Source organism: Spinacia oleracea, chromosome 4 (assembly GCF_020520425.1).
Source record: "Spinacia oleracea cultivar Varoflay chromosome 4, BTI_SOV_V1, whole genome shotgun sequence".
Lineage (NCBI taxonomy): Eukaryota > Viridiplantae > Streptophyta > Magnoliopsida > Caryophyllales > Amaranthaceae > Spinacia > Spinacia oleracea.
The window spans coordinates 153,843,308-153,915,396 of NC_079490.1; the positions used below are offsets into that span (position 1 = coordinate 153,843,308).

Genomic DNA, 72,089 nt, shown 5'->3' on the forward strand with positions numbered 1-72,089 from the left:
GAGAAGAAAGTTATCGAGGAGAAAAAAGTCTCAACATTTAACTTTTCTGTTATTAGGTGGTAAAAGCCAACTTTTGAAAAAAAAATTAGGTGGTAAAATACAATTTAATTTTTTTTAGGTGGTAAAAAACAATTTTTTAATTTTTTTAGGTGGTAAAAAATAATTTGTCCTTACTAATAATATATAAAACTATTCAATTAACCCTTTAAAATATTTATCTATCAACTTTTATTTTTAATAATATAAAAGTTAGAGAAAATTGGGTAAAAGTTATGTTAGTGTACAATAAATTTATTGTACACCTTATGTATGCAAAACCTTTTGTTTAATTTATTCATCTAATATGCATATCTTATATGCGTAATATGCTAATTTGAGAAAGAACGATGGGAGTAATATCACTTGAGTCTAATATGTTAACAGGCATGTCGTGGAATCTCAATAGTATATTGAGAAGGAACGATGAGAGTAATATCACTTGAGTCTTGTATGTTTGATCACAAGTCATAATGGATTAAAAAGGAGTATCGCTTGGTTGCATGTTTATCAAATGTCTTGTTGTTGTGTCTTGAGTTCACCTTGTTAGAAAATATTAATAAATGTAAAGTGCAATTAGAACAAGCATCAAAAATCTTGGAACGTATATACCTTGAGTATGAACAATGGGGGGAGTATCTTACCAAGGAGTTTGCACTTTTATTAATGATACAAGACGTTGTTTCATTTTATTTCTTTATTATTATACGATAGAATTCCGTCGGTATGGTCCGGCAAGTGAGTTATTTATTTTATTTATTTTGGTGTTTGGTGGGCTCCCAACACCCTTCCTTTAATGGATATTTTCTTTTAGGCTCGTTCGAAGTTTATTCTTAATTAATCTATGAGTCAAGGATCGTGTCAAGAGTCGAGTCTTAACTTCATGATTAATTGTTTATTAAATGGCTTTTGCATGTGGAATATTTATTGTGAGTGAAGCATGTTAGTACTAGGATTTCATTCTAGCTTGTTCATACTCAGCTTTCGCTGACTTCGTGATTCATGTCTTTTGGTCATGGCCGTCGCCTTAATGACCTTATGATGATCCACCATTGCATTTGCGTTGTTAGGGAGTATATTTTCAATAAGCTGGTTTATAGAGATAACTTGCGGGAGAAGTTATCTAGCATGGGATGTGTTTGAGCGTTGTTTTCTCCTACATCTAAACTCTATTATTTTATGTTAATCTAGACTATTGAAACTAATTAGTTAATGGATTTGGTTTTGCTTCGTTATGGTTCCAACTTGTATGGAGACCATTAACTATTATTAATTTTTTTTGAATGTTAGCTATATTTCCGCTGCATAATTCTGGTACTAGCCTTAACCGTTATCATGGTGGCGATAATATTTTAGTAATTCATTTACTTTAAGTTGGAAAATGGTTTTATAAAGGCAAGAAATTATTAGGGTGCTACAGGCACTCCTTTTTGTCTCCATTAAGAAGACTACGTCGGGATGCTCAAAATTTAGCAACTTTTTTAGCCTTCCAACTGCTCGGTGGTTGCCAAGTCCCCGATAATTGTAGCTAAGGATACTCATTGAGTTCAACGGGGCTAGTCTCCGCCAAACACCGCCGTTGAAACAGTATAGGTTGCAGACACAACACTTCCCATCTGTGTTAGGAAAAGAAGTATCATGAACAGTTGCAGAAGAGTCATACATAGGAGTATCATCATATAAGGGTGCCCCCACGACATATGAATTAATCTCGCTTGAGCCAGTTTCTTTCCTCCCCCTCTTCAATAAACGGGCATCACTTGTTGGCCCCAGCACTGCCTCAACTCCATTACTGCCCCTCTCCAGCTCTCCTCCTCTTCTATAGGGTTTTCATTCACTATAAGTACACCTTTTCCTACCACCCTTCCATCTTCAAAACCCAGCTTCTTTATGTTCTTTTCGAAATTCAGTTTTTCCTTCGCTTTACTAGTGCGAAAAACTACCTTAGAACTCCTGACATAGCTTTATCTCCTCCTCCTTCTTAAAGTCAACAGTTCATCTCCTCCTCATTGGTAATTGGTAAATGGTAAACCACGCAGCCACAATTCGTATGGTAACTCGGGGATAGGGGTTATATCATCGTACTTTAGACACTGTTGATAGTACGTTGTGTCCAAGCTTCTCACACGCATAACATATGTCCATCAATTTTTCGTACTTGAACTTGACCCATTTTATGTAGCAATGTAGGGGTTTGTCCAACATCACGTCCACCCTAAACCTCATATATTTACTCCAGCTTATCGGGTCTGTCTCATCAAATTCAACAAAAGTCCCCATTTTTTCCGCTAGAGACTTGGCCATGGATTTTGTTCGTTTGTTCAAGGGTACGTCCTCCACCTACACTACCACCTCAGCAACTCATACACAATTATTGACGGCTGAACCCTCTCTTCTACCTTTAAAAAAAGTCGCGCTCCATTGAAGAACCAAGGGCCATCCTCCAACACCTTAACTTATCCGACATCGCGAAAAAATGGAATATGAAAATATTATTTTATATCTCCCTAACCATCATCCCCTTACCCAACCTCCAAGCAATTCTCAGCGTATTGCGCATGCTTTGACACTGAACGGGCTAAGGGTTATAAGTTTTCAAACAAGACAAAACGAGAGTTGTTCAGTTATAGCCTCATCCTCCGCATCCTCACAATCAACTATCTCCTCCTCCTCCTCCTCCTCCTCCGTCAAGGTCAGGCCATTAAGTTCTTGTTCAAGGATTTCCTCCCTATTACCCACCCCTCTATTCGAGTTCCAAAAAGCCACAGAGATGAAAGTTACCTCGTGGATTAGAAGGTCAGTCATCAAATCAAACCAAGGGATCTCACAAATCACTAATTAAGAGATTGGAGAAGAAACTCCACCGGTCAAAACCCTGTGCAAACCCTAGTTTCGGCTAGAGAGAAAATGTAGGGTTACTTTACCAAGGATTGATAATCTATTTGTGGAAAAATAAATTGAACCCTTATTGAAAGGAGTAAACTGTACTGAAGGTCCCTAAACTTTGCCAAAAGGAACAGTTAGGTCCCTCAAGTTTCAAAAGGAGCATTTAGGTCCCTCAAAATGGATGGAAAACGCTGCTTTTTGTTTTCCGTCACTAACGTCCGTTAAAATGCATTTAATAATATTAAAAATTATTAAAATAAAAGGAGAATTAATATACACGTAGATTAATGATTGAAAACAGATGATTTTGATGAAAATAAGCGTTTTCCAATTACTTAGCCTTTTCAACTTACTTTTTCAATGTGTACACGTGGAAACCTTCCAACTTCCCACGTTTTTTCTGGTTCCTTCCTAATAATGTTTTGGCGGTAATTTTTTACTGTTCCCAACCCTATTTCCCCCCTTTTCACTTCCTATTTATATGGTCCCCCCCCATTTTCACTCTCAGTTGTCTTTTTGCCATTTACTCACTCAAACACTTAAGAGAATTTGAAGTTGTTACTCTGAGTTTTCTGCAAAAATGGGTTCTTGCGTATCAGGAAAGAGGACTGCTGATTCCAAGTGGGAAGGTCTCACCAGGAAGAGAACAAGAATATCAAGATGGGACGAAGGTATTTTCATTCAATTTGTCGGTTTTTTCAATAAATGTTTGCAGTTGAGCCATGATAAATTAGGGCTTTTTTGTTAAGTAACTTTTTCCCAAAATTGGTGCATGCATTATCTTGATTGTGGTGTTTTATATGTTAATTTAAACAATCGTGGGCTGATTTCGCATAATTTATCAATTGAAGTTGGAATTAGGGTTTCGTCCGTTTTTACTTTCCAATATTTAATTCGAATTGATGCTTGCATGTTCTTGAAAATGGTGTTTAATATGTTAAATTATACAATTGTTGCCTAATTTGGAATTAATTTAAACTAGATTTTGTAGTAATTAGGGTTTCACTTACTGTTTTTGATTCACTTAAATAAAAAACAGAGTTGATTAATTCGAATTGATGCTTGCATTTTCTTGAAAATGGTGTTTATTTTAATCTAGATTAAACTATTGTTTCTTAATTTAGAAGTATTTTAATCTAGATTCCGTATAATAATTAGGGTTTACTTACTGTTTTATTGACTTTGGCCGTTACTTTGACTTTAGGAGCCCATGCTTTAAGGGAGGCACACCCCCTTTGCCATCATCAAGACATTCTAATCACCCAGATCTTCACCAGGCTGGACTGGGAGGGGCAGTCTGCTGTGCAGAGTGTGTGCAAGCAGTGGCGTCGGTGGGCCAAGCTGCGGTACCGCCTCCCATACCACTACCCTCAAGGATGCTACCGTGCATGGCTGCGTGAGTGGGTCATCATGGACATCATTGACAATGATGGTCGTGACTTCCACGCCTGGTTGGACAAGGACATGACCGTCTACTTTGACGGCTTCCCCCTCCTTTTCAAGGAAGAGGAGGAGTAGCTGGTGGTGGAGGCCATGCAGGGTGGGTGGTGGTGGCGCTGGTGGTGGCCCCTCTTTTGTCAAGCTTTTGTTGATCCAGCTTGTTTATAGCTTTTTTTATTTTTAATTTTCAAGGACAATTACATTACTACTGTCATTGCAATGTTGGTTTTTGTGGAAGGTGACAACTGTTGGTTTTTGGTATTTGTCACTGCTATGACAGTAGTTTATACTTAACCGTAGGCTTCTCCCTCAATAGTGGATTGAGGTTGTAATGTAAGGGTTGAAGCCTACCCTTTTGTAAATTCAAATGGAATGATCATGATGAATGAATGAAGATAACTGTTTCCTTTTGTTATCTCTTGTGTTGTTATTCAAGCTTTCATTTGGTTTGATTTCTTAAAGTTTTGTTCTTTTAATTGATATTGTTTTAACTTTGATCAGATGATGTTGATGATTTGACTTTGAACCCTTGCATATATGTGCATCATGGTGGTGAATGGGTTGTGCAAGGTGATATGGTTTATAGTGGGGGGAGGGTGGATGTCTTTGATTACATCCATGAGAATGCAGATGGCAAATATGTTAAGGAATTAGTGGATAGTTTAGGTTATAATGATATAGAGAAAGTACATTTCTGGGACCCTAGGAAAGAATTCAAGAATGGGGTTAGGTTTTTAGGTTTTGATAGTAGTACTTGTGACCCTTTCTTAGCTTTACTCTTTGAATACAAAAGCATTCATATATACATTGAACATAAAATCAAACCCACCTACAACTTTAACTTAAACAGGAGTGCAGGAGGGGGAGGAGGGAGAGGTAGCTTCCTTGAGTTGTTGAATACTGATGTGGTTGACTTAAATTCTGATTATGTGGAACCACCTTTTACAGTACTCCCACCCAAACAAACTGAAACTCAACCTGAAACTCAACCTGAACCTCATATTCAACCTCAAAATGTGCCTCAACCTGAAATTGATTATGATTCAGAGGGTACAGATGAAGATGATGATGAGTTAGCCACTGCTAGGTCTAAGATATCTGATGATATGAGAAGGGAAAAGGCTTATTTTGAGGAGTTAGTAATGCTGAAAAAACTAGCAGAAAGTAAAGTAGAAGGTGGTCTGAATTTGGGGGATGACTTTGATGGATACAGTGACTTAGACAGCCCTAGTGAGTCAGAAGATGAGGATGATGTTGGTTACTTAGTTGCACCACAACACCATAAGAGGGGGAGAGGGAAACAGAAGCAAAACGACACTGAAACTGAAGAGAGGGAAGCCACTTTTTATGTTGGGCAACAGTTTGAGAATCCAAAGACATTTAGGAAAGCAATCATAGATTATTCAATTGATAAAGGAAGAAACATTCCATTTTCTAAAAATGATTCCACTAGGGTTTGTGCAGAGTGTGAGCACAAAGATAAAGGTTGTAAATGGAGAATTTGGGCTTCATGGGAGAGAGGAAGAAGGTCATTTACAGTGAAAACATTTGTCAGTGAGCACACTTGTGGTAGGACACTTATCATTAAGAAGATGACTTCACATTGGATTGCAGAACACTACCAGAATCTGTTTAAGGTTAACCCTTACATGAGAGTGCAAGATATTCAGGAAACCATTTGGTTAGAAAAGGGTATAAGGGTGAGCAAAGACAAGGCTGCCAGGGCTAGGAGAAGGGGTCAAGCACTCATTGTTGGTGAATACAAAGAGCAGTATGCATTACTCCCAAGGTATGCAGCTGAGATACTAAGAAGCAATCCAGGGAACACAGTGAAGTTGAAGTTGGATGCAAATGTGTTTGACAGACTGTATTTGTGTTTTGAGGCACTTAGGAAAGGGTTCTTGGCAGGATGCAGACCTTTCATATCACTTGATGGATGTTTCTTAAAGGGACCATTTGGGGGTCAATTGTTAGTAGCAGTAGGGAGGGATGGAAACAATCAAATGTTCCCTTTGGCTTGGGCTGTTTGTGAGGTTGAGAGCACTGACACATGGAGTTGGTTTCTAGAACTTCTAGCTACTGATTTAGGCACTAGTGAAGGAGCAGGGTACACTTTCATGTCTGACCAACAAAAGGGTTTACTTGCTGCTGTGTCAAATGTGTTTCCACAAGCTGAAAGTAGGGTGTGTGCAAGGCATGTGTACTGTAACTTTAGGGGAGTGTTTGGAGGTGGTTTAGAGTACAGAAAACAATTTTGGACTATTGCAAAAAGCAACACAGTAAATCACTTCAATGAAAACATTGAAGTAATGAGGGGTATTTCACATGAAGCTGCTGAAGACCTACTGAAAAGGAACTACAAGAAATGGTGTAGGGCATTCTACACTCCATTATCTTGTTGTGACAGTGTAGACAACAACATGAGTGAGGTGTTTAATGCATACATCTTGAGTGCAAGGCACAAGCCTATTATTACCATGTTGGAAGATATCAGAGAGGGTTTGATGGAAAGACTGCATAAGAAAAGAGATTTCATTGGGAAAAAGGAGATAATGTTGTGTCCTAGGATCCAAATTCAGTTAGAGAAACACAAAATTTGGGCTAGGGGTTGGAATGCATACTGGGATGGTGGGTTTTTCTATGGAGTAAGAGAAGGTGCAACACAGGTTAAGTATGTGGTGGATCTGAACCAACATACTTGCAGTTGCAATGCATGGCAGGTGAGTGGGATTCCATGCAAACATGCAATTGTTGCTATATGGAATAAAGTAGACCACCCAGAACAATATGTCAATGCATATTTCTGCAAACAGACCTACATGAAGGCATATGAATTTTTGTTAGAGCCTTTAAATGGTCCTCAAGAGTGGCCTACTTCTGATAGCATTGTTGTGGCTCCAAAGGTGAAAAAGGTCAATGGAAGACCTAAAACAAAGAGGAGATATGGTGTTGGAGAGGTAACTGCATCTGGTAAGCTGAAGAGAACAGGTTGTTCTATGAAATGCAGCTTATGTGGTGTGATAGGCCACAACAAAAGGGGTTGCAAGAATGCCCCTAAGCAACAACAACACATCAACAATCATGCTACTGCAGAGCAGACCACACCACAGCAACAACACCCAAGAACCAGTTCAGCTATACCAATGCACAATAGGGGTGTGGGTATTTATACCTACCCAAATGGGTATCAAAGAATAGCTACTGTAAGTCATTCAATATACTCAAATTCTTTCTTACATGTTACTTTACTGTACTGAAGCCAACTTGTTCCTAATTTGTTTTAATTAATGCAGCCTATATCACAACACTTCCCCACACCACAGAGGCAAAGACCTCCTGCAGCTTTCTATTCTGATCATGGGGGTGAGCAAACCATCTACTCCTTCCCTGCACATGACTTCCCATTGTCACAGACTCAACCAAGTCAAGGACACACAATATCAAGCCAAGCATTGCAGGATCTTGCAATGGCTAGAAGATTAGAAAAAAGACCATGAGGTTAGATTTTATTGAATTTAAAGTCTTCATTACATTTCATTAGTGCAGATCATTACATTTTACCTACCCACTTAACCCACTTAACTTAAAACAAACCAGATAAAAAAAAAACAGAACCACTAGGATTACAACCCACACTTCACATTTCACACTAATAGGTCTTCTCATCTTGCTCATCACATAGTCTGCCTCCCTCTTCCTTGCATAATTGTTAGCTTCACTAAGTTTTGTCCTAAAACTATCAACTTCAGCAGCAAGGCTTTGTTTATCTTGCATTAACCCTAGTATGACAATTGTTTGCCAAGTTGTTGGTTCTTGTTCATCAATCCATCTAAAAAAAATGCAACCCCTTCTGTTTGTTTCAACATCATAATCTGGACAAGCAATGAACCTCCTTCCAGGATTTTCTTTTGTCCATGCCTTTTGAATGGATACTGTGAATCCACAGTAGCACCTCTTAGGGTGTTCATTATCACCATTGTTGAACAAAGAGATAGCCCTGTTCATCATTCTGCAAATAAATTACGTTTTAATAATATATTCCTAAATATGTTTAATTATTGTTAAAATAAGCTAACTTAAGATTTACAAAAAAATGGCAGAAAAATACCTTTTTATGTTGAGAAGAGTCAGCTATGGTGGAGCAACAGAGAAAAAACACAGAGCAGAAGATGGAGAAGAAAGAATTTTTTTTTTTAAGTGTTTTGTTGTTGTTTTGATGTGCATGGAATGTTAAATACTCTGTTTTTTGAGAGCCTTAACGGCTATATTTTTGTAAAAAGCTAACTGAAATGAATTTCCCTTTATTTAATTATTGGTAAATGGTAAATGTAACTGTTTTTTTGTCGTTTAGTGCCTTTTATTTAGTTTCCTTTTAATTTAAATGCATTTTAACGGACGTTAGTGACGGAAAACAAAAAGCAGCGGATTCCATCCAAACGCAGGGACCTAAATGCTCCTTTTGAAACTTGAGGGACCTAACTGCTCCTTTTGGCAAAGTTTAGGGACCTGCAGATCTATTTACTCCTTATTGAAAGTATAACTTTAATAAGTTGTTTAATTTATATATAATTGAAGAATGAGTTTGAGAAAGTTGGGTTATGATTTGTTTGCCTTTGTTTTTTTTTTTTTTAATTGAAAATTAAAATTACTTTTAAAACATAACAAAAGTTGTGTATGACACGGGATCAAAACTAGTTTGCTGTTAATATATTGGTCTCAAAAACTAGTTTGCTGTTAATATATTGGTCTCAAGGCCTACACGGAAACAACAACAAAATATGAATAAGAAATTGTTCATGGATGAATAAGAATTTGGTTTAGGAACTATGGACTTGGGAAACAATTATGCGGCGTAACCGGTTATGATTGATTATTATGCATTGCATCATGGTTATAAACTACTACATTTGTTTAAAATTATCTTTTCACTTTTCGTTTTATTCCGTTTTAAAATATTATTTACAATTTGCTTTATTCTATTGGAAAAATGGATTTTAATAATCTTATCTTTGACCGGTTTTCTTTTATTAATCCTGCATATGGATTTTTTCCCAATACTCCAATCTTTTGGATCTATTCTCTTTTAATGGTCCTAACAGATAACCAAGCCGTTGTAGCATGTTACCTCAACACGTGTCACTCTCTTATTTATCTAATATTTTTAAAAGGGTTTTTCCCCTTTTCCTCCTTTGCTTTTTTTCAAGCCGACATACGCCTCTCCTTTAATGATCCGACGACTAGGTGGTGTATAATTGTTCGTGAGTGAGCTTATGGGGGTGAATATAATGAGTAATTAAAAAATTAACCAGTTCTTTAGGTGGACGGTCATAAGGGAGCATTAAAAGAGAGTAGGTCCAAAATGTTGGATTATTAAAAAAAAATATCGAATGTGGGATTAATAAAAGAGAAATGCCCAAATGTTAGATTATTAGAATCAATTATTCCTATTCTATTATTGGACATGAAAATTTAGTATCTTGTCCCACAAAATTATAACTTTCCACTCACTTTCTCTTACTTCATTCATTCTTTTTCTTTACATCCACCCATCTTTTACATTCTACTTACTTTATCCATATTATATTATATTAAACCACATTTTTAAACTTTTTTCCTATTTGTCTTAATATTTGTGTAAATAGTAACCGTAAAGATCATTTTATAACGGAGGTAGCATGACATTTGATGCGACAACTATTGACCGTCTAAATATACATACTCTCGCTGTATTTAATTAAAAGATATACTTTCTATAACCAACCGTATATAATTAAAAAATACAATTTTTTTTTTGGCATGTCATGATCTCTAATTCCAATTATATTAATATTTATCTTCTTTTTGTGGTCTTCACATTTATTCACATCACCTTTTTTACTACAAATAAATAATTTACCTCACTACTCCACTTTTATCTTATTTTATTAAATTCAACCCACTCTCTTAAAACGACCTAGTATCTTAGTGATCATAATATTTCTTTTAATTAAATACGGATAAAGTATCAACTTTATCTAACACCATGGTCGGTTCTTCATGCGAACATGCTATTGTTTTGAGATAGTGACCACCACACCACTAGTACTAACCGTTAACATATTTATTGCTCTCTGCCCAGATTGCCCAAAGCTTAAAAAAGTCATATGGCGATAGTTTTGTACACTAGAAGAGGACAGCATTAAATTAGGATTTTCTTTTGTTCCCAACCGAACTTTGAATTGGGAAACCGTTTTATACTCCCTCCATTCCCTTTTGTTCTTCCCCTAAAGAATGTTGGGTGTGGTTTAAGAAAACTGAATCTTGGTTTGTATTGGGATATGAGTAATGATTGGGTGTAAGAATAATGATTGGGTGTAAGAAATTGAATAAAGTAAAGAGAGAGAAAGTATTTAATTAATAGGGAGAAAAGTAGATATTTTATTAAAGTAATGAAAGAAATCAGAAAAAAAATTCAGTCACATGGGGTATGGGACCCATCAGCTGTTACATGGACCAATCAGATTTAATCATACAATGACTCACGTTTTTTTTGGCTGGAAATTAAGCCCAAACAATTGATTTCAGTTTTCCCTCCAAATTTTCCCCCCAAATAAAAAAACAGGGGATTTTTAATTTCCCTCCAAATTTTTGAGGGGTTGACATAGTGAATTCCCTTTATAAATAGGGTCACTTTCCCCCCACAAAAGACCAAAATCTGACTTTTACCAAGTTCAATAAATACAAGCAAAACACCAAAATTTCTTCCTCAATTCAGCATTAAATAGCAAAAAAACAGGGGACTTAATGGCTTCAGATCAAGAGGATGACGATTTCCTCGGATTTTCTGATGATGAAGGCGATGGCATTAACTCCGATTCTGACTCAGAGGTAGGTGATGATGCTGCTGACTTGGTACAAGCTTCTCAAAATACTGCTGCTGATTTTGGGGACATTGGGTTTAATGAAGATGTACCAAACAGCACTGAATATGTACAGCAAGTACCAGAAGTAGAAGGGGAAGGGCACCAGCAAACTACCAACTTTCAAGAGGTACCATTTCTTTTTGATTTGAACTTTCCACCACCATCAGAAAATGCATCACCAATTCATCATCAAACAGCAACACCCAGAACAGATCATCATAAGCCTAGGACTCCTAGAATAAATAATGAATTGAGGCTTGAAATTTTGGTGTACCTGCTGAATAGAAAAATTCCAGATTCAGAAACTCTTTTGTTTGGGACAATAAGGGATGCAGCCATAGAATTTGATTACAACAGAAAAACCATAGGGTCAATATGGGACAAAGCAAAGAAGCAGAAGGCAGCAATGAATTCATATGTGGTGGAAAGTAAGTATCACAAGTGTGGCAGGAAAAAGGTTCAAGTCACATATGACTCTATTGCACAAATAGCCATGGGGGACAGAACATGCATTGTAGATCTTGCAAGAATGCTCAATTTGGGACCAACAACAGTATGGAGGCTCATCAAGAGGAAAATTATTAAGCCACACTCAAGTCCCTTGCATCCAGGCATTTCAGATGCATGCAAAATGGCAAGGATGAGGTGGGTACTCAGACTAATAATGGATTACACTATACCACAGGAACCAACTTATTACAGCATGTATGACTTCATTCATATTGATGAGAAGTGGTTTTATTTGACTCAAAAAAACCAGAGAGTTTATCTTGCAAACAATGAACCCTATCCACATAGAAGTGCAAGTTCAAGAACCAAGATACCAAAATTCATGTTCATGGCAGCAGTAGCCAGACCAAGGTGGGGTGAAAATGGGAATTGTGAATTTGATGGTAAAATAGGCATATTTCCATTCACAAATGCAGTTGCAGCCAAGAGGACATCAAAAAACAGAGTAAAGGGGACCATTGAAACAAAGCCAGTGAAGTCTGTGAATCAAATTGAAACAAGGGCAATGATGATCAACATGCTAATTCCAGCAATCAAGGCAAAGTGGCCACCACATGAAGGGGAAAAGGTCATCTATATCATTCAAGATAATGCAAAGGCACATATATTGCAAAATGATCCTGAATGGCAACTACACTACAAACAAGATGGGTTCACTTTTGTGTTGACTCAACAGCCAGCAAACAGTCCAGATTGCAACATCTTGGACTTGGGATTTTTCAGGTCAATACAATCACTTATGCACAAGAAAATGCCTAAAACTGTGGAGGACTTAAGTGGAGCAGTGTATGATTCTTTTAATGAGTTGCATCCTAAGACATTGTCTAATGTGTGGATGACATTACAGTTTGTTTCTAATGAGATTCTAAAACACAAAGGCAACAATGATTACCAACTTCCACACAACAAGAAGAAGATTTTAGAAGATGAAGGCAGACTGCCAGAGCAAGTCAAGGCACCTATATGGGCAGTTAATGAATGCATGCAACTCTATGATGAATGGAAAGCAAACCAGTGAAGCAAGGTGAAAACAATTAGATAACTTTTTGTGTTTTGGGGACATGTTTTTAAATTGACAAGTAAAACCAATGTGTCACTTTTGTAAGCTTAAATGCAAGCATAACATGTAGGCAAAACATTTTGTAAGCATATCTTTTGGAAGCATCAATGAATGAATCTCATGTTTAAGTTTAGTAAAGTTTTTTTTCCATCATTCTTATTCACATCAATGTAGAGTAATCAAGGCAAGGCAATAAACATCAAATGAGTACATAACAAGAACAAGGCAGCATTGGCAGAAAAAGTACAAGGCACAAGAGGTAAGGCAGCATTGGCAACACTATAAACAAGGCAGCATTGGGTTCTTAAGAACAAGGCAGCATTTGCAATATCACAACTCTAAACACATCGGCTTCAAAATGGAAATAAATAATAATATCACATCATTTTCAGATGGAAATTATTCCCATTTTGAAACCGATGCGTCAAAAGATGTAATTTTGACAAAAACAATCAATTCATCATTGATAACACATGGAATATGCCTCACATAAACAAAGATTCATAAATATCTCAGAATGTCCCCAAAAATCATTGAATCAAACCCTTTCCAATTAAACTTAGCTCCTGAAAAACATCATGGATGCTAATGGTGCATGAGTTTGATTGAAAAACAAAGGGTTTGACACTCATAAAATGAAGACTCATCACAGATCACAAGGCATAAGTACAAAAACTTCTTCACATCACATCTCTAAGCACATCGGCATCCAAATGGAAAGAATGCATATCACATCATTTTCAGATGGAAATTCTTCCCCATTGGATGCCGATGTGCCAAAAGATGTAATGGTAAGGAAACAAGAACAAAGCAGCAAAAACAAGGAAGCAATGAACAAGGCAACATCATTGACTCTCAGTTAAGTTGTTTTACATCATTGACAGATTTGTTTCTAAATGATTTACAACCTCACCACCAATTCACCAAAGGGGATACTAGATCAATCAATGATGTGACATGATCTGTATTCCCTTTGGTGATTGGTGGTGAGGGACATGTTTAGAATCAAATATCTCAGGTTATCAACACATACATCACAGATCAGAAACACTAACATCATTGAATATCAGAAACACATTATACATGTTTTGCAATACATGAATTGCCTCTCCTGTCTAACCTGACATAAGATCTCAGAATGTCCCCAAGCATCATTGACACAAACCCTATCCCCTAACACTTAGCTCCGGAAGAGCATCAATGATGCTAATGGTACACAAGTGTTATTGGAACATTGGGTTTGAGTCTCAGCAAATGAAAGACTCATCACAGATCAAGCATAACAATAACAATCAACAATGCATCAGATCACCATGAACTGATCAAAGCATAGGGTTTGAACCTCATCAAATGAAAGACTCATCACAGACCTCCACTGATTCATGGGACATGAAGCATTAAACAGATCATTAACATGTAGGGTTTCATTTCTCAGACATATTGACACACATCATTGATCAAGTAGTTTCAATACTATCATATCTTTAACATTCTTCTGCCGAATGGAATGATTGATATTCACATTCCATTGTGTGAAATGACATTCACTCCGTTCGACAAAAGAAGTTAAAGGACAATTATCAAAACAAAGATCTCAGAATATCAACACTAACATCATTGAATATCAGAAACACATTATACATGTTTTGCAAGACATGAATTGCCTCTCCTGTCTAACCTGACATAAGATCTCAGAATGTCCCCAAGCATCATTGACACAAACCCTATCCCCTAACACTTAGCTCCGGAAGAGCATCAATGATGCTAATGGTACACAAGTGTTATTGGAACATTGGGTTTGAGTCTCAGCAAATGAAAGACTCATCACAGATCAAGCATAACAATAACAATCAACAATGCATCAGATCACCATGAACTGATCAAAGCATAGGGTTTGAACCTCATCAAATGAAAGACTCATCACAGACCTCCACTGATTCATGGGACATGAAGCATTAAACAGATCATTAACATATAGGGTTTCATTTCTCAGACATATTGACACACATCATTGATCAAGTAGTTTCAATACTATCATATCTTTAACATTCTTCTGCCGAACGGAATGATTGATATTCACATTCCATTGTGTGAAATGACATTCACTCCGTTCGACAAAAGAAGTTAAAGGACAATTATCAAAACAAAGATCTCAGAATATCAACACTAACATCATTGAAGATCACAAACCTCCTAATATTGATCTCAGAATGTCCCCAAGCATCATTAAAACAACTCCAAACCACAAACACTTAGCGCCCGAGAAATATCATTACTGATACTAATGGCAGCACGAGCATTTGTGGTTAGTTGGACTTGTTCCTCAGCAAAAAAAAGACTCATCATCGATCACAATAAATAAAGGGACATTATTGTATCCTAAAGGGACATGCTTGGACATTAAGCATTCAACACCAGGCCACACTGAGAGGACTGAAATAACTCAAACCCTATCCCCAAATTATATTCATTTCATGCCTTTACTAATCCAAAACATAGTTATACTGATCAAATCTCATACTCACCAAAGCATCATATTTATCATACACAAAACATACCATAAAACAGGGGACATTAAGCCATCAAATCATGTTCATCACACAGACAACATTCCACAAAATTTCATAACCATATGGAAACACCATCATCCAATCATCATTATCAATATCAATATCATAACATCATTATCTAACATCAACATCCATACAACTAATCACAACATCATCATCCAAACAACAACACCCCTGGCCAACAACAGATCACAGTTGTTGGCATCCACCTTATGACTCCACAGCTAGCCAGCATTCAATAAAATGAAAAAAGGGAGAAAGGAGACAGACTTATCTAAGCATCATCAGATGCTGAAGCCGATTTTTTTCCCTTTTCTCCTTTCTTTGAGGAGGGATAACCAGATGAAAGTTGTCCTGGAGACCCAACAGCATCACCATTCTCATTTTCACACTCTCCAACATACACCAGATCAAATGAATCAGACCCACTTGGTTCCTTGCAATCAATAGGGGACAAACAACATGATTAGTGCCATCATAAAATAACAGGGGACCATGAATTAAAATCAGATTTAATCAAACAACTCAAAATAAAGTTCCAAATAATTTCAGATCACCATGGTTACCACATGCAATGAGATAAATGAAAGCAAATCACACAATAATTCCATTATAATCCAACTAATTTTCCGAATACATCCAGATCCCATTTTTACCCAAAAAATGTGAAATAATATCCCAAATACATCCAGATCCCATTTTTAACCACATGCAATGGGAAAACAGATCAACAAAACACATGAATATTCCGATTTTCTTCAAATAATTTCCAAATAGCTCCAAATAAAATCAGAACTCAATTTTAACAACATGCAATGAAAAAACAGAGCACAAAATAAAATCAAACAACTCAATTTTAACAACATGCAATGAAAAAACAGAGCACAAAATAAAATCATAACTCAATTTTAACAACATGCAATGAAAAAACAGAGCACAAAATAAAATCAGAACTCAATTTTAACAACATGCAATGAGAAAACAGAGCAAAGAATAACATAAAAAGCCCGAATGAATCCAACAAATCTCCAAAAAATTCCCAAAAAATTCGAAATAATACCAGATCTGCATTTTTAACACATGCAATGGGAAATCAGAGCAACTACTCCAGAAAATAATCCGACTTTAATGAACAATACTCCAAATAAATCAAACATTTATCAAATCCCACTTTTTTAGACATGCAAACATTCATCAAACCATTTTAATAAAACCGACATCAATAACCCTAAATAAATCGCAAAAAATCAAAATTAATACCTCATCGGAATCTCCTTCACCGAAAAAACGCAGATCTGAGGGAGTGGGTTTCCGATCGTCATATTTTGACTCAACCTCCTCTCCTGGCTCCACTTCCCTCTTCCGAAACCATTCTTCCAAATAGTTTCGAGTACTCGTATTTTCTTTTTGGGCCAAATACAGATTGTTTTTATATTCGGCGGAGTAGGAATGCTCGTTATTGGGACAGTTGCACTTGGATCCCCAATCACAGTTGGAATCGGGGATTCTTTGACCAGAAGTTCCCACCCCAGAATCACCTCGCGTTCTAGACAAAGAAGAACCCATAAAGTACGAGAAAAACAGAGATCAGCGACGATTAGGGACCAAAAAGGGGACAAAAATAGAGGGGATCTGATCGGAAAATGATTCCGAGTAATTTTTATGAACGTTTTTCGGCGAAAACGTTTCAGATTTGCGAGATTTGGAGAGGAAAACCCAGATCAGAGGCGGAAAACCTAGGGTTTTCTCAAGAACAGGGGAGGAATTTTAAGAGAGAGAGAGAGTGAAATAAGAGAGAGAGAGAGATCCGAAGAGGTGAGAGAGAGAAATCAGAATGAGAGGTGAGGGAGGGATTGTGAGATAGGGATGGGTAATAAAGGGAGGGGGGGTAGGGTTAGGTTAAATAATTAAATAAGGTGGGTGGGGTAAAAGTGGGTGGGAAATGGTAGAATCTTAGGGTATTTTTTGTAAATATTGGGGAATCTTAGGGTAAATTGGTAAAAAAACTATGGCCAAAAATAGTAAAGATTCAGTAGGGGAAGAACAAAAAGAAATGCTAAAAAAGGAAATGGGAAGAACAAAAAGGAATGGAGGGAGTAGTAATTAGGGTTAGTTCAGTATAATACGGAGTATAATTTAAGATTAAACTATAAACTAAAAAATAATAATATTTATTAGTAATCATGTTGGTTTTGAAAATTAACTATAAAAAACTGAAAACTATTTTTTGAAGTTTCATGTTTTGATTATCAATTTTGTAAAAAACAGAAAACTAATAACAAAAACTATAACTAACGGGCCTATTGTGCTTCTGATCCCTCTATTTCATACGAAGTAGAAGGAAAATTTGTCAATTACTACCTAACTAGTTTGTGAGTTTGTGAATTACTACCTATCTTTAAAATTTGTCAATTACTACCTATATATTGGACAATTAATGCCAATTACTACCTATATATTGGACAACTAATGCCAATTACTACCTAGGTATCATTTAATCTAATTTTCTTCTATTTAGTCAACTAATTATATAATATCGCCCTAATCATATTAATTATTTTAATAATAAATAAAAACTATACCCCACATATTACTAAAAAGTTTACCCAACCCAAAAATTGTTAATAAAAAAGTCACTGTGTTCTCGTACTCCTCCTTCCTCAAATGAAGCTGAAAAAATGTATGCTCTTCAATCTCTATATAGGCTAAAAAAATAGTCCCCTTAATTAAGCATACCACTCTGTAGTCTGTACCTTAATTGGCCAAAATACATAAAACCCCTAAACTTTCTCAAAACCCCCAATTTAATTGAAATTAGAACCCTAATTTACGAAATTAACAATAGCAGAAAATTGGGCATGCCTTGACGAAATTGGTGTCCAGGAAATGTTATTCGCCGGAGAACGAAGCAAGGTAGTACCTGTAGAACGAGCAAGAACAAAAACTTGGTCTCGATGAAAGAGAAAATGTTAAAGGACTGGGAGAAGAACCGTAGAGTAAAAAGGAAGAAATTGAGTAGAATTGAAGAGAAGAACAGTAGAGCAAAAGGGAAGAAATTGAGTAGAATTGAAGAGATGAATCGAAGAGCAGAGTAGCGTCAATTGTCTCAATGAAGAAGGAGATGATGAATAGTACGAAGAGAGGATGAACATATTAGCAAAATAATTATTTTTTTATAGTTTCGGGTGGGGTAAATTTTTGGTAGTATGTGGGTATTTTTAAGTTTTAAGTGGTTTTAATTTTTTTATTAATTAAAATAATTAACATATAATTAGGTTGATAATATATAATTAGTTCATTAATTAGATAAAAAATAGATTAAAAGCTAACTAGGTAGTAATTGACATCAATGGTTGAAGATGTAGGTTACTAATGACAACTTTTAAAGATGTAGGTAGTAATTCACAAAATCATGAATAAGCTAGGTAGTAACTGACAAATTTTCTGAAGTAGAATTTAATGTTCTACCCCGTTCTTTCGCTTTAGTTTCTAAACAATAACTTAAGAGAGAGATAATTAATATCTATGTTTCAATATTTTGTTTACAGTTACTATTTGTACTTTAAGACAAAAATAGAGAATGTGCAAAAAGATGGATAAATATAATAAAAATATAGATAATGTAAGAGAGATGTGTAAAAATGTGGGTGCATATAAGTAAAAAATGAATAAAGTGAGAAAAATTGAAAGAAAATATTGTAAATGTTGTGGAATAAGAGGAGTAAGGTATTAAATTTTCATATCCAAAAGGTAAATATAACACAATGTAAGAACATTATAAAACAGACTAAAACGAAAATATTAAAGATCATTTTGACACAGAGGTAGCTAGTAAATATTTAATTTGCTAGTTAAGGTTTTATGAGTGTTCGAGTTTCAGTTAAGAGTTTCTGAACTTTAGTTATGATGTCAGAAGTTTTCGTAAAGGTTTTCTGAGTTTTAGTTATGATATCATAAATTTTAGTTGAGATTTTCTAGGTTTTAGTTATGATTTAAGAAATCTTAGTTAAGATTTCAGAAATTTTAGTGATGATTTTGAAGTACTAGTTAAGATTTTTCGGGGTTTATTCAAAAAATTTAGTTACATATTTTTGAGTTATAGTTAATTTTTTGAGTTTTAGTTAAGATTTCAGGAGTTTTAATTAAGGTTTACTGAGTTTTAGTTATGATTTCTGAAGATTTACTTACGTGCCTTTGAGTTTCAGTAAAACAATTTGAGTTTTAGTTAAGATTTCATAAATTTTAGTTAAGATTTTATGAGTTTTAGTTATGCTTTTGAAGTTTTAGTTACATGTTTCTAAGTTTAGTTAAGATTAAATTTATTTTAGTTAATACAAATTTGTTTGAAAATCATTACTACTCAACTCGTAAGTGTAACTATTTTATTATTCATTTAGTTACGATTTTACGATTTTATTACTTTTAGTAATGTTTTTCACTAGTTTAGTTACTACCGAAAAAATAAATTTATGAGTTTTAGGTAACATTTTTTGAGTTTCTAGTTACGTGTTTATGAGTTACTAGTTAAATTTCTGAGTTTTAATTAAGATTTTCTGAGTTTTAGTCTTTAGTTACGATTTCCTAAGTTTTAAATGTTTTGAGTTTTAGGTACGTATTTTTTAGTTTCATTTAATATTTTATGTCTTTTTGATAAGATTTCTGAAGTTTTAGGCCCTGTTCGGTATTGGGTTGGATTTTATGTTTTCATTTTTGTAAAAACTTAAAACTGATTTCTGTTTTAATTTTTCAATTTTTTCAAACCCAATTAAAAACTACTCTTATTTATTTTCCAAAAAGAAAAAAAAAAGAATGATAGGATACCGACAAACATATTAAAATAAAATACCTTAAAGTCTTATAGACTTTGGAGTGTGGAGACATAACCCAAAGTACCCAACACCGCCATCTCTTCCCTTACTCGCCGCCCGCCACTACCACTACCACTGGGCGTCCTTATTTCTGATTTCCCCCTATTCAATTTATCTTGTCATCCTTTGAGCATTAGTGGTAATTTACATGTATTACTTTTTTCCTGATTTCCCCCCTCATCAATATTTCCCCTATTTATTAGATATGTTTCCCTTTCCTACTCCGTATATTCAACCTCCTTTATCCGCAAGTTACTTACTTCAAGATTCGTAGATTTCTTGTTTACAACTATTGACATAGTGAGATTTAGACTTGATAATGAAATTGAAGTTTTTCATCAAAAACTCGCCACATCCTTGTCTGTCGGAAAATTGAACCAATTGTCATTGGTCGTGACAATTCTCCGACCTCCTTGTCGGTAGCTGCCGAGGAAAATACTAGAAATAGGGGAAAGTGACTGAGATTAAGGTGAGGGTAATTGAGAAAGAAAAGGAGAGAGTAATTTAGAGCAGATCGCGCTTTCAGAATCGAAAAATACAAAACCACTATAAGTTGTTTGTAGTTTTCCGTTGTAGTTTTAAGCAAAGTAGGAAAAAGTTGTGTTTTATTAAGCAGTTTCACCGAACATGTTTTAATTTTTTTTTCCAAAGAAAAAAGGGAAAACGAGGAAACTACAACAGTCCCGAACTGACCCTTAGTGATGAGTTTCTGAGGTTTAGTTGTGGTTTTCTGAGTTTTTGTTATGAATTCAGAAGTTTTAGTTATAATTTTTGTAGTTTTAGTTAAGTTTTTCTAAGTTAAAAAGTTTGTTTAAAAATTATAACTATTCGATTCATAAGTGTAACTATTTGCCTTGTGCTTATAACTATTTTTTGTTTCCAAATTTTTGTATTTTACGAAACGAAAACCAAAATATAAAAGCACAAAAAAAGTTTCCTTTTTTTTGCCAAATTTCAAAATCAACCTGATTACTATAAATATGCTTATTTTTTATTAAACCAAAAAACCCAAAATTGATTGTAATACCGAACGAGCCCTAAGATATTACTCCGTATTACATTTAGTTATGATTTTATTGTTTTTAGTTATATTTTACACTAGTTTAGTTAGTATTAAAACAAAAACAAAAAAAAAAAATTGAAAAGAAAGATTAAGAGAAAAAAAAAATTAACTCTATCATAATTGCGCAGGTCTTTCTTTAACATTTCCAGGCAGTGTTACACAAAGTTGTTCTCGAAGACACCCTTTGCCATTTTCCGTGTTTTGTTGTTATTATGAAGCGACAGCGTGAAAGAAGGAAAACAGAAAATGGTTAGGCATACGTCCAAGTTTTGTAGGAAAGAGACAAAGTAATTCGTGAAAACAATCTCCGAAACGAGAGGAGAATAATAAGGGATGATGAGGTAAACAAATACATAGCATTAAACTAACTACAACCTTACATCCCACCCATATTTCTCGCAATGAATAATTTTTTATATACACTAGTATGACAATGAACGGGTCAAAAGGTGTAGCTTAACCCCCCTATAAACGCCTAAAATGAAGTGTAAAAACACCCAATATTCTAAAGGAGGGGGAGTCGGGAGAATGTGATTTTCTCTGTCAATTCTTTGCAAGAAACCTTCCTTCCCAATAATTACAGGGTCACTACTACCTACCTACTGTCATCTGCTAATTGTAAGAGGATGCAGGAGACATGGCTCCGTCTGACCTTCTCGCCGTTTGCCCAGAGACAGATGACTTGTCAGACCCGCGAACATTGTATCTTTCATATACTTTTTCACGATTCTCCGACCACCATGTTTCCGCCTGGTGCTCCCCGAATCTTCTTCGGCTGCATTAAGGGAAAGTTATATGTCAAACATTAACATATTAAGGCATCTTCCAAGAGAAACAGCTTGCTTCACACAATGTCACATGGATGTTTTACATAACATATCTTGAATTATCATCACATGTGACATGTCAATATTTAAGGTAACATATCTCTCGTTAATTCTTTATGTATGTCTTTTTCTCTATATGTGTCTTTTCTTCTGTTAATTCTTTATGTATGTCTTTTTCCCTGTGATGTGGGTATGCTTACCATTAAAATATCTATACGATGAAGCAAAATTAAGAAGCCGAAATCTTGGAATGTTTACCTGAAGCGCACTCGTTTGAGATCTCTACTTCCATCTCGAAGAGCAACCAGAGTGATATAAACACCAGGTTCGTACTGTTCAATCCACTCTGCTTCAACTTGACTATTATTATTACCTACTGATGGAACTGGACTCTTTGACCTAATACTGTTAAGCCCATCTTGTGATGATGCCGAAATCCTGGCATCAGATGCTGAAATTCGAGAATCAGATGCCGAAATTCGAGAATCAGATGCCGAAATTCGAGAATCAGATGCCGAAATTCGAGCATCAGAGGCATCAGAAACACTACTGCTGCATGTCAGGAGACCTCCAGCAGCAGTTGACAGTTTGGCATGTAGACGATCCTCTCCAACCTTCAAGGCTGCAAAACCTTCATTCAGCTGATAACTGTTTTCATTGAGCATATATGAATCCCTAGGTGATTGTAGAGTTCCTTGTGTTCCGTTTGTTGTGGAAGAATCAACTCCAGCTAACAATGCACTGATTGAACCATTTCCATGATCGGGTCTCAAAGCATGCTCTCCATTTGTATCAGTAGAATGAATACCGTTTGGTTCAAAACCATTTGGTAGTTGTGGCATCTTTATGTTTTCTAGATCATATGCCCCTGGTGGCAACCTCTCAGCCATATCTTTGAGCTGAAACAGTAATAAACGATTAGTTGTGTATCACGCCAGCTTCAAACAGCATATTCCGTATAAAGACACCATTGGATTATGGAGAAAATTCAAAGTCTCCGTCCGAAAAGTTTCTCTAATTCTAACATCACAAGCTTACCAAAGAAAACTTTTTAGACGGGACAGTATGACATATTAATAACATAGTGCAGGGGAAAGAGACCCTTGGGGTTAAGAAATTTGTAACAGAAAGGGAGACATTTTGCTTAGGGATGAAAAGGGCACAGAGCATTGTATAAACAAAAAGTGAACTGTAGTTGACATCAGTGCAAGCAAAATCACAATACGCCCGCCAATTATAAAAGTCGACAAAACTTCCACAATGATGTAGAACCAAATATAAAGGCACTAATTTCAATAAAATGAAAACCAAGATCATGAAGAGGTGTTGGTATTAAGGTTTGGATAAGAACCTGTGCAGTAAGAGACTTTATTACTTCCTTGGCAGCTTTAGTCTTTGCAGAATCATCTGCAGCAAGCGCCATAGCTTCTTTAGTTTTCTTTGCTGATTTTTGAAGCTCTAACTCTTGAAGTTCACATCGCTGCTGCAAGCTCTCGACCTACCAGATAAAAGACCAATTAGACAAGAATTTTTCAAACGACTGCAAGAAGACATACAGAGGAGCTATATGAATACCTGAGCACGCAATTTAATTACTTCTTGGTTTAGGAGTTCATTAGTCTTCTTTAAACTGTCAGCAATACTTTTAGAGAAAGACAAGCCAGAAGTCGTAGGAACTGGAGTTGCTGAACGTGGAGGACTTGGCTTACGTGAGAAAGGTGATACAGGTCTGGAAATGGAAGTAGTCGTAGTAACTGGCCTCGGTATTGTTTGCTTTACATCAACACTACCAGATAAAACGACGTCTTTCAGCTGTAACAAAGGTGTTTGAGAAGCCTGTATCAGTGAGAATGTCTCAGCCTTCTTTCCCTGCTTGGCAGCTTTAGTATCTAACTGCTTGATTAAATCCAAATTAGAAGGTAGCATCGACTTTGACAGTCTTAATTCTGCTTTATCTAATTTATCTTTGTTTTCACCTGAGAGCCGAGGCCCTGAACTTTTTCCTCTATTGCTCCCACCTTCTAAAACTTTACTCAGTTTGGTAAAACAAGAATCACATACACGATAAGGTTTGCTAGGATTTGGAGCCAGAGCAGCCCTATATGCCTTCTTTGAACTACATGAATGACAGTGTACAAGTCCACAATTGTAGCAGTTATGCCTTTTTCTGGTAAATCCAAAAGCCTGCCTACAAGAGGAACACTGAGATTGCTCAGCACCAGATACCCATTTGTGAAGACATATAGCTGTTGTGTAAGTTGAACCACAAGTGATATATTTCACATGTCTATCCTTTAAGGCCTCAACCAACGTCGGTGTTTTTCGGTCCTCTATATCCCCGTGGCCTAACCTCCCATTTGCTCCCTTCCCCCATGTATAAACTTCATTCCTGGACGTTAACACTGACACGTGATATGCACCACAGGCAATCTCTTCAACTGTTTCACCACCAAGCCTATCTTCCACCAAGCAAGGTAGTTTCCCATCAGAAAAAGGATTTCCAAGCTGTCCGTAAACAGTACTCCCCATCGTAAAAACATTACCCAATGTGGTCAGTCCAACAGTTAAACTATGCCCACAAGCAACTTTATGAAAGTTGTGTTCAATAAGTGACGGCACACAAGTTGGTTTCAGCCGGGGCTCTTTGTCACCTTGACCAAGACGATTTTTATCTCCGTCCCCCCAAGTGAACAATTTTCCTGATGAAATGCTAGAACTGGATTGAGTTACAATAACTTCAACAACGGCTGCAGTATGCCAGACCCCACATGCAACAGCAACTGTCCTCAAACCAGAAAGAGAATCCACCTCTCTTGGATAAGAAATGTTTTCCCGGTCTCCATGGCCCAAGACACCAAATGTTCCATCACCAAATGTGAAGAGCTGCCCAGTAGATGTTATTAAAGCAGTATGCCATGGGCCACAAGTTACAGAAGCCACTTGTAGTCCTTCAAGAGGTCCAGCAATTCTCTTTGGTATCCAATGACTAACTTCATTGCCATGACCAAGAAGCCCTGCATTATGAGTGCCATCACCCCATGTGTACAACTCACCAGACATTGTTACAGCACAACTATGAAATTCACCACATGCAACAAAATCAACATTGTAAGCAATTAAAGACTCAACTAAACGGGGTTGAAGAACATCCTTCCCCACACCATGACCCAGCCTACCTCCAGACTCCTCACCCCAGGTGAAAACTTCACCTTGCCTTGTAACAAGAGCAGCATGCCGAACACCACAAGCTATGAGGTGTACATCCAAAACAACATTAGACTCCAATGGCTTTGGAAGAAGAAGATCTGCTCTTGTGCTAATAAAAGTTTTATCACCTCCGGCCTTGGAAGAACTCTCACATATGACTTCACCCCAAATGTACACATCACCAAGAGCGTCACAATCATCACCTGCAGATCCATGACTAGAAGTGCTAGGTGCACTAGAAACACTAACCCGAAAAATATCTGAAGCAGATCCTTTTGCTTGCATATTTATATTCTCTGAAGCTGCATGTGATTTCTCAGAAGACATAAAGTTGCCAAACTGGTTATGTTTAGGAGATAAACCACCATGAAAACTAAGAGAATCTTCAGGTGAGCTAAGATATCTTGTCAGGGGAAGAGAACTGTCAGTTGGACTACTTGAGATCAGATCTTTGTTATCCTGCAATCAATCATCCAACACTTAGCTGAATTTCCTTTTGGAACAACAAACATGAGAAACACAGCAAACACCAACCAAATTTCCAAGAAAACGATAGTTTCCAGATAGGAAGCTTTACATGAAAGGAAAGGCCTTCCTCATTCCATCCGTCAATTTTTGAGCGCCCACCTTTCCCAGCGGCTATGAGTGCTGTGAGACCAGCAATCCACACCTCAGCCTCAACTTTCTCCTTGCAGATCTAGGATCAAAGAAATAAAAAAGTCAAATCATAGCCAAACTTGATAAATTTCAGGCAAAACACGAACTGAAAAAGTATCACCAACCAGATCAAGAGATCGTTTTCCGTTGTTGTATACAAGGGAAAATGACAAATAATCCTTGTCTGGACGCAAATACCTCCTAAAAACAGCCTGGACAGCAGAGATGAGATAACATGTTTGGTTTGAGTATAGAACTCCAATGATGACGAGTATCGCAAATAAACTAAAAATTAAAAGTTAAATAATCTCACAGTTCTCTGTCCAGGAATAATTCTTGTTACACAAGATAGCTTTATACTTTTCTCGCCGCCACTAGACAACCAAATCAATGTTGTTTCATCCTGCCAAATTTCGAAACAAACCACATGGTAAGCAAAAGTGATATCTGCTAAAAAAAATACAATAGAAGGATAGATGACCAGTTTGATGAGCAATCATCTATTAGGTTGAAGGAGTCTAAAGAATCTAACTATAATATCAATTAAACAGAACGTTAGGCATGCCAAATCACCAATGTGCTTTGATAATCATTTTAGAAATTTGAAGAATGCATGCTCTCTCTAGTGTGTTTCAAAGGTACAATTTTAAGCAGGTTCTAGTTCAGAACAAGCAGACCATTTATTCAAAGGTTATCACCTACTATCTTTAAAGTTTCGAAGTACTTTATTCCAAGCTACAATTAAATTAAATTCTTATTTCTTAAGATCAAAATTTACAATAATCAGCTAAGATATGAGTGAATGTGTACAAACAGTTACGAACCAATATCATCCCAGATTCATCAACAGAGGTTGGTCTAAAAAGAAGCTGTTACCACTTGTTTTATGAAAGTTCATTCATCCAAAATTGAGAAACTGTGATCACTTCAACTATATGTCTATAACCAAGTTACCCCCTTGCACTAGTAGTTACATGGTTCAACTTCAATTGTATTTACTGTTGCGCCGATGCTGCCATAGTGATATTAATGACTTTTTATCAGTAATGACTCTTTATCATTTAAACGTAAGAAAATTTAAAAGCCATCATCACAAACGCCAACGTTATAGAATCAGTTACTCAAGATAATATGACCTCTGTCTAACTACAGCTTACTTGACTGATCCTTGGCCTAATATGATAATCCTGAGTCAGATAATCTATAATATTATGAAATGCGCTATCAACTATAATTGCAATTTTCTCATGAGAGAGATAAAACCATCTCAAGAAATGTAGATCAGATAAACTGAAAAGCATAATAGAAAACGGTATATTTAGCCAATTTATGATAAATCACTCACTCCCATAGTCTAACTTATCTTTGAACTCATCACGTAATTCTGCTGTAAGAAAAAATAATTTTGTATACTCTCTTTATTAGCTAGCTAAATCATTCCTTTATTTAATAAATACCATCGATCCACATTATGAAAGAAGCTCCAGCTCTAGCTAGTCAGAAATATGGTAATCTTGGTGGCCAGACAAACTTCAGACTAGCAACACATTGATGAGGTCAGTGGTTAGTATTTTGACTATGAGCAATGTATATGTATGTGAGTGTCTCTCTTTCTATTATTAAAGCTTCAAAGAAGCAATGCTTGGAACAGAATACAAAACAGAGGAAGATACAGGGCTCTTACAGAACCAATAATGCTAACATTTTGTGAAGTCAACCCTTATTTCACACTATATTATATTTTCTACTCAAAAAAACGCAATCAAAAGATGAAGAAACATAATTTTCATAACTTCAGATCCCATAATCAAACTATATTAAGGACACATGAATAACACATATCAGAGATGTTCAACAAGCAGAAGTGTAAACAGTCAGGACGGAAAACAATGAGTAAAAACACTAAAACATGAACATGAAGATAGCATAAAGGAGAATGTAACCCCACAGTTGTTTGATCTGTATATTGGCAAGAACTCAAGCATTCAGGTCTTACAACATATTCTTAATTATGCGCAACCAGGAAAACAAAGTGAGAAACGCATACAGGAGCATTTAACTTACACTAGAAAGTCTAAACGGGCAAAATTTCGGCTTGCCCTTACGACCATATTTAAGTAGCTGGGAACCCTTCTTTAAAGCAACCAATGCCTGCAAAGTAAATAGAAGAGAAATGATTAGATTCTAAGCCAAAGATTCATAAAGACTGTATGCTCATGTTAAACATCCCTCACTAGCTGCTTTGACAGCATCTCTAGAACTTCTAAACTGAGGGGATTTCAAAGTGAGATCAAAAGTAACCTAGGAAATGCCAAGATGGAAAGCGGGATAATAGGATTAATCTAGAGTATATGCGAACATCGTTGGAAAGATACAAATCACAAGGAAATCATATACTCTGTAGTTCGCAACCATTATCGTTTTATAACTTTTCAACTTCAAATATTCACAACCAGTGTTTCAAAGTTGCCAGTTCATTCTTCACTACTTACTACTTAGACCTAGAATTAATCTAATCACTAAACAAATCTCACCTGAACACATAACCACGTTTATCAAAAGTTCCAAGTGATCAACAAAATGTACTATATAGTGTACAAGAACAAGAAATACATTGGCCTAATGGCATGCAAGATGCCAACCAGTGACCAGTGTCATCACATTACAAAAACCCAACCTAAGAAAATCTCTCAAAACCCCTGTAAATGCTATTCTCCCCCATAACTCTACAAAACTAGCCAATGGTGACAAAGACATGGCCCATTTTTCATCTAACACGGCAGTACGACCCGTACCATTTTCCAGCTCTACTCCAAATAAAAAGAGAGAAAGGAACGTGATATGAGAGTCAATCCTAATGAAAACCCTCTTCAATATCCCACTTTTAAGTAATGTAGTTAACTTTCAAGCAAGTGAGAGAAAAATTAATGCTCAGTCTAATAAAGAACTCAACAAATTATAATCATTAATCACCAAAACATAATTCAGAAACCAAATTCCCCATATTATCTCAAGACAAGTCAAAATTATTCAAATTGACCAACAAAAGCGACTAAATTCATTTACATCCAACTAAACTCGACAACACAAGAACTCGAACTAGCCGAGCAAACATGATAACAGCCACGGCCAACGGCGAGCATACAGCAAAACAAACAACAACATATTGACCGAGGAGAGAGAAGAGAATGACCTGCTCAATGTCACGATCGGCATTACCATAACTAACAAGATCTGCCATTCCATGTGAGGAATTCAGTTAATCGCCTCCCTCTCCGATCTCTGACATCACTGCCTTTCATCCTCTTTCTATACTACCACCATTAATTCAACAACTACTTCTCCACCTTGACCAAATTCCACCCACAAAAACTCTACTAATTTTACTCTCCTGAAATTCAATTTTCAAAACCCTAGATCTAATTCCAGCTTCCCCAAAAACCCTTCTCAATTTCAACCTTTACTACACTTCCCACAGCAGATCAATCTTGCTTTCGCAGACACAAATTCCGAGGCAACTTTGAAATACCTCCCTCTATCAATCTCTTCAACCGATATATGGGGAATTTGAGGAGAGAAAGTGCAGCGGAGAATTTTAGCCGGCGGTAACAAAGCTCCGGTGAATGGGAAAAGGGGAAGAAGAGATGAAGAGAGAGAATGTTTTTTTGTTTTTGTTTTTTATTTAACTTTTTATTGTCCGAAGAGGAGGAAAGAGAAAATAAAATTAAAGTTGCGGTCGCGTCCGCCCAAGTACAAGTCAAATATGATGAGAGAGAGGAAAGAGAGAGGCGAATTGATAGGTGAAACAAAAGATCTTGCGCGCACAAGGTGTACAATAAATTTATTGTACACCAAAATAATTTTAACCCTTTTTTTTATAACTTTAACCTAATTTTGATTAACTTTTATATTAGTAAAAAAAATTGATAGATAAATATTTTAAAAGGTTAAATGATTAATTTTATACATAATTGAAGAAATAAGTTTTACTAAAATGAAAAAATTTATTACTTAAAAATAGATAACTTTTACACATATAAGCTTAACTTTTAAGCATTTTGAGTTAACTTTTACTTCGGTGTATAATATTTATTGTACACCCATTGTAAATAAGAATTTGTGTAGGTGAAAATGGCTTGAAAGGGGAGCAGACGATTATTTGCTTTTTGTCAAAACATAAGTATGGTCATGTTTTTTTTATTCTTTCGTTTTATAATGAAGTTTTTTAATTTCTACTTATTATATTTTTCAATGTATATTTTGTATTATATATCTCTAATTATATATTAGCAAAAATTATAAAATCTTAATACTATTAAAATATTTATTGAGACGAATCAAACAATATTTTACATGAATATATTTTTTCTTATATCTTGGAAATAATTTAGAAGATCCACTTTAATCGTGAATAGTGTCGAACTTTTAAATTGGAACATCATTATGGAACGGAGTGAGTAGTTTATTTGGTCGAATTGATTAAATGAACTGAATTAAATTTAATGTTACTTAATAAATAAAAAATAAAAAATGCTTGTAATAAGTAAATAAAAAAATTTAAAAAATAATAATAATACTCCTAATAATAGTATAAAGATCGATATTATAAATGATAATGATATTATAATAATAGTAATATAAATAATAAATAATGGTGAACATATATCCCATAATATAATAGTAACTTTTAATATTATATTAATCAACAAAATAGTAAAATAAGATTATTAAAAACAAAGACGATGAACATAACGTTGTTTTTTTAACAGAGTTGAACGAAGTTGGACTAAATTAAACTGAATGCAGCTGAACTGAACTAAAGGGAGTTGAACTGAAATGAACTATATAGAACTGAAATAAAGTTCAAAAGAACGGGACCTAATTTTTTTTATTTAAATTAATTTATTATTATTGTACCCTTGAATTAATTAAGTGCTAAAAAGCATAAATTCTTATAGAATGGACTAATTTGGAAGTTGATGTTTTTTATTTAATAGATAGATTTATTGCTAGAGTGGTAAATATCTCTGTTTATGGTGTGGTAATCTCAATCGTAAAATTAATACTTCATAATACAAGTGTATTGAAAACTGTGAAAAACAAATAAGACAACTATTTAAGATAGGGAGTAATATCAGTCCAAGAAAACTAACCTTTGTTCATCAATTCAGTAACATGAGCCAAAATAGACAAAAATCTATACTATTATTAAAACTCCAAGGCAAGAAATCCATCTTGCCAAATGTCGTCGTTTCACGTATTGTCAACTTTGACATGTCATCTCATGTAATTTTCTTGAGCATGAAAAAATGTTAGTTATAGGTTTTGAACCTATGACCACTCATTTGGTAAACACATACTTTAACCACTATGCCACAACTCATTTTGATATTTCGTATACGTTCAAAATTATATTAATTCAATATAATTAAAAAATTGGTCTGAATCATTTTTTAATAGTTTCACACTTTTAATTAGTCATTACTTTTACAAGTTATTAATCCTTACATGATAAAATTTATTAAAGCATACTCAAAACAAGATATATTGTAATGTAAAAAATAAATTAGTCTCAAAACGAGTTATATAATAATCTAATTGACCCATATTTCTACTATTCGGGGCATCGCCCGGGACATTAACTAGTTTTTTAATAAACCTCCTATAAAATGAAGCAAATTCATGGAAACTATGGATCACAACGATGTTCTTTGGTGTTACACAAGTAGAAATAGCATGAACCTTCTCCGGGTCAACACGAACACCCTTGCTACACACAATGTAGCCCATGCATGTTATGCTAGAAACCATAAACACAAAGTTTTCTAATTTTCCATAAAGTTTTATCTCTCTAACTTTGGCAAACAATCTCCTTAAGTGGTGTAAATATTATATCTTGTCTCGGCTATCAATCAAAATATCATCAAGATAAAGAACCACAAGTTGATTAAGAAAAAGATGGAATACCTAATTCATTAAGTGCATGAACGAACTAGGAGAATTGCATATCCGAATGGCATGACAACTCATAGAGCCCTTGTTTAGTCCTAAAGGAAGTTTTTCGCTAATCACTCTCTCGGATCCTCGTCTGATGGTAACCCCTTCTCAAATCAAATTTCTAAAATATTTTTGTCCCATGAAGTTAATCTAGCATGTTCTCAGTCTAAGCATTGGGAATTAGTATTTAATTGTTAAGAGGAGCATAGTTAAGTCTCCGGATAAAAAAGAGGAGCACACTTAACAAACTCATACTTTCTCTCACATAGCCTCTCTCAATAAGCTCTTTAATTTTCCTTTGCAACTCCTTTGAAGCCGCAGGATCACGCCTATAAGTTAGTTTATTAGGTAATGGAGCTCCGGGAACTAGATAAATTGCGTGCACAATTTCTCTTAATGGAGGTAACCCTCCAGGGAAAACATCTTTTAACTCATCCATCAATTCTGCCAAAAATGGATCAACAACCAACAGTTCTTGAAGTGTTAGCTTGCTCCACTACCAATGCATATGCCATGCCATGTTCCTCCACTTCTTTTTCAAAATCCTTTGGCCGAAATAATAAGCTAGCATTTTCTCCTTTTCGCATGGAACTGAGAAACATGATTTGGGTTCAATGGGTGTAGCTTGATTATTTTCTCTCCAACTTTGACCAAATAAATGTTTGTTTTTCCCTTATGATGAACCTTTTCTATCAAAATTACATGGTTTTCCCAAGAGTAAGTGACAAGCACTCACAAGCCGGCTAAATATCACACCAAAGTCCTTCCGCATATTTTTCAATTGGAAATTCCACCAAAGCTTATGTTCTTACCTACAAACCATTGATATCATTAAGCCAATTAAGCTTGTAGAGTTTAGGATGGTCCCTAGTTGGTAATTTCAGTTGTCATGTGAAGCTACGTTCATGCATGAACCATTGTCAATAATCAGATTGCACGAATTCTCACCAACTTTACAACGAGTGTGATTTTTTTTCTCTTTGATCTGCGTTAGGTGTAAATATTGTGTGCAAAACACGACGTACTACCCCTAACAATCTTCCTTCATCCTCAACAAAAGCATCATTTTGCTCCTTAAAATTAGCCTCATTGTTATCCTCTTGTGGAACATATTCATACATTCTTCATCCTTATTGTATTGCTCATATTGTTGGAGTGTCATTGCTCATTTTCTCTTGCATTCAAGAAACCATATGACGTCTTCCTTGGTAATTAAAAAACCTTCTCATGTTGTAGACACCTAAAAAGTGTCTCACCATAAGTGTCCTATAATTGGACTAAAATCAATGTTGTTTACTTGGTCCGACTTTAATCATGAAGATCCGTACTCATGAAAAGGGAAAAACGTCATTTCACATCTTCATTAAACTCAAATGCATTTCATAACATTTTCAAAACGCTTTTGGGCTCGGTTAGTACCTAAAGTCCTAAACCCAACTCATTAATGACCGGATTAAACCTAATTTTAATCCGTCGTCATTAATATTCTGCAAAATCTCCAAATTATCTCAAATCAAGTCCATCCTCCTGCACTGGGTTCCAGCACAAACCACTAGAAGTTGGCGACATACATTGTACTCAGCGCAAACCGCTGGGTCTTGACGGCTACTTCACTTTAACCTAAACGACTATTTTCCTATAAATACAGTAGAATTCAACCTCATTTGACATGGTTTAACAACGACATAATCTCAACTTTTTAAACTTAATTCTCTCAAATACTTCATTTTCATTTACATGTTACACATTGCATTTATCATTTCATCAAATGTTCTTCGAATTTAATCACAATTCGTCCTTACGTGATTGCACCCTATTGAAGGCTCGTAATTCCCTAAGAATCAAACAAAATTGGTAAAAATTCTTAGTACCCTTATCAAATTCATTTCATTTCGTTGTTGTTATTATTATTATTATTATTATTATTATTATTATATTATTATTATTATTATTGTTGTTGTTGTTGTTATAATTATTATTATTTTATTATTATTTTTATTATTATTATTATTATTATTATTATTTCATGTATCTAATTTACGATTTATAATTTTTAAAATATTTTAATGCATGTATTAATGTGCAGGTACAATTTTGATTATTTAAATAATTTCTAACATCATTTTTTGTACATTTTTATATATGAATTCCTATGTTAATTGTACATATTAATTGTTATTAACTCGATGCATTTTTTAGGTTTTTTAATTAACACGCGGATTATGTGTTACCCGTAAATATTAATTGTTTTAATTCGTTTAAAGACCTAAATAACCAAAATTGGTGGCAAATGTTCACACAGGAATCCAGTGCAGCCCACCAATTTCTAGTGGGTCACACTGCATTCCAGTGTGTTGCGCTTGGAAAAGGCGCGTCCAACTTCTGGCGATTTACGCTACAAGCCGGTGGCCTTCGCCTGTCCCGAGGTTGAATGTTTCCGCCTCCAAACAATAAACGCTAATTTTTTCTTGATTATTTTACATGTATATTTAGTCATTTAATTATGCAATTAGTGCGTTTAATCGTGTTATTACTTTTTTTTATTTGACTAACGTGCATTTTGCAGGGAGTGATAATTAGTAATAAGAGGATTGTAATACCCCCTAGTTTTATTAAATTAAATTAAAAAAATATAAATATATTTATAATATTTATAAAGTATTTTAAGTGAATTTTAAATTAAAGTTGTATTTAAATATTTATTTAATTATAAATATTTATTGTTTCTATATATTTTGGGAAGAAAAATATTTTTAAAAATGAATTAGGCGAGCTCTTTATAATTTTGGAGGAGAAAATAATTGAATACGCAAGTTTAAAAGCAAATTAGGAGCAACGTCATTAAATTTCAATTCAAGGGCACTCTCGTCTTTTCTGTCACTAAACCCAAACTTAAAAACCTAAATAGGTGTGTCATGACTCAAAATCTCACAAATTTAAAAAAATCCTGAAATTTTCGCTCTCTCTTTTCTCTCCTCCTATCTTCACCCCTCATCTCTTCCGCGAAGAACCCTAAAATTTTCCTCAAAATATCACAAATCTAAAAAACTTGAAATTTCCCGCTCTTTTTTTTCTCTCATCCTATCTTCTTCCCTCATCTATTCCCCGCGAAGAACCCTGGCCGCGACCAAGCCACCCCGATTGCGACCATGACCGCCCAGGCCGCGATCGAATTGCAGCCTCGTTGTTGATGCTTCCTTCGCCGCTTCCTTTTGTCGTGGCTTAAGGTCGACCGATATTTTCTCTTCTTCCCTTCTTTCTATTTAATTGCTTTTATTGGTTTTAAAATTTAAATTAGTTTTGTTAATTAATTAAAATTCAGCTTAGTTATTTATTAAGTTTATGGATTTTAATTACTATGATGTTGAATTAAATTTTAAAATTACTTGAAATAATTAAAATTTTGATTTTTAGGTTTTAAAAACATATTATAATATTGTTTTATGTTAGGGTTTCGATTAAATTACTGGGATTGATTATTTAGCATAAAAGAATTAATTTTTAGATTAATTATTGACTTTTAAAGTAGATTAATGTTGTTGAAATTTTATTAAATAGGTGATTAATAGTACTCTATTGAATTAATTATAGGAGGAGATTTTTGGTTGATACTTGAATGGCAAGTGTAAGTCCCTTATATTACGATTCAAGGTATATACATGCATAGGGAGATTTTAATACATGTATTCATGAGCATGTTGATGTGATTTGATTATATGAATCATGTTTTCTTGATTAAGTGTGTATGTTAGTTGAATGAAATAGCAAGCATGTTTAGTCAAGTTAATTTTTGTACGTACTTTGAATCACATGCATGTCTAGCAAGTGAATACATGTTGTACTTTTGATTACAATCATGTCTAGCCTTATTTAATCATGTTTTTACTCTTAATTACAAACATGTCTCTTAATCATATTTGTACTCTTAATTACAAGCATGTCATTTAATCATGTCTTGTACTTTAATTTTGTGCATGTCAAGTAAATTTCACCATGTTTGTACTATTAATTACAAGCATTGTCAAGTTTAAATTGTCCCTTATGGCATAGCATAACTCTCATGTTAATTCAGTCATGATGGGATAAGGAATATTAATTAATAAAGTTAAGTGTTTCTTTGATCACAAGTTTTAAAGGATGATTAAAAAGATTTGTTTTAGTGATTAAATGTTAATTGTTTTATTTAATTGAGTCGTGAGTCGGCTTTTGAATAAAATATTAATAACATAAAGTGAAAGCGGATAAACTTTAAAACTCTTGGAACATATGCACATCGAGTATGAACATATGGGTGAGTACGTGGTTGTAGCCCGCAGATTCTACTGTAATATAAGACGTTGTATTATTTATTATGCGCATAAATCCGTCACATTTGTGACACAAGCTTACTCTTTTTAATTATTATCTTGTTGGCTTCCAGATACTAGTCCATTTTGGACACAACTAGGCAAGAAACAGGTTCGATGCTTAATTCATTTGTCAAAGTTAAATAAATAGTAGAGTTAGGATTTGTGTCAAGAGTCAAGTCTTGTCAATTATTTATCCTATGCACGTTGAATTGACTTTAAGGATGTGGCTTTTTCATGTGATCGTTTTTATTCATTTTAGAGTGAAACATATTTAGTTCTAGTTTTCTTTAAAACTTGTATGTACTCAGCTTTGCTGATTACGTATTTTGTGTTGTCTTTGGTCATGGCATATTCCTTAATGTCCCTGTGACGATCAATCACTACACTAGCTTTGTTTGCGAGCAGTTAAACATGATTTTTAGGAGTTACTTATAGGTGAAGTAATGTCAACTTTCGGGATTGGAAATGTTGAGAGTATTGTTTTAGTTGCATATTTTCTAAACTCCGTTTTAATAATTAGCTTGAATTTCTAGACATTAGTTATGGTTTGAATTCATTTGGTTTCTTAAAGGTTGGATTTAATTAGGACATTAAATGGTTCCGAATTGAATCGTAAGGAGACAATTATTTATTTATGTTGAATTTTAAAAGTTAGTTATTAGTTCCACTGCGTTATTCTGGTACAAGGCTTAGCCGTTATCACGGTGGTCGGCGGTAATATTCTATTAATTCTTTATTGCTTTAAGTAAGAAAATGGTTTTAGAAAGGAAGATAATTATTATGGTGTTATAAAATGGTATCATAGCTCTTTAAGAGCTATTTTGTAGTAACTACTCCGAAGCGGTAACTCCTTAAGCTAAGGTTGGATTAGCTACTTGATACTCCATAGTAATTAATACTATTTGAGTGTTTTGTGGAACTTTAGATTGGATTTTAAAAAGTTTCTTTTCCTAAAGTAAAAATTATTATTTAGGGTACCGAAAAACACAAAGTGTCTTATCTAAAAATGTAGAAGTGTTTTACCAAAGATTTGAAAAGTATAAAATACCTAATTATTTAGTAATTATTTAAAGTGAATAAAGATTATAATTATTTATTTAATTATTTTCTGAAAAATCTAAATTTATTTGGAAATTTTAATTTTCAAATATTATTTTTTTTACGATATTTTCTTTAATTTCCGAAAATTTATTTCAATTTTCGATTTGTTTCGAAATTTTAAAAAAATAATTAGATTATTTTTAATTAATTCAAATTTCATTTTTCATTTATTTTTGAAATTTTTGAAGTAATTTAGAATATTCTTGGGAATTATTTCTGAATTGTTTTCGAAAATTATTAATTGATTTTTGTGCAATTTCAATTAATTTTGCGGTTTAAATTTTTATTTTGTGATAAAGCGTAGAAATAAAGGGCATATTTAGTAAATAGCAGGTATTTAGGTGTCTTTTAATTCAAATATGTGCTAAGTGATAGTTTGAATTAATCAATCTATTTTCTTGATTTAATATGCCTTATGTGATTAAATGCATCATATTTCATGCAAATCATATAGTTGTGCATTGAGAATTGTATGAACTACACCAGCTTAACTTCTTTTCGAAATGTATTGCATGGTTGTTTTGGTGGAATCTTTAGTAAGATGTTATGTTATTTTTTAGGATTTAAGATGTTGCATTCAAGATTTTCTCAACTAGAGAACCTCGAGAAGAAAGATAATGAAACCCCTCATATCTATGTGAGGAAAATTGAGTTTGCTTGTGAGTACTTTTGGAAGACTAAGAATGATCCTCACTTGATGTATGAGGATGTTATGGCATCTATGACTATTAATTGTTTGCCCACGAGAGAAACATACATAATACTCAAAGAGAGATTATGTGATATGCAATTCGCGGATTGATCTTCGAACTATAAGAAGCATGGTACTATGGATGGGGAATTGGATATATGTAATAGATGTGATGACAACTATTAGTGAGGTTGCGGGGAAATGTTATCAAGAGGGTGTCACTGAGACTGCTATTGTTATTTATTTTCTTACTGATGAGGAGCTAGAAATGGAAGAGGATGAGGATGAGGATGAGTATGACTGTGTGGAAGTTGAGAACCCTAACCTAGTTGAGCAATCTGCTACCTTTGAGATATCAGGTGATACAAAAATGGAACCTGAAAATGAAGAGGATGGAAAAGTCTCAAGTGTGCCTCAAGATGATGATATGGATGGTGATTCAGATCCGAAAATAGACAATGACGATCCTTCAAATTAAGACTTCATTCTACTAACATATAAGGAAAGTAATGATAGACGTGATGCAACTAGCCTTTAGAGGCAAAAATTTTAACAACTTACTCCCTCCGTTCCTAAATAAGTGTCACTTATGGGGAGTGACACCGTAATTAATATAATTGTGAAGTGTGTAACAAAAACAATGATTGTGAGTGTTTTTTTTAGGGAAGGATAAAGTAGATAATTTTTTATTGATAAAGTACAAATAAAAGTGGATGTGGGGATTGAAAAATGGGAAAAGTGTAAAATGTGTAAGAAAAAATAATCATAATTTATGAAAAAGTGAGAAAAATGTATGAAAAAGTGGGAAAAGTGTATGTTCAAAAATGAAAAATTGACACTTATAAGGGAACGCCATAAAAGGAAAAGTGACACTTATCCAGGAATGGAGGAGTAGCATTTACTTTCATTATTTAGTAGGAAGCAATAAGTAGCAAAGGTACATTTATGGTTTATTAGTTGAACATATTGTTGACTTAGTTTGAGGATGTAGAACTTCCAAGTTAAAGCAATAAAAGCATTACTATTTTACATAGTTGCCAAGCATTTCAATCTAAGTTAATTCATAGCAACATAAAACCAATGGTTATTTTATTTTCTTTCTTCAATGATTTGTCTAATTGAATCGCGATTAATCTATGACCACTTAAATATATTATTTTTGAATAAGGGGGATAGGTGGCCGCAATTTTCTGTAAGGGAATACAGTTAAACATACATAACAAGTGCGGAACATCCCCAAAGCCTAAACATGTATAAAGCACAGATTAAGCATACTTACATTTGAAGCGTGTTTTCCCGAGTATAGTATCAACGAACAAAGAACTCCAATTGTCGTTCACCTATTTGGTTCACCGACACGTTCAGATCCGTCTTGATTATTGTAGCTTAGACAACATACAAGAGAGTTTGCTTTTCGGGATGAACAATTTTTGAGTAGAGAGAAAACTGAACTACGTAATTTAGAATTAGGTTTAGGTTACTGGAAAAACTGATTGAGTTATGGAAAAATATAACCTAAATTATATTTAAGTGTAACCGGCCAAGACCAAAGGCCTTAACCGGCCACACACCACACACGCATGCACAGCCCATGCTCACAGCACACACCGCAGGCCGAATCCCACATCGCAGCCGAGCAGCATGGGCCGTGGGCCTTTGCTTGCTCGCTGCTGTGTTGTTGTGCTTTGTGCGCGCTGCCACGACCATGCGGGATGGCTTGCTTGCTGCGTTGCGAGCTCACTGGCTCGTTGGGCCTTGCGCGCATGCGCGCTTGGCTCGACGGGTCGGCAGCTCCGATGCGGCTCGTATTCGCGACGAACGCCTTACGGCTATTATTTATCGTATCGTACACGACGAATCACCGTCGTATGATACGATTATTCGTTTCTCCTAGCTTACAAATATTCGCGATACGGTATACGATTCCGATGCAAGGTCGTATCGTATAACACGTTTTTCTAAACTAATTCCCGAAAAGCTATTAAATGAATTTCCGATTCATTTAATCCGGTGATCTGTTACATGTCATTAGTGTGACCTTATAGGTTCAGTCAAGAGTAAGCTACGAGCCTAATATAGATTAGAACTCACTGATCGGAAGCATTGCTCCAGCTAGCTGTTCCGATCACTTGATCTTACTGAATTAATTGTTCGCAATTAATATGAACCTTGGTATTAGACTTAATGCACCTTGGGTGAAGGACATATTTCCTTCAGTCTCCCACTTGTCATTCAGACAAGTGTGCATTCACATTCCTTTGTCGCTTAGTGTTACTTGCTGAACATAAGGTAAGATCCAAGCCATCCTTATTAGGTCCAGAAGTGTTTCTCGGATTACAGAGCTCAACTGTTAAACTTTTACAGAAGGTTAAGCCTTAACCATTCTAAGCATGACCATGCATTTTCACAGTATCCAACTCTCCGAGAGGCCTTGTTACACAACAACACCATATCCTATCAAAGATACGAGGAAAATCCATTCTTGCAATCTATGAACACTCACTTTGATTCATAGTACGCCCAATAACTGCTTTTATAGCCTCCTTTTACGGTGCGACGTTTAGCTAGCATTGGAGAGAACTAATTCTCAAACGAGCAGACATAATCACTCATGTTCTGAGGAATGGTTCTAATCACCATTACTAAGAACTACTTATGACATGACTTTAATCTCTTAAAGTGTTCTCATGGTCAATCCGATACAAGATCCAATAAGTATCTATGCAAAAGATTCTAACATCCAGTCAATCTAGTTCAAGAAACCGAACTACAAATCTACTTGCAATCTAATCTTCATTAGTCATTGGTCGTCCACCTTTCAATGACCTGGATTAGGGATCCTTTGTGACTTCAATATTCAAGTTCACTTATGGGTGTTTCTTTGTCGAAGAATCCATCTTGACAACCCATTCGAATGTTTTGAATCACATGGACTTATCATTTAATACTAAACCAAATTAAATGAATAAGAAATAATAAATTTCATAAACATGAAATGGTTAAACCAATTGTTTTAAACACAGATCTAACAGATGTTCTAAAACAAAACTTAGAAAATCAAAGCCATTCTCCAATATGCTTGATTCCCATGGTTGCTACATGTGCGTTGTGCTTCGCTTGTGGCAACGGTTTCGTCAGTTCCAACCTTGCAAATCTCGATTTCTTTCCTTTCAACGATTTCTGGAAGTATATGAAATCGCAGCAGTACGTACTTGGAATTCTGGTGGCTCCTAGGCTCTTTTGCCTGGGCAATGGCTCCGCTATTGTCGCAATACAAAGCCATTGGTCCTTTAATGGAGGGGACAACCCCAAGTTCGTCGATGAACTTCCGAATCCAAACAACTTCCTTTGCTGCTTCTGAGGCAGCAATGTACTCGGCTTCAGTTGTAGAATCTGCAACAGTGCTTTGCTTAACACTTTTCCAGCTTACTGCTCCGCCATTAAGGCAGAACACAAACCCAGAATGTGATCTGAAATCATCTCTGTCGGTTTGAAAACTTGCGTCCGTATAGCCCTTAACTATCAACTCATTTGTACCACCATAGACCAGAAACTGATCCTTAGTCCTTTTCAGGTACTTTAGGATATTCTTGGCAGAAGTCCAATGCGCCTCACCTGGTTCTGACTGGTACCTGCTCGTTGCACTAAGTGCGAACAAAACATCCGGCCTTGTATAAATCATAGCATACATGATGGATCCAATAGCCGAAGTGTATGGAAATTCCCTCATCTTTCTACGCTCATCAGATGTCTTGTGACACTGAGTCTTGCTTAGATATGTGCCATGTGACATGGGTAGATGGCCTCTCTTGGCTTCCATCATATTGAACCTAGCACTTTTTCAATGTAAGTGCTCTGCCTTAGTCCAATCATCCTCTTAGATCTATCCCTATAGATCTTGATGCCCAATATGTATTGTGCCTCTCCTAAGTCCTTCATTGAGAAACACTTTCCAAGCCAAGTCTTTACAGACTCCAACATAGGAACGTCGTTTCCAATAAGTAGTTGTCCTCTACATACAAGACTAGGAATGCAATTTTACTCCCACTGACCTTCTTGTATACACAAGATTCGTCCTGATTCTTGATGATGCCAAACTTATTGACTTCTTCATCAAATCGTTAATTCCAACTCCTTGATGCCTGCTTTAATCCATAAATGGACTTCTTAAGCTTGCATACCTTTCCTTGGTTCTTTTGATCGACAAAACCCTCCGGTTGTGTCATAAACACAGTCTCTTCAAGAACACCATTCAAGAAGGCAGTTTTGACATCCATTTTCCATATTTCATAGTCATGAAACACAACAATCGCAAGGATTATCCGAATAGACTTAAGCATCGCGACTGGAGAAAAGGTTTCATCGTAGTCAACGCCGCGAACTTGCCTGTAACCTTTTGCTACCAATCTAGCTTTGTATATGAATACAATTCCATCTTTGTCTTTCTTCAATTTGAAGACCCATTTGCATCCGATAGGTGTGAACCCATCTGGCAAATCTACCAAATCCCAGACTTGATTTTCAGACATGGAGTCTATCTCGGATTTCATGGCCTCTAACCATTTAGTGGATCTTAGGCTCGTCATAGCTTGCTTGTAAGTCATAGGTTCATAACTATCTAATATGAGAACGTCTAAGTTTTCAGTCAAGAGGACGCCAGTCCATCTATCCGGCTGAACCTTAGTTCTATTTGACTTACGAGGGGCAACAACGTTTTGAGGAACTACTCCCACTGGCTCTTCTAAAGGCCTTGGAGGTTCATCACCTTGAACTGCTTCTAAAGAGTTCTTGGTTCGTTGTTCATCTCGAATCTCTTCGAGGTCTATTATTCTCCCACTTGTCAATTTGGAAATATGATTTCTTTCCAAAAAGACACCGTCACGAGCAACGAATACTTTGTTGTATGACTTGTTGTAGAAGTAATACCCCTTTGTTTCTTTTGGATACCCAATGAAGAAACATTTGTCAGATTTTGGTTCGAGCCTGTCTGAAATTAATCGCTTGACATATGCTTCGCAACCCCAAACGTTTAGAAAAGACAACTTTGGAAGCTTCCCAGTCCATAATTCGTATGGAGTCTTTTCAACAGCTTTTGATGGAGCACGGTTCAGTGTGAGTGCTGCTGTTTGCAACGCATGCCCCCAAAATTATAAAGGAAGTTCGGCTTGACCCATCATTGACATGACCATATCGAGTAAGGTCCTGTTTCTCCGTTCCAACACTCCATTCCATTGAGGTGTCCCCGGAGCAGTCAATTCAGAAAGAATACCACATTCTTTTAGATGGTCATCAAACTCGTGGCTAAGATATTCACCTCCTCGATCTGATCTTAGAGCTTTGATTTTCTTTCCATGTTGATTCTCTACTTCATTTTGAAATTCTCGGAATTTCTCAAACGATTAAGACTTGTGTTTCATTAAGTAAATATAGCCATATCTATTGAAATCGTCCGTAAACGTTATGAAATAGCTGAAATCACCTCTAGCTTTCGTACTCATAGGCCCACATACATCCGTATGTATTAGCCCTAGTAGTTCGCTTGCTCTTTCTCCCACCTTTGAGAAAGGTTGCTTTGTCATTTTGCCAAGTAAACAAGATTCGCATTTATCAATCTTCTCTAAGTCGAATGATTCTAGAATTCCCTTCCGTTGAAGTAATTCCATGCGTTTTGTGTTTATATGGCCTAATCGACAATGCCACGGAAATGTGAGATCGGAATCACCAGTTTTAGCCTTTTTAGTATTTATGTTATAAATGTGTTTGCTCGTATCTAGCACATATAGACCATTTTCTTGTTGTGCTGAACCATAAAACATTCCATTCAAAGCAAAAGAACAACTATTGTCTTTAAATTGAAAACTAAAACCTTTAGAATCTAAACTTGAAACGGAAATGATGTTTCTGGTGATACTAGGAACATAGTAACAGTTTTCTAGTTCCAAAACAAAACCACTAGGCAAAGAAATAAAATAAGATCCTACGGCTAATGCAGCAATCCGTGCTCCATTTCCCACGCGTAGATCCATCTCGCCTTTATCAAGCCTTCTACTTCTCCTTAGTCCCTGCGAATTGGAACATAAGTGTGAGCCACGACCAGTATCTAATACCCAAGAAGTAGAATCAGCAAGATTGTATAACATGTTAGGTTATGATACATATGACATTACATAGATCATGCGGAAACAACCATTAACCCAGGACAACATATTATTTACACATAATCATATAGCATAATTTAGATGCATACTCTTTGTTGCGTGCCCTCCCTAGCTGCGCCCGAACCGAACAAGAACAAGTCTTTAGGACTCCAAGTGTCGTCCCTCCGTAGATAGTCCACAGCACGTCCGGATCCGCCTTAAGATTGACCAACTAGAATCGCCCTTAAGGTACTAGAAAATTTCGGCACTTTATGAGCAAGATGTGTGTTTTAATTTTCTCTCAAAAAACTCACTTTTGAATACTTTGAAACTTCTTATAAATTGTGAGCCCTAGCCTCATATTTATAGGGGTATGGAAAGGGAATCGAAATCCTATTCAGATACAAATTAATTAAACCTAGAATCCTACAAGAACTCTAATTTAATTAATTTATCAAATAGAATTAGGAATTTAATCATTAACCGAACTCTGCATGTTTTAGGAAACGTGCACGAACACAAACACTTGCACACACACGCACGGCAGCCACGATGGGCCCCCATGCGTGCGCGCGAGCAGCAGCCCACGCAGCGCCCGCGCGCGCTGCGCGCTGCGCGTGCTGTGCGCGCTGTGCGCGCTGCGCAGCCTGCTGGGCCTGGCCTTGCGCTGGGCCTGGCGTGGCTGTTTGTGCGGCGCGCTTGGCTTGCTGGGCGATGGCCTGGCTTCGTGCTGGGCCTCGTCCGGCAGGCCTCGTCCGATGCTTATTCGTACGATGCGCTTCCGATTAAATTTTCCGATTCCGGAATTCATTTCCGATACGAACAATATTTAATATTTCCGATTCCGGAATTAATTTCCGTTTCGAACAAATATTTAATATTTCCGTTTCCGGAATTATTTTCCGATTCCGGTAATATTTCCGATTCTGACAATATTTCCGTTTCCGGCAATATTTCCGATTCTGGCAATATTTCCATTTCCGATAATATTTTCCGATACGTACCATGTTTCCGTTTCCGGCAACATCTACGACTTGGATAATATTTATATTTCCGATACGATCCATATTTTCGTTTCCGGCAATATCATCGTTTCCGGAGTATTCATTTCTTGCCTGTGACGATCTTAGCTCCCACTGAAACCAAGATCCGTCGGTTCCGAATATTCATAGATGGAGTATTTAATGCCATTAAATACTTGATCCGTTTACGTACTATTTGTGTGACCCTACGGGTTCAGTCAAGAGTAAGCTGTGGATTAATATCATTAATTCCACTTGAACTGAAGCGGCCTCTAGCTAGGCATTCAGCTCACTTGATCTCACTGAATTATTAACTTGTTAATTAATACTGAACCGCATTTATTAGACTTAACATAGAATGCATACTTGGACCAAGGGCATTATTTCCTTCAGTCTCCCACTTGTCCTTAGGGACAAGTGTGCATTTCCTAATTCCTTTGTCGCTCGATGCTTGCTCTTGAACATAAGGTAAGAGTTGTCATCCTTATTATGTCCAGAGGTGTTCCTCGGTTTCAGAGTTCAACTGATCAAATAAACAGATAATCATAGCCTATGATTCATCCGAGCACGGCCATGCATTTCACAGTTTCTAGCTCTCCGAGTGGCCTTGTACAACTTTTAAGCATCTCATCCCGATTTATGGGAAGACAATCCCAATCTTGCGATCTTGAGATTAGACTTCGTTTGATAGGTGATTACCTGAGCGTTGCCTTTATAGCCTCCTTTTACGGTGCGACGGTTGGTCAACGTCAAAGCAACCAGTTCTCAAACAAGTAATCTCAAATCACTCAGGTATTGAGGATTTAGTGTCTAATAATTTTAATGAAATTTACTCATGACAGATTTTCATCTCTTACAGTAAAGTTTCATAGGTCTTGTCCGATACTAGTCTTCCCAAAGTAAGTATCTATGCAAATGATTATGACATTGCCATGTCCACATAGTTCAAGAAACAGAACTACTAGTCATCTTGCATTCTAATCGTCTAACGTTTTCTATGCGTCCAATTTTATAGAAAACTCCGATTAGGGACCATTTTCAACCTTTGACATTCAAGTTCACTTGATAGACATTTCTTAGTCACAGGACTGGTCCTGACAGTCTATCTTGAATATATCGTCAAATTGAAGGGACTCATCATTTAATAAACCATAAATTAAATGGAAAAATGAATTCATTTCATTTATTGTGAATGATTAACCAATAATGTTTTACAAAGATTTAAACTCTAAAACTTTAAAACATTAAACAGAGACATCAAAGCCATTATCCAATATGCTTGATTCCCATAGCTGCAGTGTGCGAGTTGTGCTTCGCCTGCGGCAGAGGTTTAGTTAATGGATCTGATATGTTGTCATCAGTTCCAATTTTGCTTATCTCGACTTCTTTTCTTTCAACGAACTCTCGTAGAAGGTGAAATCTACGAAGTACATGCTTGACTCTCTGGTGGTGTCTAGGCTCTTTTGCCTGTGCAATAGCTCCGTTATTATCACAATACAGGGCTATTGGTCCTTTAATGGTGGGGACTACACCAAGTTCTCCTATGAACTTCCTTAGCCATATAGCTTCCTTTGCTGCTTCATGTGCAGCAATGTACTCCGCTTCAGTTGTAGAATCCGCAATGGTGCTTTGCTTAGCACTTTTCCAGCTTACTGCTCCTCCGTTGAGGCAGAAGACAAACCCAGACTGTGATCTAAAATCATCTTTGTCGGTTTGGAAACTTGCGTCCGTATAGCCTTTAACAATTAATTCATCATCTCCACCATAGACCAGGAAGTCATCTTTGTGCCTTTTCAGGTACTTCAGAATGTTCTTGGCAGCAGTCCAATGCGCCTCTCCTGGGTCTGACTGGTATCTGCTCGTAGCACTGAGTGCGTACGCAACATCCGGGCGTGTACATATCATAGCATACATTATTGAACCAATCAATGATGCATATGGAATCCCATTCATTCGTCTACGCTCATCAAGTGTTTTTGGGCATTGAGTCTTGCTTAGAGTCATTCCATGAGACATGGGTAGGTAGCCTCGCTTGGAGTCCGCCATCTTGAACCTATCAAGCACCTTATTGATATAAGTGCTTTGACTAAGTCCAATCATCCTTTTAGATCTATCTCTGTAAATCTTGATGCCCAATATGTACAGTGCTTCTCCTAGATCCTTCATCGAAAAACATTTCCCAAGCCAAATCTTGACAGAGTTCAACATAGGAATGTCATTTCCGATAAGCAATATGTCGTCGACATATAATACTAGGAAAGCAATTTTGCTCCCACTGACCTTCTTGTATACACAAGATTCGTCCGCGTTCTTGATGAAACCAAAGTCACTGACTGCTTCATCAAAACGTATATTCCAGCTCCTGGATGCCTGCTTCAATCCGTAGATTGACTTCTTTAGCTTGCATACCTTTTTAGCATTCTTTGGATCCTCAAAACCTTCAGGCTGTGTCATAAACACAGTTTCTGTTAAAACGCCGTTTAAGAAAGCAGTTTTGACATCCATCTGCCATATTTCGTAATCGTAATATGCAGCGATTGCTAATATTATTCGAATAGACTTTAGCATTGCAACTGGTGAAAAGGTTTCATCGTAATCCACACCGTGGACTTGCCTGTAACCTTTTGCAACCAATCTAGCTTTGAAAACTTCAAGTTTCCCATCCTTGTCCTTTTTCAGTTTGAAAACCCATTTGCTTCCAATGGCTTGGTAGCCATCTGGCAAATCGACCAAATCCCATACTTGGTTTTCAGACATGGAGTCTAATTCAGATTGCATGGCTTCTTGCCACTGCTTGGAGCTAGGGCTCGTCATAGCTTGCTTGTAAGTCGCAGGTTCATCACTTTCAAGTAATAGAATGTCATAGCTCTCGTTCGTCAAAATACCTAAGTACCTTTCCGGTTGAGATCTATATCTTTGCGATCTACGCGGGGTAACATTTCTAGATTGACCATGATTCTCACCAGATTCTTCTAAAGATCTCTGAGTTTCATCCTGAATGTCATCTTGAGCATTCTCTAGAGTTTGTTGTTCGACTCGAATTTCTTCGAGGTCTACTTTTCTCCCACTTGTCATTTTGGAAATGTGATCCTTCTCCAAAAAGACACCATCTCGAGCAACAAACACTTTGTTCTCAGATGTATTGTAGAAGTAATACCCCTTTGTTTCCTTTGGATAGCCCACAAGGATACATTTGTCAGATCTTGGATGAAGTTTGTCTGAAATTAATCGTTTGACGTATACTTCACATCCCCAAATCTTAAGAAAAGACACATTTGGAGGCTTTCCAAACCATAATTCGTATGGAGTCTTTTCGACAGCTTTAGACGGAGCTCTATTTATAGTGAGTGCAGCTGTATTTAGTGCATGTCCCCAAAATTCTAATGGAAGTTCGGCCTGACCCATCATTGACCTGACCATGTCTAGCAAGGTTCTGTTCCTCCGTTCCGACACACCGTTCCATTGTGGTGTTCCAGGAGGAGTCAATTCTGATAGAATTCCACATTCTTTCAGATGGTCATCAAATTCATAGCTCAGATATTCACCGCCTCTATCAGACCGCAGTGCCTTAATCTTCTTGCCTAATTGATTCTCTACTTCACTCTGAAATTCCTTGAATTTGTCAAAGGATTCAGACTTATGCTTCATTAGGTAGACATAACCATACCTACTGAAGTCATCAGTGAAAGTGATAAAGTAGCTGAAACCACCTCTAGCATTTGTACTCATTGGTCCACATACATCTGTATGGATTAAACCCAATAGTTCATTTGCTCTTTCTCCAACTTTAGAGAAAGGTTGCTTTGTCATTTTGCCAAGTAAACATGATTCGCATTTACCATAATCCTCTAAGTCAAATGGTTCTAGAATTCCTTCCCTTTGAAGTCTTTCTAAGCGTTTCAAGTTTATATGGCCTAATCGACAATGCCACAGATAGGTGAGATCTGAATCATCCTTTTTGGCCTTTTTGGTATTTATGTTATATACTTGTTTGTCGTGATCTAATAAATAAAGCCATTGACTAATCTAGCAGATACATAAAACATCTCTTTAAAATAAAACGAACAACTATTGTCTTTTATTAAAAAGGAAAATCCCTTAGCATCTAAGCAAGAAACTGAAATGATGTTTTTAGTAAGACTTGGAACATGGAAACATTCTTCCAGTTCCAAAACTAGCCCGGAGGGCAACGACAAATAGTAAGTTCCTACGGCTAATGCAGCAATCCGTGCTCCATTTCCCACTCGTAGGTCGACTTCACCCTTGCTTAACTTTCTACTTCTTCTTAGTCCCTGTGGATTGGAACATAAGTGTGAGCCACAACCTGTATCTAATACCCAAGAAGTTGAATTAGCAAGTATACAGTCTATAACGAAAATACCTGAAGATGGAACGACTGTTCCGTTCTTCTGATCTTCCTTTAGCTTCAAGCAATCTCTCTTCCAATGCCCCTTCTTCTTGCAGTAGAAGCATTCGGATTCAGAAGTGGGTTGACTGACCTTCCTCTTTGCAGATTTGGCGCCAGTTTGCTTAGTTGGGCTGGCCTTGTTGCCACCTTTCTTAGCATTCCTCTTCTTTCCAGATTTCTTGAACTTGCCCCCACGCACCATAAGCACATCCTGCTTATCACTTTTGAGCGTCTTTTCAGCGGTCTTCAGCATACCGTGAAGCTCAGTGAGCGTTTTTTCCAGACTATTCATACTGTAGTTCAGTTTGAACTGATCATACCCGCTATGAAGAGAATGGAGGATGGTGTCTATAGCCATTTCCTGAGAAAATTGCTGATCCAGCCGACTCATATTCTCAATGAGTCCAATCATTTTGAGAACATGTGGACTTACGGGCTCGCCTTTCTTAAGCTTGGTCTCAAGAATTTGCCTATGAGTCTTGAATCTTTCGACTCGAGCCAGATCTTGGAACATGTTCTTCAACTCACTGATGATTGTGAAAGCATCTGAGTTGATGAACGTTTTCTGCAGATCCGCACTCATGGTGGCGAGCATTAGACATTTCACATCCTTGTTGGCATCAATCCAACGATTGAGGGCTGCCTGAGTGACCCCGTCGCCTGCAGCTTCGGGCATCGCCTCATCCAGGACATACTCCTTTTCTTCCTGCATAAGAACTATTTGCAAGTTCCTTTGCCAGTCAAGGAAGTTTTTCCCGTTCAACTTCTCCTTTTCGAGAATTGATCGAATGTTGAATGAATTGTTGTTTGCCATATTAAAACTACAATTGAAAAGAATAAAAAAATAAATAACCATTCACAGTTTCTCTTAATAAACTTAAATTCTAGCATACATGCATAATTCAATGTTTATTAAGCATTTTATTCAAATTATGTGTTCCGGCAGGTGTGAATAAAATGATTCCAAGATCCTAAAATCATTGAAGAACTAAGCACAGTTTGTCGACTTAATCCTAGAACATCTTAGGTAAGCAAAAGCCTTTTGCTAATAGTCTAGAAACTATTCTTGGTTGATAGGTACGTCTAAGAACTTATTAGGTAAACCTATCAAATTTGCCACGACATAAAAGGACTCCTTACTTATATCGTTGAGTTTCACCAAAACTAACATGTACTCACAATTATTTGTGTACCTTGCCCCTTTAGGACCAATAAGTAACACCTCGCTGAGCGAAAACTATTACTAGATTGATGTAAAGGATATCCAAGCAAGTGTATATTTTGGCATGGCACCTTTTAACTCAATTTTTAAGTTTGGAACTTAAGGCTCTTACTATGTTGGTTAGATTTTAAGTGAACTAAAATCCTTAATCATGCAACATAATCAAGCTTTTGATCTCATGCATTTTAAGACATATTTAAAAGCAATAAATAACTTAAAACATGCATAAGATATTTGTGATCTAGTATGGCCCGACTTCATCTTGAAGCTTTGACTTCAAAGTCCGTCTTGAAAATCTCCGTGGGAGGCACCATTTTCTTCAAATAGGATAAGCTATAACTAATTACAACTATTTGATGGTTCGCAGACCATATTTGAATTGAAAAACAACTTTGGTACTTTAGACCAATTACATTCAAATTAATGGTACGCAGACCATATTTTCTATCCTATTTGGGCCATACTAGTCACTTCATAACCTGCAAAACAGTACATATACAATATATACCATTCACCCATTCATTATCATGAATGGCCCACATAGCTGGTTAGTAAAACACATTATGCATCACGTAAACATTTGCAGCAATTAATCAAGGGCACCAATAATCTACCAATTATTCAGTCCTTATTAATTCTAATCAAGTTGTTTTAACCTTAAGGATTTGTAGACCTAATCAAGAGTTTATGACTAAAAAACGCTCCCACTTAAACCAATAAATTTATATGCTTTACTAATTTTAAACATAAAAATGTATTTCTAGTCTAACCGGAAGCATACAAATTTAATTAAAATTTAAAGCTCATATAAATTTATAATTGAATCCAAAAATTTAATTTAATTTCAGTCGTATTTAAATTAATTCATGATTTTAATTTTAGTAAAATAATTAGAATAAATAAAATTTATTATAATTACAATATTCAAAATTAAAATCCAAGAAAATAATTTAAATTATTAATTTTAAAATTAATTAAAATTACGTGAACTGAAATTTTCAAATTAAACATTCAAAACGATCTTTAATCGTAACGCAAACACCCTACGCGTTGCACGCCCATGGGCCGCACGCACACAGCCATTGCTGGCCATGTGTGCGCAGCCCATGCGCTCGTCGCATAGCTGCTGCATCCCCATCGCAAGCCTCCGCACGCATTGGTGCTCGCTGCGCGCGCCAGCGTTCATCGCACGCGAGCTATCGCTCGCAGTGCGCGCGCGACATCGCTCGCTGGGCGCGCGACATCGCTCGCTGGGCGCGCGAGCCATCGCTCGCTGGGCGGGCGACATCGCTCGCTGGGCGCGCGACATCGCTCGCTGGGCGGGCGACATCGCTCGCTGTGCGCGCGAGCAATGCTGGGCGCAGCGCTCGTGGCACGCGAGCTTGCGCTCGCTGCGCGCGAGGCTGCGCGCTCTTGTGCGAGGCAGCGCGCGTTGTGGCGCAGCTTGCTTGCTGCCCACACGCGACTGCCTTGGCTCGCCCTTCGCCCATGCCCATTCGTCCATTGCTCGTGGCACACGACACAAGGCATGGCTGCTGCCTTGTGCTCGTGCACTACGCCCTTGCTCATTGCATTCGTGCCGCACGGGCGACGAGCTCCCTTGCTCGTCGTCGCATGCCCGCATTATACAACACCCCTTAAGGGTAACACGAAGCGTCCATTGCTTCGTGCGTGCAAGTTTTATGAACAAATCGCATAAAATTTAAAATTTATATTTAAAATTAATGACAAATTAATAAATAATATTAATTTCATAATTTTAGGGCGAAAAATCGAAATTTTATTATCCAATTGATTTCCGATTGTTATGGATTCAAGTCTAGGTCATAAAAATTTAAAATTTATCATAAATTTACAATTTTTATGGTGGTTTTTAATCATAGGTTTCTAATTAAATTACAATTAATTATGAAAATCAAATTAATTCTAATTTATTCTAATTTTCAACAAATTAATCATAATTACAAATTAGATTGCATAATTAACAAGACTAGGCATTCAAACTTGTTAAACATATGCAGTAGGTCAATCAAAAATTCAAGATTTATCAACAAGAATCGCAAATATTTAATTTAACATCTTAAATTTACGAAATTTTGCATTCGAAAAACTAAAACCTTCGAAAAGTCATAGTTAGGCTTCGAATTTGAGAATTCTGGGTTCGGCAGAAAAAACTATTTTTGTCAAAATTTTAGAATGCCTTTTACATGCGGAATTGACACAAAAATCACTCAATTCGGATGAGTAACGAAGAAACTGCCGAAAAACTGCGTACGTATAATTAAATAAACGCAATTTGCAATTAATTAACAATTACGAAAATTAATCACCCCTTTTAATTCTTGCAAATTTGTAATATTTAACCATGTTCATGCAATTTAGATTATGAAAATAATAAGGGGCTCGTGATACCACTGTTAGGTTATGATACATATGACATTACATAGATCATGCGGAAACAACCATTAACCCAGGACAACATATTATTTACACATAATCATATAGCATAATTTAGATGCATACTCTTTGTTGCGTGCCCTCCCTAGCTGCGCCCGAACCGAACAAGAACAAGTCTTTAGGACTCCAAGTGTCGTCCCTCCGTAGATAGTCCACAGCACGTCCGGATCCGCCTTAAGATTGACCAACTAGAATCGCCCTTAAGGTACTAGAAAATTTCGGCACTTTATGAGCAAGATGTGTGTTTTAATTTTCTCTCAAAAAACTCACTTTTGAATACTTTGAAACTTCTTATAAATTGTGAGCCCTAGCCTCATATTTATAGGGGTATGGAAAGGGAATCGAAATCCTATTCAGATACAAATTAATTAAACCTAGAATCCTACAAGAACTCTAATTTAATTAATTTATCAAATAGAATTAGGAATTTAATCATTAACCGAACTCTGCATGTTTTAGGAAACGTGCACGAACACAAACACTTGCACACACACGCACGGCAGCCACGATGGGCCCCCATGCGTGCGCGCGAGCAGCAGCCCACGCAGCGCCCGCGCGCGCTGCGCGCTGCGCGTGCTGTGCGCGCTGTACGCGCTGCGCAGCCTGCTGGGCCTGGCCTTGCGCTGGGCCTGGCGTGGCTGTTTGTGCGGCGCGCTTGGCTTGCTGGGCGATGGCCTGGCTTCGTGCTGGGCCTCGTCCGGCAGGCCTCGTCCGATGCTTATTCGTACGATGCGCTTCCGATTAAATTTTCCGATTCCGGAATTCATTTCCGATACGAACAATATTTAATATTTCCGATTCCGGAATTAATTTCCGTTTCGAACAAATATTTAATATTTCCGTTTCCGGAATTATTTTCCGATTCCGGTAATATTTCCGATTCTGACAATATTTCCGTTTCCGGCAATATTTCCGATTCTGGCAATATTTCCATTTCCGATAATATTTTCCGATACGTACCATGTTTCCGTTTCCGGCAACATCTACGACTTGGATAATATTTATATTTCCGATACGATCCATATTTCCGTTTCCGGCAATATCATCGTTTCCGGAGTATTCATTTCTTGCCTGTGACGATCTTAGCTCCCACTGAAACCAAGATCCGTCGGTTCCGAATATTCATAGATGGAGTATTTAATGCCATTAAATACTTGATCCGTTTACGTACTATTTGTGTGACCCTACGGGTTCAGTCAAGAGTAAGCTGTGGATTAATATCATTAATTCCACTTGAACTGAAGCGGCCTCTAGCTAGGCATTCAGCTCACTTGATCTCACTGAATTATTAACTTGTTAATTAATACTGAACCGCATTTATTAGACTTAACATAGAATGCATACTTGGACCAAGGGCATTATTTCCTTCATAACATACATACCTAAAGTAGAAGGAACGTTCCCGTTCTTCTCATCTTCCTTTCTCTTCAAGCAATCCCTCTTCCAATGCTCCTTCTTCTTGTAGTAGAAGCATTCAGAGTCGGCAGGAGAACGAGTCACCCTCTTCTATTTACCAGAAATGGTGCCGTTGGACTTAAGTGAGGGCGTAGCCTTGCCCTTACCCTTCTTGCCCTTTCCCTTGCCTGATTTCTTGAAGCCCTTACCCTTACGCACCATAAGCACGTCGTGCTTATTCTCTTGCTTGAGCGTCATTTCAGCGGTCTTCAGCATACCGTGAAGCTCAGTAAGACTTTTCTCCATGTTGTTCATGTTGTAATTCAACTTGAACTGATCATATCCACTATGAAGCGAATGGAGAATGATGTCAATAGCCATCTCATTTGAGACTTCAGAATCAAGAGCTCTCATGTTCTCAAAGAGTCCAATCATTTTAAGAACATGTGGGCTCACTGGTTCTCCTTTCTTGAGCTTAGTCTCAAGGATCAACCTCTGAGTCTCGAATCTTTCGATTCTGGCTTGGTCCTGAAACATGTTCTTCAACTCCGAGATAATTTGGTAAGCATCCGAGTTAATGAACGTTTTCTGAAGTTCAGGATTCATGGATGCAAGCATCACACATTTGGCCTAGATCCAACAGTTTAGGGCAGCTTGAGTCACCTCCGGCCCGGCGGCCTCTGGTAACTCTTCCTCTAGGACATATTATTTTTCCTCATGAATTAGAACTATTTGCAAGTTCCTTTGACAGTCGAGGAAATTGTTGTCGTTCAACTTCTCTTTGTCGAGAATTGAACGCAGGTTGAACGAGTTGTTATTGTTTGCGGCCATTTGATTTCTACATTTGAAAAGAATTTGCAATAAATAACCATTCATAACTTAATAACTTTAAAATAAATGCTAGCATAATCATTAAATCTATTAAAAATTTCATTCATGCAAAATCAAAACATGGTCCAAAATGAATGAAACGATTCCAAGACCCTAAAAGTCCTAAATCCTTAAGCAGCTTTGGCATGTCTTAAGTATTTTAAGATTCTAGGTAAGCAAAACCTATTGCTAGTAATCTCCAAATTACTCTTGGTTAATAAATTAATACCATAATTTATCCCATTGCCACAACATAATGCCATTGTTGTTTGAGTTGAAACCACAATCAACGTGCTCCTTTGGGACGCCTTACTATCTAAGTCAACTAATATAGCACCTCACTTTGGCCTAAACCTACTACGTTAGATCCTTAGATTTTTGTAAGTGCTTGATTTGGAAGGCAACTTTTGAACTCGATATTACTTTGAACCTAGTTGTTTCTATGTTGGTTCGATTATTTAGTGAACTAAATCTAATCGAGCATACAAACAACGTATTCATGCATAATATACATTCATTCAATATATATAAAAGCATAAATAAAATTGGTGAACTAGTATGGCCCAAAACTCTTGTCTTGAAGCATCCTATCTTCTTCACCATCTTGTTAGTTTGGCATCGTCTTGAATCTTCATTCAATGCTAACTTAAAGTTCTAAACTAGAAATACTTGAAATAATAAAATTACATCAAAATTTCAATGGTACGCAGACCATATTTAAAACTTTACATTCAAAGATAAAACGGTTCGCAGACCGTATTTAACTATCCTAGATTGGTCATACTAGTCACTTGGAGTACCTGCATTACATAAAATATACATTCTATGCATTCACCCATTCGTATCCTAAAACGAATGGCCCATTTGACTATGCAAGTATTTACGTGAATTATTTAAAATTCACGTTCACATAAACTTGTCCTAGAAGATTAATCAATTTCCAAATTATTAACCCTTAGAATTTATTCTAATTAAAATTTAATTTAATTAAAATAAAGCGACCTACGAAAATAATTAAAATAATTATTTCATTTTAATTTCATTAAGCGGCTCCCACTCAAACCAATAATTATTCCGGATAATTAATTATTTAAATATTAAATTAAACTCACGGCTCGGCCCAAGTTAAATAAAATAATTATTAATTATCCCGTTAGCCATTTTAATGCAAATACAAATTTTCAAGCCCATCGAAACAAAAAAATGCCCAAGTGTGCAATGCGGGCTAGGCTTGCGCCCAGCCCAGCAATGCCTCATGTTGTGTGGCCTACGAGGCACACGAGCATTGCGCCCATGCCCCCGCAGCCATCGCACAATATCCCGCAGCCTTGCGCTGCGGTGGCACTGCTGCTCGACGCTGCGCGCAAGGCAAGGCAACCTTGCCCCTTGCTTGCTCGCAGCTCGCAAGCCAAGGCTTGCCTGCCTTGCTCGCTCACTCACCCAGCGCGCGCGGCACGCAGCTCGCTTGCTGCTGCCCGCGTTGTTGTGGCTCGGCAGTGGGGAGGTAGCCCGCGTGGCTACGACAAGCCACACGTCCACACACCCCTCGTGTTCGTGCCTTTGGTTCGTGCAAACGGACCAACTAATTAAAAAAAAATTAATTTCACGAACATATTTGCATTTAGATATTTTTCACAAAATTAACGATTTTTATTTTCGAAAAATAACGACTTTATGATTTAATTAATTTTTAACAACAATTCGATTTTGTTAAATTTATTAAATCTAGGATAACTTTATTCAAGAACGAACAATTTCAACTTTTAAATAATCGAATCTAAAACTTTAAATCGTTCTAAACATTTAGATTTCATATTTTTATCAATTTGGTTTAAGTGTTGATTGAAATTAACGAATCTAATCAAAATTTTAATTCAATCATTTTTAAAATCTGCCACTTTTCATGAAATTATATTCCCTTTCCCAATTAACCAAATTTCCAGATCTAAATTATTTAAAAAATCAATTAGCGATCTAAAATTTACAAATTTGGGGAAAGAAAAATCAGGGTTTATACTTAACAAAAATGGCCGAAATTTTTACCATAATTTTAAAATATACCCAACAGCATTGTGTCAAAATTTCAATCAATTCCCAGTAATTTAGGTCAACCAATTAATTAATTGAAAAACTTTCCGAATTTGTTAATTTTAATTCGAAAATTAACAAAAACGCCCAAAAACACATGCTTCGAGGCCCGTTTTTGCAATTCCGTTCTCATGTGTTGATCTTAGAAAATCGTTTTCAATCAGATTAGGGTCAGAAACGTCAAAAATACGAAACTTTTTGAATTCAGAACTTATTATACGATTCATCCAATAATCCATAATAATTCGAAAAATTCAATAAAAAATCCAAAAAATTCGTCAACAGCAAAAACAATAAATCATGCTAAAAATTGCTTTGAATACATAAGGCTCATGATATCACTGTAGGGGAATACAGTTAAACATACATAACATGTGCGGAACATCCCCAAAGCCAGGAAACATGTATAAACACAAATTAAGCATACTTACATTTGAAGCGTGTTTTCCCGAGTATAGTATCAACGAACACGAACAAAGAACTCCAATTGTCGTTCCTCTATTTGGTTCACCGACACGTTCAGATCCGTCTTGATTATTGTAGCTTAGACAACGTACAAGAGAGTTTGCTTTTCGGGATGAACAGTTTTTGAGTAGAGAGAAAATTGAACTACGTAATTTAGAATTAGGTTTAGGTTACTGGAAAAACTGATTGAGTTATGGAAAAATATAACCTAAATTATAATTAAGTGTAACCGGCCAAGACCAAAAGCCTTGACCGGCCACACACCACACACGCACGCACAACCCATGCGCACAACACACACCGCAGGCCGAAGCCCACAGCGCAACCGAGCAGCATGGGTCGTGGGCCTTTGCTTGCTCGCTGCTGTGTTGTTGTGCTTTGTGCGCGCTGCCATGGCCACACGGGCTGGCTTGCTTGCTGCGTTGCGAGCTCACTGGCTCGTTGGGCCTTGCGCGCATGCGTGCTTGGCTCGACGGGCCGGCATCTCCGATGCGGCTCGTATTCGCGACGAACGCCTTACGGCTATTATTTATCGTATCGTACACGACGAATCAACGTCGTACGATACGATTATTCGTTTCGCCCAGCTTAAGAATATTCGCGATACGATATACGATTCCGATGCAAGGTCGTATCGTATAATACGTTTTTCCAAACTAATTCCCGAAAAGATATTAAATGAATTTCCGATTCATTTAACCCGGTGATCTGTTACATGTCATTGGTGTGACCTTATAGGTTCAGTCAAGAGTGAATTGTGAGCCAAATATAGATTAGAACACACTGATCGGAAGCATTGCTCCAGCTAGCTGTTCCGATCACATGATCTTACTGAATTAATTGTTCGCAATTAATCTGAACCTTGGTATTAGACTTAATGCACCTTGGGTGAAGGACATATTTCCTTCATTTCACCCCCTTTTGCCCATATTTTCGAATTTTTGTATAACTTGATGCAAAGTGAATTGGTTTGGTTTGTTAGTCAGTAAGTTAAGTGTTTCCCATGTCAAACACAATAGTTAAAGTAAAGTTTTATTTCACTCGGGAATAAGAGAATGGCCAAAGATATGGTATGGCTGAAGTTGTTGGCAGTTAGCCTTAGTTGCCCAAACCTTAGCGGGGAATAGAAATGTCCCGCAAGTGACCCAGATGGAAGATGTTTAAAAAGTTAGCTCAGAGTAAGCCGCTATTGTACCAAGGGGAATCTGACCCCAATATTCTGGAAAACTGGTTAATGGCCTGTTTGGAAACATGGATTTCTTTTCAAATGTCTGTTTGGGAAACTAAAACATTTGGATTTGTATTTGGGCCAAATCCAAGACTCTAAAAACTGAGGCCTTTGTACAGAATTTGAAATACAACCTAAAATGATGTCATTTGAAATTCTTATTTCTCTCCCCTCATGCTGGCCTAATCGTCCAAATTGAAAAGAAAAAAAATCTTCATTTTTCCTCCTTTTCCCTTTCTCTCTCCTCAGTCACCACCTTCAATCATCTCTCCTCCTCTCAACCTTCACTGGTTCTCTCTCCTCTTCACCCTTTTTCTTTCTCCATCACCACTAGTTCTCACTCCTTTATCACTCCGACCTCATTCTCGCAACCTCTTCGCCGCCTCCTCGATGTCGCCGCCTCGTAACCTTGTCACAGCCACCGGCATTGATCCTTCCATTTTCTTTCTCGGCTTCATGCGCCACTTTGAAAAGATTGAAGATGAAGAGAGTAAATTTTAAAAGTTATGGTTTATTTTTCCCCAAATTTGGATGGTACTTTGTTGTTAATCAACAAGATGGTTTTAATTTTCTACATTCCATTGTTGATAATCCAAATACCTCCATTCTATTTTGTGTTGTTAAATCGACACGTTTTCATTCGATTTTGTATTGGATGCGTTCCGATGGATTCTATGGTTTACTAAATCGACCATTGTTGATTATTTGGATGTAATTTTGTTTGAGAAATTTGGTTGTGGGTCTATTCCTTTCTTTTTTTGTCGAGCTTGATCCTTGCTAGGAGGGCTTATGCGGTGCAACGGATGATGTGCTGGCTGCAAGCTTTGTCAAGAGTATGTTCATGGAAGTTGGGTTGTCATTGGGATATTGTCCGATGGCATTTAAAAAAACGAAGTAATTAGTTTACAGGCCAGGTACTGCTTTGCTATGAAATTAAATCAATCAAATTCTTTTGACCCCAAACTCAACCTATTAAAATTTGAAATTCTGGATTTGAAATTCTTATGTTTCCCAAACACAAAATTAGAAATTGAATTCCAAGATTTCAATTCCAAAATTTGAATTCCATTATTTGAAATGAAATCAATGTTTCAAACGCAACCTAAGGGAATTCGATAAGCTTTTGAAAAAGCAGAAAGCCAAATTGGTAATAGAGGTGAAGAGTCAATCAATGAGTACCACTCCAAGTTCATTGAGTTGTCTAGGTTTGCACTAGAGATTGTTGCTACCGAGGAGCTTCAAGCTAGCATTTTGAGGATGGATTATCTATGGATCTTTAGTTAATGTAGACAAATGTTGTCTACATAGACCTTTAATTATCTAGATGTTTAGTATGGGAGAGCAACCCATCTGTATTGGACTGAGGAAGAACAAATTTGAAAGTGAAGGTGGCGAGAAAAGAAAAGATGTTAGTAACCATGAAAATGGGAAAAACCAACAGAATCAAGGTGGTTTTAAGAATCATAAGGGCAATGGGAAATTTCAGTTCAAGGGAAACAACGGTGGAAGCCGAAATTTCAACAATGAGAACAAGAATCAATGTGGAAAAGGTGGAAAAAAAAGTGCACTGCAAGAGATGTTAAAAAGTACGGTTTTTACATGAAATGACCTTGAGCTTTTACAAAATACACCTAATACCCTCAAGTTTTCTCGAATGCACCAAATATCCCCGAGGCTTTGTAAAATGCACAAAATACTTTTAATGATAATTTCTGTTAACTTTAACTTTAACTTTAACTTTAATTTCAATTTTTTTCATTTTTTTCTCTTTCCCTTTTGATTTCTTATTTTTCCTTTGTTTTTTTCTTTTTCTTTTTCTTTCCTTGTATCTCTTCCTCCTTCCCGGATTCCATTCTCTATCCCTTTAAGCTCTTTTCTCAATCACCTGCAAATAAGTACACCAACTAGTACAGTTAAATTTTGAAGTAATCGCTGACAGAGACATGCCGAAACTTGTCATCGGACATGAAATTGAAAGGCAGCCCTGTAGACAATAATTTGTTATATTCATCTCATTTTTCACCAAAAGAATCATTGTTCTAACCAACAATCAAACAGTTTATCACAATACCAAAACGAATAACATTTCACCCAAAAAACAGAAACATATAAGATTAACATACAAAAATCAATACACAAAAAGAGACATCATATTGAAAAACTAGAAAGAGAATAGTGGTCAATTTACCAGATTCATTAGCACCCACAAGAAGACAACGAGAACCCAGAGCAATTTCGAGGCTAAATTCGGCGTGGCTTGGGTACGCAAATTGCATGGCTTGCACTTTGATGCTACTACTTAAATTCGCCAACACATTTCTATTTTCTTGCACCATTTATTGTTTGAATTAATTTGTTACTCTTGAAATTGAAATTGAAAACAACACATTTCTATTTTCTTGCACCATTTATTGTTTGAATTAATTTGTTACTCTTGAAATTGAAATTGAAAAAAGGTGAGGAAATTGAGAACGAATGAGATCTAGTAATTGTCATTTTGGTGATTTATGGAACATATGTTCATATTTGGGGTAGTTGGGTTTCACACCAAAATTAATTATGAAAAAGAGATTAGCCATGGATGCCGTGGTGGTGAGAGATAGAAAGAAGATGATGATGATGCCATGAAGAAGAAGATGATAGCAAGCAAAAGCAGTAGGGAGCAGAAGAGCAAATTTGGGTTAACTAATGAATTAATTTAGTTAGGGGTTAATGTTAGGGTAAATCGAGAAAAGGATTGATCAAGGGTAAAGGTAAACATACATTAACAGAGACTTAATGTTCGTTGTGGGCAATTTTTGTAATTTTTTTAAAACCTCATATTTAGTGCATTTGGGAAAATTTGTGGTATTTGGTGCGTTTTCTTAAAACTCTGGGGCATCTCATGAAAAAGCAGTAAAAAGTAAAATACACCTAAATCAAGTTAGAGTAGCAAGCGCTAACCAACCTCCAGTAACATACTCTCAATCATATCATGCGAAATTCAGTATATGATGGAAGAAATGGAAAGAAAAAAGAATACTAGCTACTTATAGCCAACTGAAATATGTGAGAAATGGTCTTTTACTAAAAGCAACTCAATTCTCACTAGTGTGTAAATAGTTCTTGACCATCATCCTGTCTCACTATAAGATCATTTTGAAGTGGTAAATTTATGAGGTCGAGTTTTTCAAAACCCACTCCACCAACGTTGATACACCAAATCCTGTTGCTGAACGTTTCTTTTCATTCCAAACTGGACCAGCCATATCTATATGCAGCCACTGAACTTTCTCATCCACAAACTGCAAAAAGTATTTGTGAAGTTAGCATTGACAATCTGCAGTGACAAAAAAAAATTAAAAAAACTAACAGAAAAGGAACATTTTACACAATCAGGTATGATAATTTTACAATAATTTTTTTTTCTTGAACCAGTTGACTTGCACCTATGCATTAGAACAACTCAAAGGATTCTTTTTTGTTCAAGTAACATTTGAAGCATATTATGATGAGCAGGAAAGTAACATTTGTTCAGCCTCAGTCAGCAGCTACCACAGGTCCACAACTCAGAGGATTCCCTTTTGTTCAAGTTTCCTAGATCACTGGATAAGTAAATGTTAAAACTTACTCCGTTTTTTCTTCACTCGTTTCACTTTGACTTTGACACTATTCATATACTAAGTTTGACTTAAATTTTTTACCCAATATATAATTGGAAAATTTGTAAAAAATAATCCTAACCTTTGCCCTGTCTTCTATTTTGGGGGTTATCTTCCATAAACAGTCCTCAGGCGGTTGGTGACCAACAAAATAGGTAAACATGACACGTGTTTCTTTCTAATTGGTCTAATTCATTTAATTTAATTTAATCCTAAAATTCTTTTATATAATTTCTAAAAAATATTTTTTTTTCTTTTAAATCAACTTCTTCCCTTACTCGGTGCTGTTACTCCCTCCTCCCCTAAGTCGAGATATAATAAGTTCTGAAAATTTCAGATAATTTCATATAAGTTGAGATAATATTAATATAAGTGCTGACAACATAGGTTGAACCAATGGGACTTGCACCAGTCACCAATAAGGTAAACCTTCCCCTTGAAGGGAATCTAAAGTCCAAGTAGTCACAAAATTTGCAATAGTGGAAGATATGGTATCAGTAAATTGGTGCCAAGAATTGAACAAGATGCTACTAAAACGAAGATAACAAGAAGAATACAAATAGAAAGGAATTGTAACGGTAATGGCATGGGGAAAAGCTTATGCAAAGGTGATAGGAAAGTATCACCATAGGCCCAATTGAAATAGAACTCAGTCACTCACCCACGGAAGATTTAGGGACCTCTTCATCGAAGGCATGGGTTCCTCCCAGCCAAAGAATAGAAGGTGGGCATTTAAAGTAAAAATCAAAGATGAAGCATTGATTTACCTGTTTCAGAAAAAGAGCTGCAGTGATGGAACCACCTTGGCGACCCCCAGTGTTAACCATGTCAGCAACTCCTGATTTCATCGAGTCCCAGTAACTGTCTTCCAATGGCATCCTCCAGAATTTCTCTCCAGTCGCCTCTGATGCAACAAACACCTCTTTGGCAAGTGCATCATTGGGTGTAAAGACACCTGCCAATACAAGCAAGAGATGAGTAAGTTATCAGAACTGAATTATATCAGTTCCAGCAGGAGAGGAGAAAGACTTTAGACTACACAGTGTGCCTCTTTTTTTCCTTCAGGGTACATCGAGTTATAAGGGCAGCCAGATTTATAAGATATTTTCACATTATCAGGTGAAACAAGAAAAATATTGATGTGCTTTGATGTTTGAAGACAACATCAACCACGCTTTGCAAATTAGCTGTTGGCAAAGAAAGATCATGAATATGCAATTTACCTGCTATGGAAGGTCCCAAAGCAACAACACATGCACCAGTTAATGTTGCGAGATCAATTATCTGCCAAAGAAGGTACAACAAACTAATAAGAGCATCTCTTGGATATAAATTTCAGTAAAAAAAAAGGTTGATCAAAAGATAAGTTTTTCTGCACTACAGTATTGAAAAGAATCTCAAGACCTAGCTCATAACCTCTTATTAGAATTACACCATTCAGACAGAAATTTTTGATGTCGTTACTTTGCCATGCAAGAAGCATAACAGCTTCAGGACCTACCCATACATCTGCCATCAGGATTTTGTTGTTTTAGTTTTTTGCAATGAAATTTTTTAAGGCACTCCCCACAAGCTCAACGCCCATCTAATTTTGAACGGGATACAAGAAGTTTCAGCTATTCCTACATTCCTTCGAACCAAACTATATCCATATTCATCTATTTCGAGATTACTCAAATTATATGACAAAGTGAACAAAGAAAAAACTAAAAAGGCAACAATATTCTACTTCGTGACCTTGCATGGAATGATTCTCTGTACACCCAGAATCGCCGTAAGAAGTTTTCTAGGCTCGAATGCTTGATCAGTTCTTTATCTAATAATGACATCGAGTATGTCTTTCCTTTGCTGGTTCAAGAAGTTCTACCCCGTCCCTGACTTCTCTATTCTTCTTCACTCATCTCCTTGGTTTCAAGATATGAGAACTGGACATCCAAATTTAAAGAACCAAGTGGAGAGGAGTGGCTGGGTGTGAGTTTCAAGGATATAGGGTTTCTGCCTTGTGAAGAAACTGAAATTTTGACAGAGAAGCTGGAATTTTAGAAAAAAAGCTGAGACTAAGGAATAAAAGGTTTCTGAGGCATGACAAGCAGAGAAAGATAGTCTTCTGCTAGAGATTTGCTTCAATTGATCAACATCTAAGATTCTAAGCAAAGGGGCGACAAATATTAGCACAAAGGAGTCTAAGATGAAAAATGAGCTAGAGGAAGTTGTTTTGGGAGAGAAACAGAGATAATTTCAGAATATGAAGGTAAAGTGGGCAAAAGTAGGGGACCTTTGTTCCAGGCTTTTCTAGAAAGTAGTGAAAAGGAGGAATTTTATAAAGGAGATAGAGAGTGATTCTGGAGAGGTTTTCCAAGATGTTGATGATATAAGTTGAGAGATTTTGCAATTCTGCCGGACATTATTCACAGCAGAGAAGGTTCAAAGACTGAGAAATACGGTTCAGACTTTGACCTCATTCCTTCTCACGTGGGAGCTTATATTTACAGACCTTCCGCGGAGGAGGTTAATAGTGTGGTGCTTGCAGTGGAGAGAGACGATGGTTCCATGTGTTCACAATAGTTTGTTTCCTGAATTACTGGGAGGTGATTAAGGATGAGTTGCTTGCTTTTTTTGTAGAATTTCTTGGTATAGGAACTATAGGAAAGAGCACGAATTCCTATTTTATTTTCTGAAGGTGAGGGAATGACTTCCCATCAGACTCTTTCCACGTGTTTCTTTGTGTTCTGATTTGTTGTGAAAGTCACTTATTTGGCATTGTGACGGGCTAAGACAGCAGGGGCTTCCAAGAATTAATCGGGTTGGTGAGGTTCAGAGGACCATGTTAATCAGTAAATTTACTTCTTCTGTTTAGAGGAAAGCTTATCCTCTTTTGCTTGTACTCCTTTTCCTGAGCTGTTAATATAATACGTTTAAAATGTAATCTGAACTGAATAGATAAAGCAAACCATTAATAATAAGACATAACTTTATAATACTAATTAAAACTTAAAACTTTGGCTACTACAGCCTACGTTACTTGGACTCAAATACTCAAGCTCGAAGCTTACACTACTAGAATTCGCAGTTTTAACGACAAACTATTCACGACGAAACAAAAAATTTGTCGTTAATAGTCTATTTGCACTACGTTACTACGACAAGCCCAATTGTTGGTAGTAATTGATTAAAACTAAGAATACAAAATTTAATACAGTTGTCGTTAATGTGAAAAGTAAATAATAAAAAAAATTAATAAATTAATAAATAAAAAGTAAAAGCCGTCGCTAAAAACATTTATTTAGTCAGAGCGGGATTATTTTTCGTAAATACCGGGCAAATTAAATTTTCACAACTTCTCATAATCAATAACGCAATTCTCTGAAAATGGTTGAAACCCTACATCTTCTTCCTCAATTTTCCTTCCTAAACCCTAATCACAAAACTCACGATTCACATACAATCGGAAAACAAAATTCAATAAAAAGAACAAAAAGCGAGACAGAAGAGGAACGAAATCAGGAACGAAACCCGGTCCTCTCTTCCCCATCAATTCGCGTTTTCTCTCTTCCTCATCCTTCCTCATCAATTCGCGTTTCTCTATATCAATTCGCGTTTTCTCTCTCTTCCTCATTAACTATGGTGATGATGGCGGCGATATAGACCGAGGTAACATATGAGCTTCTCTGATTTTCTCGAATTTGGTTTCTTTTACATAATTTACAAGTTTAGACCTTACGTTTTATAAATTAATTTATGTTTTAGGTTTAGATCATAGGTTTTTTTCGTGATTGAGTTTGAGCTATTTCTGGAAATTAGGATTTACAATTTAGTTTTTCTGGTGAAATCGACGAACTAGGTTTGATCTATAATCTGGTTTCGAGTTGGGTTTTTTTTGGGTATGAGCTTCTTCATTTTCTCCCTCATCCTGCATCTGTGATTTTAGGGTTATTGAAATTGATTAGTTAATATTAATTATGCTTTGTATGATATACTGGTAATCTCCTTACAAATTCATCAATTTCTGCTATTCTAAGGTTTGCTAAACGTGGATTATCATGAAGAGGAGTTTCGATTTGACCTCTTTTAAATTGTTTCCTATTTCAAATTCTGATGTTGATCTATGGGATATGAACAGGCCTCTCGATTTTTTATTTTATTTTATTACTTTTGGTTCAATTTTGGGATTCCTAATTGTCTTGAGATTCTGCAATACTTAACTGTTGGCCGCAATTTGATTGGAATGAATTTTTAGTCACTTCCAGATTGTGAGGGTCATGGATTATGTATATTTCAATTGGATTTTACACCGAAAATAAGTTCACTTGATTCTCTATATTGTCATAGTTCTTGATGCTCTAATCCAAAATTGCATGTGCTCAATTTTACAGATATACCAGTTATTCTTCCTGTTTAAGAATTCTAGATCACGAGTCTTTGTTTCATTATGTTCAATCAAATTCATACAATTCTTCTATGATCATCGCCTCTTAGGTGCACAAAATTATGTCATGACTTATTATCTTATCACCTCATTTGAACTGTAGTATATGTATATCTTTGTATGTGATTTGATTTTTACAACCAGTGTTTCTTCATGAGGTAGCTTGGGAATGGAGATGGGTCATGGGGATAACGTGAATCACTGAGTAAGTTGATCCGTGGGATATAAATATATAATGTGGTGGACGGTTGTTTCTTCCATGTTCAGAGTGTATACTGATTCTGTTGTGTTTATTCTCGCAGTAACGAGGGATAACATTATAAAGTGCCGCCTAATTTCCCTACAAGATTTCATCCCTCAGATGTCATTGAATTTGGCACAGAAAAAAAAGGTGGTGTAGACATCCTTTCACTCTGCATATGTACTTTGATTTCAGTAACATATGGAATAAGTGTCAGTAAATAATCATTTTTAAGTCGCAAGACAAAAATACTAATGAACCGGGTGAAAATATATTTAGTTTTATTACGCAAAAGTCAGTTTTGATTAGTAAATTCAACAAAGTTTAGTTTCCGTATGTAAAATTATATCCTAATATGTAAAATATTAGTTCTAATCTATTCAATTTTCATATAGGACCAAGTGTAAATGCAATACAAGTCTTCCATTCTTAACTAGATGAAATGTGTCTGCTGGTGATTTTAATAGTTATAGCAGCTTGTTGTTAATTCAACTTCAGTTTCACTGGCATAATTTGCTGATATACTTGCCCATTTAGGTGGTTAGGAGTCTCATTGATCTTGGAGCACTTTAGCCTACAGGAGTTCTGTCATTGGTATGGTATCACTACTAGAAAAACAGTCTTTAGGAGCGCTTAAGCAGCGACGTTTGTTCAAAATAGTGTTGGGGGCGGAAAATGGACTGGAAAATTGGAGCGCTTTGATGAAGTGTCGGCAATTCTCTACGGTGTAATCAAGCGAGGCTTAAAAAAAAAATCAAAACCCCTAAACCCCACTTCTACCTCTAACCTCCGAGTCTCTGCACTATTCATCTCTCCCTCCCACATTCATCACTAACCCTAAATTCCAATTTCACTCTATTGACTCTTGATAAATTTTTCTTGAAATTCTCTGGTATGTTTCCCTTACTCTCTTTTGTAATCTTCTATACGAATTTCTCTCAAGATTAGGTTTTTGGAGTATTAATTGCAATTTTATTAATTGTTTGCAGTTAGAATTGATCTCTGTCGAATTTCGCTGGTAGTTTTTCTTCCAACTTTGCTGGTAGTTTCTTCTTATTTTTTCGATTTAAGTTTCTCCCGAATTGCATTTCATATCTCAAATTTTCTTTCTTATATTTCCAGCAAATGATTTTTGATGATGTTATAACACATCCTTCAATCCCTAAAAAAATATCCAATCAATCCCTACACATTCTTCCGAATATCAACTTGGATGAGGTTAGATTTCAATCTATGTTACGCTAATATATGCAATATATGTCAAATTTTGCCTTATATTATTATTGATTCCACTTTTAGTTGCTCTTGAGTTTCTCTCAATTATTTCGAGTATTGTAATTTTCAATTTTGATTTTCTTTTGATTTTTCAATTTGAATTGATATGTGTTTCTCTTCTGATCTGAATTTATAGCAGGTGATATTTTGTGCTAATAAAACGAAACTGACATTGGTAAATCATGATCTCCTTGGCTTTTTGCGCTTCTCCAATGGTTAGTTGTCTTAAAATGATCTATTATTGTGAATTATTTGGGGTTCAGGTTAAGAGTTACAAATAACTGATAAATTATGGTAAATTCATGTTATGATTGTTGTACTTATTCAAGCTGTGCTTTGAGATGTCTTTGGAGGCATGGTTTCCTGTTTTGGACTAATACGAGTACTTGCTATGTTCTTATATGTTGATTTTTTTTTTGTCTAGTGATTAGATTATACCTAGCAATCAATCATTGTAATAAAAAAAGAACACCATCATCTGCAGGGGGTAAACCACCTAATGCATTGTCTACTAATGAACAACAGAGAATTCCTGGTGCACAGGTTGTACCTCCTGCATTGCCTACTAATGACATTGGTGTTTCATTCTGTGTATGACCTAGTTGTGCCGAATCTTTGCACAAGTTGGGTTCTTTCTATTTTCCTAGTTTTTTTAGACATGATTACAACAGTTTATCAAATAAATAGATCAGGTATTGACTTCATTTCACTCCAAGAGTCAATTTTAGAAAAAAAAGATATCTTTACACGACTTCTTTACAAATTAAGGTAAAAACATGTATTAATATGGTTGACAAAAGCGGTCCTTGTGACATTGATTCATAGTACGCAGTATAGAAACTGTCTGGTAGGCTGGTAGCTACAGGATAGAAACTGTCTGACTACTGATTAAAGAAAAATTGTCAGGAAACTCATATTAATTTAGTCTTGTTTAAGATTAAGATCGTCTTCCTTGTTTGGGTTAGCAACTGCATTTGTTTCAGCTTCTTCAATGGCTTTCAAGATCTCTCCTCTCTTAGTTTCTAAATCGCGCATCTTTATGTTAAGTTTCTCGAGCTTGAGCTTTAGTTTTGATGGATCATTCTTATCTCCAGGGTTCTTTTTCTTCTTCTTTTCTTTATCTTTATGATTATTATCACCTCCTTTTCCCTCAGTGCATGCATATGAGAAATGAACTGAGGGAGTATGTATTTCTCTCTGAAGTTTTCGCTTAAAAAACAAGTCACTTAAAGTTATACTTCGTTCATAAGAACTTAAAGCCTGTTGTATTTTCTAATGTGGGATGAAACTCGAAAAAATTGGCTACTGTTGAAGTTAATTTATCTGCAAAATTGGCTAATGTTGAAGTTAATTTATCTGCCAACATTTGAAAATTAACTTATACAGGGTTAGAAGCCCAATTACAGTGTCTTAGGTAAGGAAGCAATCATATTGAAGAATGTTTCGTAGTTGATAGGGAAAGGAATACATTCCTCTGACCTGCTACTGATTCAGAAGGATTTGTAACATGTTAATTAAACAATAAATATATAGTTACCCAATTATAGACTATGTTACCTGTATGTTCAAAAGTTAAAATAAACAACAATCCGTTATATTATTTATCTTCTTGCTGCAAAATTATGGAAATCATTTTTTGGTCTGTATGTACACAATTCAGCACCTTGGTAGACATCCATTACTCTATCCAGCTTTCACTTTTCTAGTCTATTAGTCTATATCATATCTTAGAGAACTACGAATTAACTGTGCTACAGCTCTACTGCTAACCGGCTTGATTTAAGAATTAAGGTTTCTTAGTTGGCAACCCACATGGCTTTCATGTCAAAGCTTTATACGCAGTGAAGATGGATTGTTACTTATACTTCACTGTGTATAAAGAGATCACAGGAGATCAGTGTGTATAATGAGATCACACGGCTTAATGCTTTAACTGATGCTAGTGAACATAGTGAGAAGCCTGACAAAATTTTATGCCCTGCTACTCATCTTGTCATGTAATGGTAGCGGCTACTGCTACTGCTATGTTGTTGCACCCCTTTGTTTTGTTTCCCCCTTTTTTTGTGTCTACTATACACCAAATTAGCAATGTCAAGCTCATTCATTGACTCATAGATAGCAGAAAGATCAGTCAAACCATTTGCAAATGCATTCTTCATGTTACTAATGTAATTTATTTTTGTTCTGCCAAGTAGTACAACAGGTTTTTAAATCAAAATCTTGAGATCAGGTTGTAGGTTTTGGAGGCTGAATAAACCCAATAGAGTAGAACTTCAAACTAAATTGAATGCTGCCAACAAACTGAATGAAATTCTTGCAAATCGCATGGAGGAAGTACAAGCTGAGAACAATGAAATGAAGGAACGTGTTAGCTTGGTTGAGTCTAGAATGAAAATGTTGCAAGATGCATTGGTCTCGCAACTTAATGTTACTATTCCAACTTCACAAGGTGGACCAGAAATGCAAAAATAGGTCGAAGCCGCTACACATTAGTTTTAGATATTTGGTGCAAATTTTTTTTTTTTTTTTAAAGAATAAGGAGTTATTTAGATTTAACTCCTAGTATAGACTAAGTTATTTGATCTTATTAGTTTTCTTGTTTTGACTCGCATTAAAATTGTCTATTATAAATCTTTTGTGATTGATTACATTTAATATAAATTTAGTGTATTAATTAATTTTTTGAGAGAAAAATTTAGTGTATTATTCTATATACTATTTAATTTTGAATGAATTCCAGGTTACAAATATTTTTCATATTAACGACAAAATATATTTATTTTATATAGTAACATTAACGACGAAATATTTTGTCGTTGTTGGACGATAATTAAAATTATTGTATCAACTTGATTCTCTTTTACGTCAACTTTGTTGGTCGTTATATGATGTTTGTTCGACGCCATTGAATACATAATAACGACAAACAATCATTTTGTCGTTAATAAATAACGACAAACAATCATTTTGTCGTTAATAAGTAACGACAAACAATGATTCCGTCGTGCAAAATTCACGACGAACGTTGACGTTAATACTAATAACGTCGG

At 36.1% G+C, this 72,089-nt stretch overlaps 4 protein-coding genes across 6 annotated transcripts in view; 1 reads left to right on the forward strand and 3 right to left on the reverse strand.

Annotated features, from left to right (window-relative positions):
* Positions 1–4,189: 4,189 nt before the first annotated feature.
* On the forward strand, positions 4,190–7,860 carry LOC130460058 (uncharacterized). The gene is made up of 2 exons (XM_056827711.1): positions 4,190–7,565; positions 7,656–7,860. Exons 1-2 carry the CDS (start codon positions 4,938–4,940, stop codon positions 7,857–7,859), a joined length of 2,832 nt encoding a protein of 943 aa, XP_056683689.1. The 5' UTR covers positions 4,190–4,937; the 3' UTR covers position 7,860.
* A 2,890-nt stretch (positions 7,861–10,750) lies between these two features.
* LOC130460059 (uncharacterized) lies at positions 10,751–17,467 on the reverse strand. 2 transcript variants are annotated; one of them, XM_056827713.1, is made up of 3 exons: positions 16,665–17,467; positions 15,675–15,840; positions 10,751–11,538 (listed from the first exon to the last, which is right to left on the reverse strand). In XM_056827713.1, the coding sequence occupies exons 1-2, from the start codon at positions 16,968–16,970 to the stop codon at positions 15,679–15,681; spliced, it is 468 nt and encodes a 155-aa protein (XP_056683691.1). In that variant the 5' UTR covers positions 16,971–17,467; the 3' UTR covers positions 10,751–11,538; positions 15,675–15,678. The 2 variants fall into 2 exon arrangements, with proteins under 2 accessions (XP_056683691.1, XP_056683690.1); XM_056827712.1 differs by having other exon boundaries at positions 10,751–11,541; positions 16,665–17,462.
* A 4,159-nt stretch (positions 17,468–21,626) lies between these two features.
* On the reverse strand, positions 21,627–29,826 carry LOC110784670 (PH, RCC1 and FYVE domains-containing protein 1). Its single transcript, XM_021989125.2, has 9 exons — positions 29,220–29,826; positions 28,091–28,177; positions 26,340–26,429; positions 26,152–26,238; positions 25,947–26,066; positions 23,738–25,828; positions 23,514–23,660; positions 22,421–23,061; positions 21,627–22,110 (listed from the first exon to the last, which is right to left on the reverse strand). Exons 1-9 carry the CDS (start codon positions 29,265–29,267, stop codon positions 21,948–21,950), a joined length of 3,474 nt encoding a protein of 1,157 aa, XP_021844817.2. The 5' UTR covers positions 29,268–29,826; the 3' UTR covers positions 21,627–21,947.
* Positions 29,827–62,379: 32,553 nt separating this feature from the next.
* LOC110784672 (leucine aminopeptidase 2, chloroplastic) overlaps positions 62,380–72,089 on the reverse strand; it is an 18,339-nt gene continuing 8,629 nt past the window's right edge. For both annotated transcript variants that reach the window (XM_056827714.1, XM_021989126.2), the window contains exons 9-11: positions 64,321–64,381; positions 63,865–64,052; positions 62,380–62,740 (exon numbers count right to left, since the gene is read on the reverse strand). In XM_056827714.1, the coding sequence (XP_056683692.1) occupies positions 62,609–62,740; positions 63,865–64,052; positions 64,321–64,381 (381 nt within the window). In that variant the 3' untranslated portion in view covers positions 62,380–62,608. The remainder of the gene's footprint in view (positions 62,741–63,864; positions 64,053–64,320; positions 64,382–72,089) is intronic.

Coding starts and splice junctions, on each gene's coding strand:
- LOC130460058 (XM_056827711.1), top strand. CDS start 4,938: ATGGTTTATAGTGGGGGGAGGGTGGATGTCTTTGATTACATCCATGAG. Junction 7,566..7,655: donor GGTATCAAAGAATAGCTACT/GTAAGTCATTCA, acceptor TAATTAATGCAG/CCTATATCACAACACTTCCC.
- LOC130460059 (XM_056827713.1), bottom strand. CDS start 16,970: ATGGGTTCTTCTTTGTCTAGAACGCGAGGTGATTCTGGGGTGGGAACT. Junction 15,841..16,664: donor GTGAAGGAGATTCCGATGAG/GTATTAATTTTG, acceptor ATTGATTGCAAG/GAACCAAGTGGGTCTGATTC.
- LOC110784670 (XM_021989125.2), bottom strand. CDS start 29,267: ATGGCAGATCTTGTTAGTTATGGTAATGCCGATCGTGACATTGAGCAG. Junction 25,829..25,946: donor AGGAAGGCCTTTCCTTTCAT/GTAAAGCTTCCT, acceptor GATTGATTGCAG/GATAACAAAGATCTGATCTC. Junction 23,661..23,737: donor TAATTAAATTGCGTGCTCAG/GTATTCATATAG, acceptor TTTATCTGGTAG/GTCGAGAGCTTGCAGCAGCG.